This window comes from Gouania willdenowi, chromosome 14, assembly GCF_900634775.1.
Source record: "Gouania willdenowi chromosome 14, fGouWil2.1, whole genome shotgun sequence".
Lineage (NCBI taxonomy): Eukaryota > Metazoa > Chordata > Actinopteri > Blenniiformes > Gobiesocidae > Gouania > Gouania willdenowi.
In genome coordinates, this window is record NC_041057.1 from 31,772,305 (window position 1) to 31,844,393 (window position 72,089).

Genomic DNA, 72,089 nt, shown 5'->3' on the forward strand with positions numbered 1-72,089 from the left:
GATGTAAAAAAGAGAGGGCAGTGTTACACCAAGGTGAGGGGGTGGAGGGGGGTGGGGAAGTATTTATTTAAATTTATATTTTTCAGTTATTTATCATCTGCCAGTTGCCGGTTGTGATTCAGCTCAGACAATGAAGAAGGTGGAACTGATTTTGGGTTTGCCCTTTGGTCATGCAAACGTTTTGTTGAAAATGTATACATATTTAAGTTGACAGTTTTTCTATATTTTCAGCTGGACCAACTTATTAAAATAAGTCATCAACTTGTTATAATAAGTCCATGTAACACATTTATGTTGAAAAAACTCCTGATTTTAAGCTCAACTAACTAACCCCATATTTTCAGCTGGACCAACTTATTAAAATAAGTTATCAACTTGTTATAATAAGTCCATGTAACAAATGTATTCTTTTATGTTGAAAAATCTCTTGATTTTAAGCTCAACTAACTAACCCCATGAATCATTTCTTAGAGTGTAGGAACCGCGTATGCTTACATACGCGGTTCCCTAATGAACATATTACCAAGATTGCTTTTTCTATGAAAACCCCAATGTCTACATTTATAACACTCAATAAATGGCTCTCAAAATGTATCTGGCAGAATAACATCCAAGGATTACGAATTGATGGGTTAAATCCACCCTCCTCTGGTTTTAAAAACTGGGCTGAAAAAGGCCTTATTATGTTGGATCATACAGTTGAGAGCAGAAGTCTGATGTTCTTTCAGCAGCTCCAGTAGATTTATGACTTGCCAACCCAAGATTTTTATAAATATTTACAAGTAAAGAATTATTTACACATTTTCTACATTTTTAATTCCTACTAACATCTTTTACCCTTGGGATCAATCTGACCCTTCCATATTGTCTTACCCTCTAGTTAAAGTCAAACTGTGAAAATATAGTATTTAAAAAGCACTTTTCTAACTGGTAGCTCTTTGGACTATATTCAATTCAATTCAACTTTCAATTTTTTATTTGTATAGCGCAAATTACAACAAAGTCATCACAATGCGCTTATCAAAATATAGAATTCATAAAAAGAAAAAAAAAACCCAACAACATCTCCAGAAGAACCAGGTTCAGAGGTGGCAGCCATCTGCGTGGACTGGTTGGGGTTAGTGGACAGAAGGACCAATAGAACAGGATAGAGAGATAGAACATCAGAGCGTCCAAAACTGCCATCATCAGCTTCACGACACCTGAAACAGAGCAGAGAGAGAAGGACGAGGAGAAGACACTGACTGCAGAAAAACATGATACATTATTATCAAGTCAGCCTGCCTTGGCCTCGGGCCTCACTCCCAGTGGCTGAGTCAGCACTTATGATAAAGGTGATGAATCTCTTCCCGCTTATTAGTAAACTAACAGCAACTCCAAGGTCTGCAAATGCGACCTTTCACAGACAAGCCCATGTCCGGTCTAGTGGTTAGGTTATGTTATGATTCAGTCCTGTTTATGCGAACTGTAAATCATAACCAGCTACATCAGAATTTGAGTCTTTTCCTGTTTACTGAACCAGTAAATGCGACCGTTTACAGATGAGCCCATGTCCGCGCTAGCGGTTAGGTTGTGTTATGATTTAGTACATATGAAGTAGTTCACAGTTTCAGAAAGGTTGGTGACCCCTGCCAGAGACAATCTATGGACTATTGTCAAGAGGAATATAAGAGACAGCAGATACTTACAGATCCTTCATGTAATAGCTCTTCAACATCTTCCCATCCTGGACCATTGATTCCTCAGAATTTCTCTGCTGATTTTTGATCTTTTCTCTTTCAGTTTGAGTAGAGCGGTTTATCACAGCCAGCATGAGTACCAAGCACAGTCAAAATCTGACTGGCAGAGGCCATGTTCTTAATATGTTGTACTGGGCTTCAACCTTGTTTTTATATTTTAATCTGGCCTTCCTTATTTCACTTTTTACTTCTCTCGATGTGTCTTTTTTCTCCAGCTAGTCACCAATGCATTTTTCTTTTTCTTTACAGGTTAATTATTTGGATAAATAATCACCTTTTTGATGTAACAATGGAATCAATGCAGAAAGTTACATGATGAGATAGTGTCACACAATTCATTAATATCGTCGCCACAAGCATCAAAGAAGCAGTCCCAGTCTGTGCATTCAAATGAGGCTTGAAGAGTAGAAATGCTGTCCTCTGACCAGCATTTCACAGTTTTTTCCTCACGCGGCAGACGCCTAAAAACAGAAATGTACTGTGGTATCAGGTACACGCAGTTATGATAAGAAGATCCCAGAGGAGGAAGAAGCAATGACTTGTACGCCCCACTCACAGTACCATAGCACAAGTCCAGGGTCGTATTCCTCTGGGTTGTGCTGTTTTAGCCAATTTTAGCTGACACACACATCTGGGATCTGGTAGCCAATTAAAATTGTTATAGAAAACGATTTTAGCCATTTGTAGTTGAATGTTTTATAATAAAATAAATAAATAAAACAAGTGTTATGATTACATTTATTTTGTTAACATTTTTTTTTTATGTGGTTACATTTAAGTGCTTAAAATATTGCGGTAAAAAATATAGATATACTTAAAAGTAGGTCTGATGTGAGTTTAATCTGAATTCTAATTTGATCTTATTTTTTACTGAAAGAGAATTTGCTAATAATAAAGTCAATTATTTGAAGAGTAAAGAAAATATATTATGGTTGGTCCACAATATATATTTTTTGTTATTATAAAACAAATGTCAATTGTTAATTTGATTGCCATCTGGAAGGCAGAAGGCCAGGAAACGCCCCCCAGCATCGACCAGAGTTAATCCAGTTAACTTTAGTAAGACATTATATTATCATTATTAAAATAATCAATCAATATTTCATTTCAACCAGCTCTCCATCATTTAGCTGGAGACATGTCTCATGTTGTAGGTGTTTGTCGCAGATTTTGATGCCTCAGCTCTCCTTGTCTGCAACAGAAAGGAGGTCATTAAAAAGCTAATCATGACAGCAACAAGTAAGTAGTTTATTTATAAAGTGCTTTTTGCAGATAAAATCACAATGTGCTGTACAGAGTTGTGGTAAAAGTACAAGTGCAACACAATAGAATAATAAAACAAGAGTGCATAAATATCATAAGAACAGCAACATTAAAGGATAAATAAAAATTAAAATCCAGTTAACTAAAAGCTTTACTATAAAGTGTAGTCTTCAGCAGTTTTTTAAAAGGGTCCACACAGTTGAGCTCCCTGAGAGACTGGTGCAGGTTACTCCAGAGTCTGGGAGCTACAGCCTGGAACGCCAGGTCTCCTCTGGTTTTAAATTTCGTTTTTGGGGTCTTTAGGAGACCCTGACCTGAAGACCGAAGGCATCGCCCTGATGAGTAGGGGAACAACAAGTCTGAGATATATTTAGGGGCCTGACCATGTAATGGTCGTGAGAACTAATATTTTATATTCTATGCGAAACTTAACTGGAAGCCAGTGCAGAGTAGCAAGAATGGGGGTGATGTGGGATGTTCTAGAAGCACCAGTTAAAAGTCTGACAGCAGCGTTCTGAACGATCTGGAGTCTGTTTAGGGTCGACTTATTAAAACAAGTAAAAACAGAATTACAGTAGTCAATACGAGATGATATAAATGCGTGTATGACCAGTTCCAGATCTGATTTTGATAATAGATGCCTCACTTTAGAGATATTTCTCAAGTGGTAAAAACAGTTTTTAGTCAATTGACGACAGTGACCCTCCAAAGACATGGACTGATCAAAAACAACCCCAAGGTTTCTGAGGCTGGTTTTAACAGATGAGCCCAGATCACCAAGAGAGTTTTTAATTAGAGGGATATTTTTATCAGGAGCAATGATCAGAGTTTCTGTTTTGTTTGAATTTATCTGGAGATAATTTGATGACAGCCAGTTTTTGATACAGGATATACAGTCTAAGATCTCGGATAAAAAGTGAAACTCTGAGTCAATAAAGGAGCAGTACAACTGGATATCCTCAGCAAAAAAATGATAAGACACATTTTTAAAACCACGGATCAACCGACCAAGAGGCATCAGATACAATAAAAACAAAACAGGCCCCAGAACAGAGCCCTGGGCTACTCCACATGACAGGTTGGACATATTGGACATAACATCGTTAATAGCAACATTAAAGGTTCTTCCATTATTGTAAGAGGTAAACCATTGGAGAACAGTACCAGAAAACCCCATCTCAGATTTGAGTCGATCAACCAGTATACTATGATCTACAGTATCAAAGGCAGCTGTCAGATCAAGTAAAACTAAAACTGTGTAACGACCAGAGTCAGCGGCCATCATCACGTCACTAGAAACTTTCAGAAAAGCAGTTTCAGTGGAGTGGATTGATCTAAAACCAGATTGATATTTATCATAAATATCATGCTGTTCCATGTATGAGGTTAGCTGCTTAGCAACCATTTTCTCCATGATTTTAGACATGAAGGGAAGCCTAGATATGGGCCGGTAGTTTATAGGCTCCCCCGGATCAAGATTTGGATTTTTAAGAATGGGGTTTATTATCGCATGTTTAAAGCAGCTGGGGACTGAGCCAGATAAAAGTGAGAGGTTTATCAATTTTCCCACCCAATGGCCACTAACGTCAAAAACATTTAAGAGCAGTGAAGTAGGAACAGTGTCTACAGAGCTCGATGAGGATTTCATCTTACCTACTAAAATCTGAACATCCTGTAGGCTGACAGGAGTGAAGGAGGACCATGAGCTCACAGGGGCTGATGCACTGCACAAGCTAACCAAGGGAGGTGTGATGCTAGCCCTGATATCTTGTACTTTATTTACAAAGAAATTTAAAAAATTGTTACAGTCTTCCTGTGTGTGTACAGGCACATGGGACGGTGAGGGTGCAACAAGATTTTCAATAGTATTGAACAAAATCTTGGGGTTTCTCTTATTTTACAAAACAAGATTAGTAAAATAAGCAGAGCGGGCATGTTTTATTAATTCATTTAGCTCCATTATCTTTTCTTTTAAATAGAGTCCGTGCACCTCTAGTTTAGTGGTTTTCCACATCCGTTCCACTTTTCGGCAGCTTCTCCTAAAGCTAAAAATAGCTTCATTCATCCACGGACAAGGTTTCTTATTAGAGCCTGGAGTATTTTTAGCTGGTGCTACTGTGTCCAAAACAGTCAAACAGTGGCTATTGAAGTTTGTCATAAAAGTGTCAACATCATCACAACTAGCAAATGTAGTTGGATCGAAAGAGGCAGAAAATCCACTGATTGCTGCTTCATTAAGAATGCGTCTCCGCTTTTTCACATTAGAAGTAGTCTGTACCAGTGTGATTGACAGATTAAATATGATACAGCAATGCTCGCTTATTTGTAAGTCTTCAATACCTAGATGGTCAATCATTAAACCGAAAGAAAAGACCAAATCTAAAGTATGACCTTTAGTGTGTGTTGGACCTGACACATGTTGCACAAAGTGAAAAGAGTCCATTAGAGACATCAGCTCAGCTGCCATAGGACAGGACGAATTATCAACATGTAGATTAAAATCACCAAGGATTAATACACTCTCCAGCTTAACAATAGATGACATAAACTCAGAGAATTCATCTAGGAATAAACGAGCAGGACCAGGAGGTCGGTAAATTAAAACACAGTAAAAAGAGTGTTCGTTTCCAACCTTACACATCTGGAGCTCGAAGGAGTTGTAAGTGTTCATGTCCAACAGTCTGCAGCTGAAAGCGTCTCTGTATATGAGCGCTAATCCTCCTCCACGTCGTGTAAGCGGTGGAGTTCCAAACACGGAGCAGTCCGGAGGGCACAGCTCATTAAGATGAACGTAGTCATCTTCCCGTTGCCATGTCTCCGTAATGAACATCAGATCCAATCCGCGGGACATAAAAAGGTCCTTCAGGAGGTGAGATTTGTTGGCTAGCGATCTAGCATTCTGCAAGCCAAGGCGTAGAGTCACTTCCTTGTCGGCCTGTGTAGAGCTGTGGAGCAGCGGACGAAGCCACCCGTGATCCACACCCCGATGCCGGTGACGGCATCTGCGGAGCGGCGCTTCGAGCGGCAGGTGACGCAAGCCGGAGACCAGACGCACTGGAGCCACGGGCTGAATCCACCGTAATCCATATGTTAACTGGCATCCAGGATCAGTCCCAGGGTTTGACCTCCAGAACGCCTTTATCCTCAACAGGACTCCACCATGTTTACCCCGTTTTTTGGCACGCTTCCTCCGGAGGACAGGTGAGCGCAGCAGGAAGTCAGGTACTGACGCCAAGTGAGGAGGAAGTCTGGATGTTTGATCCTTAGAGTTGAAGCCCAGACATACATCATGTGAATGATTAAGAAGAATAAGTTCCTGACGGTCGTAAACTATCAGCGCAGTGATGTTTTTGCACAGAAAACCGATCAGTGCGGCTACAAACAAAAGTTCAAGCAGAGCGGGCAGACGGCAGCCGGTACATGCTGGCGCCATCTTGTTCGCCATCTTGTTCCAAGTCAAGTGATTTTTGAATGGATGAAAATCTTAGCAGCAGACTAAAGGTCCATAGAAATACACAACTACATACAAAAATAATCATAAGAACAGTTCAAATGAACATTAGATTAGACCAGGCATTTGTTTCATTTACAATGTATTTATGTTGATATAACCTACAAGTGCAACTCAGTTACTAGCAGTGTTTTAATTAATTTAAGTAAATGTCTAGCACAGACACACGTAGGAGTGGGCAATATGGGGGAAAAAAAAAATCACATCACAATTTTTTCTTTGTAAAATCACAATACAATTCTTTTCATTCAAATTTTTGTTTTGTTTTGTTGAAACAATGGCCTGGTTAAGTTGGCGTATTGTTTCTTGGTTGCTAATAGTTATTTTTTTGTAAACATTTATTTCCGGTACAAGGACGTTAGCGTTCGAGAAGGTAGCCTGTGTCGTTTGCAGGAGTCTGTTATGTTGATTCTTTAAGGTTGGGATGCTAGTGTTTTTCCTGTTGTTAATGCCAAATGATAGAAAGACTGTTTGCACTGAAGTTGCTGTCCTGGATTTTAGGATATATATTGCCTGGACTAGTTTTGCTCCTGGGTAACAATCTACCTGGATTTGGTTGTCTTTGATTAAGGGAAGAGTTGCCAAATTAGAATCCCCCATAATTACAACTTCCCGTTTAGGTCGTAATTGCCAGTTGGTGAATTTACTGCCATTGTGGGCATGCCATGTGTAGGGGACCCTGGTCGATGTCCAAAGGCAATAAAAACACTGTCGCACATTTGGAATATGATTAAACTTTTATGAATCCATCAGACACTGAAAAAGGAGCAGAGAACCAAGGCTTTTCTGTTTACTCAAAATAATCATCCTGCACATTCTACAGGGACACAAGGAACGTAACCAGAGACATTTTACACCTTCAACATGAAGATTGAAAAGGTAGAAATAAACAATACAACTTAAAACACCATCCGATGCTTTAAAGACAGAACTGTGATTTAAACTAATTCCAGACATCGGACCCCGACTTTAAGCATTTTCTTCACCTAAAGGAAAAATATTCATCATGTGTCTTTTTCTGACAAAGGTTTAATCACTAATTTAATCATCTTTCAGGGGAAATGTTTATAGATATTCTACTTTTGTCTTTTGAGTAAAGTGTACAAGTTTAAATATCAGTTTAGACAGATTAAGAGTAAACATTGGGATAATTACTTTGAAGGGTGAATTAGCACAATGTAACTCATATAATAATGTTTACGTAATGTTTACAGAAGTTTTATTTAAGAGACTTAAGAAAACTAATTCTGTAACATACGCACACCCATCCTCCTTTTTGGCCCTAACATGTGACACGCACAAACTTTAGTTTTACGACTCTTTGCTTGAAAGCATGTGTGGACATAACCCCACCGTTTTGTCTTTTTACAGTAGAGTTAAGACTCCCACTTCTTTTCTGCTAACCAATCAGAACTACACCTTAAATGTGTGTTTAACCAACCAAATCACAGCTTGACATGTTTATAAAAGGCCTCGTCCAGTCCTCTTTTATCTCGTCCTCTCTTGTACTTCTTGTCCCTTCTCCTCTTTGCCTCTGTCTTAAACAGGCAACGAACATATTAAAATTACTAATTCATATTTTGGAATATTAATAACCCTTTGTTCCCCTACACATGTGAATAACGGGGTGTCTTTTTAAAATTGTTGGGATTGGTTGGATTCAGAAGGACCCAGTGGCATTTAGGGAATTTGAACTCGGGCAGAGGTTGTGATACATTTATTGAAAGGTCTGGGGGTTCTTTGGGGTAAGGGAGTCTGGTCCCAGGGGGGTTGTTTAGGTAAACGTGGTGGTTTGAGGCGCAATAGTGGGAGTGGGTAATCTGGTGACTTTTATTCTAAGTTTTTTAAGAGTGAGGTATGTTTCTTGTTGGTTCTTCAGAGTTGTTGTGATCATCTCCTCTGCCGTTTTCTACCTTGAATCTCTCCTCCCTGCTCCCTTACCCCTCCACTTCCCCCCACCCCTCACCCAGGTGTAACACTGCCCTCTCTTTTTATATCCTCCCTATAATAAAAAGTTTCTTATTCTTCCTTAGGGAGGGCTGGTGATGGTCACAATTATGCAATAAAATAAATTAATTAATTTAATTGCAATAACAAAACATGCGTTGCTGTCTTAAAAAGATTGCACCTCTTGTAGTGTTGACCTTTGACAGCATGTGCAGAAAAGGTAAAAAAAAATAAAAAATGTATACAATTTAATGAAAAAACAGGTGAGATTTGGAAAGTCTAAAAAAAACAACTAAATTACAACTGTTGCAACACTTTATTCGTCAGTGTTATTCCTCTACATTTTAAGATCAAAACCAAGTCATGAAACAAAATAAATCATTCTTTGTTGACGATATTTGTAGTTTCATTGATGAAAATCATTTGTGTTCATCTTCACTTGTTCTCACTGAGCACAGAACTCAAACGGTTAAAGAATGTTTGTTTCTCACATTGTGAAAAGCAGGTGACCACTGAAGGTGGTGTGGTGACTAGTATTATCATATATCCAGGTGTTCACCCACTGACGCAAAAACACAACATCTCCCACCTCCAGCAGCAGCGTAACACCATTAGAGGATGCTGATGCATGAGAAGGCTGATGCTCAAATGCAATACAAATCAGCTGTTCGTTCTTCATCAGCGTAGCCCCGGAGCCATGTGAAGGGTGTCCAAGTCCATAAATGTAGAACTCAAAGTGATAGGCCCCCCTCACTGGTGCAGTAAAACGCCCTGTGGAACAGCTTGGTCAATGAATACATTCATCTTATCATCTTGATATTCATTAAACCAGTGATGTTCATACCTGTCTGTGGGTTATAGGCGTTTCCAATATTTTCAAACACATGTCTGAAGATCAGGTTTGTGTGTGTGTTAAACGGTCCTGTGTGTCCTGCTCCAGAAGCCAGCAGGGAGGTGGAGAAGGCAACCTGCCTCACTGTAAGAGAGAAAAGCCCTTTTACAGCAGCTGATGGTCCAGGAACAGGACTGATGTGGCACTGAGATAAAATCACAAACCTTCTCTGTCTTTCCTCAGAGCTTCCACCTGCTTTTCAGTGATGTTTGCTTTGGTTTTAATGGTGACCAGCTCTGCTGCCTGTGCTGAAAGAAAAACCTTTACACTTATTCTCTATTGAAAGAAAACAACACTGTTTTTCATACAAGTATTCTTCATCACTTCAACCTTTCTAAAAAACTTTATCACTTTTTCAACTGAACATCAGGAGAGTCTTTAATGGGACCTTAAAGGGGACATATCATGGTTTTAAATCCTTCCTTTTTACATATAAATCATACAGCTGTGGTCTATATAAAGTGGAACTGCAATCCTTGGGTCTGAATTCCTCATTATTATAGCTCCACCCCTTTTCTACCCCTTTTCTGATGTGCTTCTGAGAGCAACTCGTCTTGGTGCGGTCTCTTTAAATAAAATGAGACACTTCATACCCCGCCCCCTCTCCAGGTGACACTCGGTTCAACTCCACCCTGCTGGGGCATTTTTGTAGTTTGATAGAAGAGATACGGTTATGTAGCGGCGCAGAAACTTTTTATTCAGAGGTTATTTACAAAATGTCAACAACAGAAGACTTGTCCATCCCGCTTTACATGTTTGAGCCAGAGTCTGACCCGGCGGAGCGAGATGAAAATGAAGATGATGAACCTGCAGAACCCTAACAAGTGAGCTAACACAAGCACCGAGCTAACGCTAGCGCCAAGCTAACGTCATGAAATCTATTTTAATACAGTCTTTTCGGAGACAAAAACAGCAAAATGAAATGACTAATGAAAACTTTAGACTTAAATTAAATCACGTAGGCCATATCATCAAGGATCTAAAACGAGCACACAGCGCTAACATATGAAGTCTGAAGATGGTGCAACTGCTAATGCTAACAAAACAATAACAGGGACGTCTAATCACACTTTTTAGCGTTATTTACAGCTTACCGAAGTGCTCTGTTCGTCGTCTCCAAAGATAGAAGGAATTGAACCCTCAATCAGACAAAGTCTTTCAGCAAATCCTTCTTTACACTGGCGGAGGTTGTAGAAGCAGTCATCCTTGAAGTGCTTCGCGCACAGAAAAATGACCTTACCCACAGATGTGGGTACATTTTCATAAAAAATAAAACTGAACCAGGCACTTTGAAAAGGTTCTGATGCTGGGAGATGGTGTCATGAAGCGTGTGGGTTACTACATCCAACAACCCAACATTTTGATTCCTCCTCTCGTAACTTCTGCATCCTTGAGCTTGGACTACAAAATCGCAGCGAGAAATAAAAATGGCAGATTGCTCGAAGTGTTGGGCCTGGAGTCGATGTCCTAATTTGGCAGTTCCGCTGCAAATACTGTGACATCATTGTTCAAAAAACGTAGTTGAGAATCAAAAAATCGAAACAGATTGAAAAATATGACCAAAACAGAATATAAAGATATCTACGGAGCACCTGAAGAGACTAATTTGAACTTTTCTGTCCTTCTAAACAATCTAAATATACATCAAAATGCATTTAAGGGCTAAAAAAGTGGATTTAGCATGATATGTCCCCTCTAAACCAGTGGTGGCTGCTGCTAAAACTGATGAGTGGGCGAGAAACTTCTCTTGGTTCAATATTAGAGCAAATCTGCAGCTGTAAAATATAGCCTGTTTGCAGTTTTGGGCTACATTACATTTTTCAGTTACAATTATGTTTTTAATTACCCATGTTCAATTACAACTTAATTACAATTACGTTGTTAGCATTTTTTCCATTTACAACTATCATTATGCTCAGAAAGTCGATTACAATTACGTTCGCAATTACTACACTTCAATTACAATTAATCACAATTACTGAGCCTGAAATAAATAACCTTATAAAAGTTAACCTTCCTTTTGAGTTAGCTTTCTGTTAGCATCTCTGATGATAACTGGTCCTAATTCAGCTGTAAAATACACTAAAAACAAATATCTATGATCTCATTTCTTTTCCTATCTATTGTTTTTTTTTTTGGTGTGGGCGTTTGAGCCTTTTTTGTGTCACTATATATTTTTTAAATATACTTTCATACTAGGCAATATGGGTAAAGTGTCTTGGCCAAGGACACAATGACAGATACCACTGGAGCGACTGTCCCCCACTGGGGCACCTGGAATTCTCAGTGGTCTCTCATCCAACTACTAACCAGGCCCAGACCTGCTGAGCTTCCAAGATCTAAGGGTGGGTGAAAAAAACTTTATTAAAGGTGTAACCTTAGTGAGGGGGAAGGGAACAGGGAAGAGGGAGTCGGGGTAATATAATGGAAGGGGTGGGGATGAGTCGACTATTTTAAGGTAAGAGTGAAATGTGATGTTACAGTTGTGCATATTGTGTTGTGGGGTTTACTTTTACTTTAAGGAAATTTACAATAATTAAAATCTTTCATATTTCCTTATTTAAAGTGATTCTTTAGCAGCCAAACCTATCAATATTTTTTTCTAATACATATGAGAAGTTTTGAATAAAACATTGTTTTCAAACAAGTATTTTTCATATCCATTCAGGTGAAACACTTCAACAGTTCTGTCATTGCAAATGTTATACTTACTTTGGATTTGTTGTTGTTGTTGTGTGTTTTGTTGCTGTTGCTGTTGAAGTTGCTGTTGTTGCTGTTGAAGTTGCTGTTGTTGCTGTTGAAGTTGCTGTTGTTGTTGTGTGTCTTGTTGTTGCTGCTGTTGTAGTTGCTGTTGTTGCTGTTGAAGTTGCTGTTGCAGCTCACTTTTTTGACGTTCCAGTTCTTTCAGTTTGGTTGATTGCTCTAAAATATAAAGTAAATGTTGAGAACGTGTGAGATAAATGCACCTTATGAAGGACAGATGCAGCTTATTTTAATATACAGTGTATATGTTCCTGTTTCAAAGTCTGCTTTAAGATGTTTATAACATAACTGTAACACCACATTGCATTCTCAGCTTAAAATAGCCGACCCTTACCCACCCCTTACATTGTCCTACCCTGACTCCCTCTCTCCTTTTCACCCCCTCACTAAGGTGTAACATTGCCCTCTCTTTTTTATATTCTCCCTTTATTAAAGTTTTTTCTTACCCTTCCTTAGGGAGGGCTGGTGATGGTTACAATTATGCAATAAAATAAATGTATTTATTCAATTACGATAATAAAACATTCATAGCAAGTGTAAAAAGATTTCACTTGATCTTTGAAAGCATGTACTTATAAAGTCTTCAAACAAAGTTTTAATTTATCAGAGATTTGATCTTTAGGTGGAAACCTCTCCAACTCATGAGTGTGCACACCTGATTCTTTTAATAACTCTAGCCTGTCACTAACTGGGTTTCCATTACAGATTTTTGCAAAATAAAAGCAATGTTTCTAAATGTCGACACTTTGAAAGTGTTTCCAATGAACATTGTTTTGGGCAGGAGCCTCGTAACTACCGTTAAATCTCATCCCTTGAGACTTATCTGCAGGAAAGCCGGTTTTTGGTTGTTTTTGTCGAGCGAGTGGAGGCAGACATGGTAACAGGTGGCTAAAAATGGTCCAAAAGTAACAAAAACATGAAAAAGAAAAGAGTGTAAAGTGACTAAAATGTGCCAAAAGCAGTCACGAGTGGCCAAAAAATGGGCAAATAAAGAGGAACTGGTGATACGTAATGGCAAAGGGTAGCTTAAATTAGCAAAATGTGGGAAACAATAGTGAAAAAGGGCGTGAGATGGAGGATAATTATTGGCCAACAATTGCTTAAGTCTGAAAAAAGTTTTTAAAAGGGTCAAAAATGGGACAAAAGAAGGAAAAAGGTAATATGGGGTTAAAGTTTCCCCCTTTTAAGGTTTTCTGGGGTAATAATAATCACAATTAAGACATAAAGAGCCACATGTTGAGGATCACTGACTTAATAACAGCTTCTACATGATAATGCAATGGACTGGTGTGGACACAAAATGCTATGGCTGAATTTTCGTACCAGTCCACCCTGGTATTAATCTATGTTTCCTGTGTGTTCCAATGCTGATCGATGTGCGTCACATTACCTTCATTCTCTCTTTGTAGGAGTGTCACCTCCACCTTCAGTTCAATCAGCTGGCCAAGGATGTCTTTATTCACATAGTTGATGTTTGGAATGAAGTTCTGCTGTTGGTTCAGGACACTTGGAGTTTTGTTTCCCTCAGATTTGGTCAAAATGGTTTTATTCTCAGACTCAGCTTGGGGTACAGCTGCTGAGACGCAGCAGATACTGAGCAGCACTAATGGAAGAAGCAAAGCCATCTCTCTTCTCTGTCTGTGCATTTCAACTGTTAAACCAGCCTTAAATATAGTCCTGACTGTTGGAAAATGATTAATGAGTTACCAGAAGAGTTTATCAGACACACGTTCAGTACACAAATAATTCTGACAGATGTCAGACAGAACTATTCTAACACTGTGTACAACGTAAAGCCACAGTTTGATCCACTACAAGAGTAAATAACAAGTGAAACATTAATGACAGATGATGATGATGCGTGCTGATCATTGCCTTGCTTGGTGGGGGGGCAGCTTGCCTTGGTGCGACAAATAACCCACCAGGGGGCGGGGGGCAACGTGGGGTCAATCCGAGAGGGGAGATGGCTAATAACCCCCCGCCCACAACAGAGAGGGAATGAGCCAGCTGACCCGGACCCCTCTTTAAAAATTATTAAAGGCAAGGGACCCCTGTAAAACAAATGCAGGCAAGAGGGGTGACCATGTGGGATTTAAGGAAGCAAATGGGTGTGAAGTCTATAAGGTGGAAGATTGAGAAGCGTGTGCTGGAACGAGTGGGTCATGTGATGCGAATGGGGAATGATAGATTGACAAAAGCGATGGTGTTAGGTTGGTACAGTATGTTGAAAGATGCGAGAAGAAGGGGTGAAAGTAGAAAACAGTGCTGTATTGGAAGAGAATGATGAATGAGGCTGGGTTTGACTGGACTGATGTGGAGCGTTTGTGTTGTAACAGTGAGAAATGAAAGGATATGGTGAGGGAGAGAATTGAGTATTTGTACAAATGGGAGTGCCAGAAAGGATATGAGTATGTGTGAGGGGACGGTGAATCAAGAATGGAAAGGAATGAGAGGAGAATGATTGAGTTAGTGTGCAGGTATGAGGGACGCGGGAAGGTCTTCTGGAGCAAAGCAAGCCTGACCAACCATCAGAAGCAGATGCATCAAGCGGCTGAGGTGGATTTGTGAAATGAGCGTGGAAACGAAAGGTGCGAGAGTGATTCATGAACAGACATGTACGGGGGTGAAAGGATGGTGGATGGGAAGAGACAGTGCGGGAGGTGTTTGGTGTGGATTACGTATGGAAATTATCCGAGACATATACGAAGATGTAGAGTGAATAACCATCGGGTAGGGAGGGGGGCGGGGGGTGGAGTAAGTGGTGTGATTGGGGGAGGAGTGGAGGCGGGTGAGGAGAAGGATGGGGGTGGTGAGGCGGAGGCGTTAGTGAGAGCGGTTGGTGGAGTGAGAGCGAGAAGGAGGACTTTCGTGTGACCGGGGTGCCAGAGGGATTTGTTGGCGGCCAACATGTTGAGGCACCAGAGGAGCTGCATGTTGTGGGACCCTGGGGGGGTGGGCAAGTCCCTGACGGGGATCGACGGCCTGAAATGTTAATGGAAAATGGCACGCTGATCATTTCTGAATGCAAGAATCAGGCTTTCCACACAAAAATGCTAATCTGGCGATAATATGAGGGGAAAAGAGAGATTTGAACTGTGGCTCAGAAAGAAAAATGTGTCCAATCCTCACACTGCAGCAATCCGGTCAAATCAACCTGTTTCATTGCTTATCAACGAAGGCGTTTCAAATTTGAAGTGTGTTTAGTAATTTTCACGGATTTCAATGATATTTACAAGCTTTGGAAAAACTCCAAGTTCCGTGGTTTCTAGACATCCCCAAATAAATGCCATCAGTGCCCAGTCCGCCTCCTTTGCTTCAGACCGCCTTCATTGACCTTTTTTATCTTTCATGTTTTTATTGTTATATTTCATGTTGTTTTTATAGTTTTATGATTGTTATCTTTTATGTTGTTCTTATAGTTTTAGGAGTGTTATATTTTATGTTGTTAATAATTATTATCCCAGTGATCCTCTGTACCAGAACGGAAGCTTATTTCATTCACAGAAGAAGAAAAAAGTTTAGTTTTTTCTGAATTGATGAGATAAAAATAAGTAAATAGAAGAAAAAAAAAATTGGTCCTTGTTTTCTGTTTTTATAGCAAATATTTTTCAGTTTTTCTGAAAGAATGAGATAAGTTTACAACAAAGACTGTTAACAAGGGGAAAAGCGACACTGTGTCTAACTGCACGTCGTGTCCGTCATGGTGATCCGTCATGTTTGCTGTCTGCAGCCTTCCGTTGCACACGTTTGCACTTAGGAATTAATTAGAATGGCAGAAGTACACAGGAAAGTTGTTTGTTTAATTTGTTAAATTGAATCTCTGCTTTACTGCATGCACCAATGAAAACAGACTGGATGTTGAGTTGCAACGAGCTGTAGGGATGTCAGCTAAGCTAACTGTTAGCCTATAACCATCTTATGTCCACGTTCTTATGTCCACGGTTATGTGAGCAAACTGATCTTATTATACAGCAGTCACACATGTCAGGTACTGTTATTAAACATTTGCATTGAACTGTGGCCATATTTAGTCGGCAGGGTTACACTAATGAGCTCAGCTAGTTTCCCTGGTTAGTATCGCGCCTGTGTCCAGTTATGGTTTAGTATACGTTGAACATGATATCAATGATTACATTTTAATAATAGCATACAGTGCTTCATTACACTAATATATCCCCACACCATTCAGCTAAAGTGCAAACGTTTTGTGATCACATCTGAGCAACATCCACCTTAAGGGGTAATGTTAACCAGCTCAGTTTTATTTTAATATGTAAAAGTGCTTTGGGTAAATGCAAAGTGTATATCTTTAGATGACTTGATTAAAATACCTGTCACATAGGCTATTTCTGAGCTGTATAGATTTACCTTATTCTGTGTTATTTAATGTTGAAGTGTGGTCAAAGTATTGTATTCAGTTTTCCTTTCTGATAGAACAACATCCCAGATTTAAAATGGTAACCAATGGCAATGTTGACATTCATTATTATTAATTTTATTCTATTTTATTTTCCTTTGTGGCAGTTTTAAGAGACTACAGACTTTGCTATGGCTACATCTTCAGTGCCCTGGAGGATGGTGTGTGGGCGTTTCTTCAAAGTAGAGGGATCCCCAAAGAGAAAATCCAGAACATGCAGCGGGATCATGAAAGTCACACGGTTTTTGTTATTCAAGTACATTGTGAAAATTGTTTCCAAATATCAGCTGGCAAATTGATGTAATTACATTTTTTTTTTTTTTTTATGTATTTGGTCTGTCATGGTTTGTGTCAATTTTTTTCTTCTTTTTGTTACATTTCTTTGACACAAATCAAAAAGATGAGCATTTCATATTTACTGTATTGATTAATATCGAATTTAGACCTGCAAACTAATGTATTGTTTTGCTTTGCCTTTTTCTAGATTGACAGCTCAATAATCAGCGAACTAGATGATGAGTCAATGGCCTCTTATATTCCTGCATATGGTGATAGAGTTGCCATAAGGCGTTTCTGCTTGCAAAGGCAGGGGGGAGCACAAGATCCCAAAAGACTGTCATTACTTGAAAAACTTAAAATAAAGTAACAGTAAGTGGAAAAGATAATAATTCAGAGGAAAATCCCACCAGCAGGGATCAAAAAATGCATTTGAAATATAACACAACAGCGCTAAAGACAACATGAAAAAATTGAAATAGGTTGGATACACGACAAAAGCCAAGTGAGAAAAAGAAGTGGAGGAGGAACTAGAGTACTAAGCATTTCAAAAACTACCACTAAAACAGAGGTCATTTCTCATGCAAAGAAGCTCTTTTTCCTAATGAAATGTCCAGAAAATAGAAGTGGGAAGAATTCTGCAATGAAATTGTTGACTTTCAGGAAGCATACTTTGAGGAAGGCTGTACCGTAGGACAACTGTACGAGATACTGTATATAAATTGGGTGTGTTAAGGTTTTACTTGATGACTGTTCTGGCCTCATGGAACCATTCCGCTATGCAGTTAGTTAAACACCCCCACAAAAGAAGTCAGGATGAGTTGGACTCGTTTTTTATATGGCTGGTGTGAAACTGTAATAAACAGATACAGTATAAGTAAATCAGTACACAAATTATGCAGCAATTATGAATTCAAGCTCAATATAAATCATAGACCGTCTCCTTACATCGTAATGAGCCAGAATAATGCATTGAAAAATAAGACTTGTAAATAGTTCCATAAAACATTGATGAACTACTTAAATGTACCATTTTTAACATATAATATTCATCTAAACATTGTTTTTACTGCAATACTCACAGGGAATGGCTTTTTGATCTCAAACACAGCTACAGAACACAACAACTTGTTTCTCCGTGATCTGGATCACATTACATCATCTCTCTGCACAGCATAGTCAGGACACTCACTTCCTGTTTCTCTTAAAAAGTCAGCGCGCATAACAAAACTAATGGCAGAGCCAGAACAATGATAAAAAGCTTGAATAGTAAAGATGACACATTAAATGAGGTGTTTGAGATAACTGATCAACAGAAAGACATAGAATGGTCAGAGAAGCTTCCTGGAGTCATGGCTGAGGATGATGATCAATTGGCACAGATGGCACAATCCAATGAAAAGCAGGTATCTACACCTGAGAATGAAGATCAAGTACTACTACAGTGGTTAGTTTTGTTTCTGTCACAGGTGAAGTTGTTGACCTTATATTGTTGTCGGACACATCAGAGGTCATTTTCGGTCCTCTGCAAGGTGGTCCATTCTTAGACAATCTTGATGACACAACCGCACACACAATCTCTTTAGTTGAAAATGCTGACAAAAGATCTGATGATTACACCTCAACTCCAATCCATACTGGGATTGCTGCTAGTGCTACCCTTTGTTCATCCAATTAACTTTTGCATGTTACTGTAAAACTTCAGAAACCAAAATATGCTCTTGACAACGTTGCAACAGTTGCAGGGCCATATCTCAGGAAGGTCTTTCCCAGCGTGCTTGATATAAAAAAAAAAAAAAAAAGTATGAGGATCTGAAACCAACAACACAAAATGTTTTAAAACTGATCAATGCTTCTCCTACCAATCCAGCAGAGAACCAAAGTTTGCCATTCTTGAACCAGTACATCAGGGGATTGGATGAAACAGGCTTCTGTAAAATGATGAGATTTGTAACAGGATCTGATGTCATCTGTGTTAAAGACATTGAAGTTACTTTCACGTGCTTGGAAGGGCTGGGCCGGCGGCCCATTGCACACACATGTGGCCCAACTTTGGAAATACCATCTACTTACAACAGCTATCCAGAGCTTAGAGCTGAGCTGTATGGAATCAGAACAGTATCATAATGAATGAACTCTTGCAGGGTTTTTCAAGAATGCACATGCTTTGTTTTGCAGTTGTATTTCAGATTCACAAATGCACTCGATCTGTTTCACAAATATATATTTTATGCAAAATTGTAATATAAATTCTGAAATGCACACGCTCTACTTCACAAATGTTATTTTGAGGCACACTTGTAATATACTGTAAATCCACAGATAATACAAATTGCTGAATGTGCATTTATAAACTGCTTCTGTGCTGTGAAACCTCTGTGCATTTGTGAGAGAAATCTGTGCGGTGAACTTTGACACTGCCCTGACGTCGCGGGTCAACGAATATCACCATTGGCTGATAAAACTGACAGATTCATCAGCCAATCAGGTGTGTTTGCTTTCAACCAATCATATGGCTTCTTACATTTTCTCCACACTTTTAAACCAATTGCAGAGCTACTGATATGTGTGTGCATACGCAGTGTTCAAACAAGAGTTTTTATCTAACTACTGAATACACTTGAAGAAGTAACCTACAGACATTTTATTGTATTTTTACATCTGGGTGCGGAAGTAAACATTTACAAACTAGTAAAGTTCAATAGCTTCTTCTGCACAGGTAGGTGGATGCAGGCTGTGTTTTGCCATGGCAAGACAGCAAATTTCAAACACAGTATCATCCCAGAGATATGGTCCTCTCTAAAGGCATTCCTCCCTGCATGCCTGTATCTTCTGTTGGGATACATCTTTGATGTATTGTCTCCACCAAACAGTTGATGGAGGGTGCACATCATTATTGGACGTCCAGTTGGAGACACAGCAGCTCTATTGTGGCGATTTCTGTGCGTGTTCCACTGGTGAGCAACATCTTGCCGCTCTCGCTGAAAAATAAAAGTTTGAATTTGTTATCACAGGGTATTATAATATTATTGGGTATGAATCTCGGCAAAGACAAATTGCTAAATGTACTCAGTATCATATATTTCTTAGTGTTAGTCCTATGTAGGCATTTTTCTGTCTCAGTATTGCAACTAAACATCACTGCATTATATAGTGCATCTTTCCTAAAATTGAAACTGTCACCAGATGTAGCTTTACTTGTTTACAAGGCACCACAGTGGTGCATTGGGTATTACTTTAGCCTCAGAGTCCATAGAGTCAGTGCACCTTTAATCATTCTGTGTGGAGTTTTGCAAAAATGTTATCATGAAACAAATAATTTAAATATAACTTACTTTGATTATTTCAAAACATGTGAACTGTATCAGGCTTTTGTCGAGGACGTCACCAGAAAAGTAGTCATTGTCTTTTAAATCCTGAAATATATTGATCCAGAATTGGGCATGTTGCGTCCTTAAAAATCCCCACCAGTGCTCTATCTGTTGGTTGTGGTTGCTTGAGCCATACAAATAGCATCTTCTGGAATATCCATCATTATGGCCATATCTCATGAAACATTACATCTGTTCCACATAACGGTTCTGTCCCTCAGTCAGATCGTAAACGAGTAGCAGTGAAATCTCTTGTGAAAAGCTCCTCCATAAAGTATCCTGCGATGGCCTTGGGATCACTACTAGTAGAGTAAGCATGGAGCCGCATCACCATTCTTGAAAATCCATCAATCGCACCATTAATGCAGATCCCAAATGGTTTTAACTTGTCATATGTGCCATAAAAAGTTTGGACCTGGATTTTTGTACCTTTATCGGTGGAGGCGATTCCGACGCCTTAGCTCTACTCCGTGGGGATCAAGTATTTTCATTAAATGCCTGATTGTCTCTTGAGTAACCACAAAGCCAGCTTGAATGCATTTCAGATGCATTATTCTATATTTGTGAAGTGTGCCATGCTGGCTCATCTGATCCTGAAGAAACAGTGCAATGTCCAGCAAATCAGATGGTCCCTTTCTTCTGAATAACTGCCTTGAGGTGCCTACGCAGAGTCGATAAACTAATAACAATCCCATCTAAATTGCTTAGACAAACATGAATTTCTCAACGTCTTAATCCCAACTGAAAATAAAAGCGGATACAACTAAGATGATGGGACATTATATCAAACAAGCAACATTTCAAAAGAGCCCTTATCTCATCAACTCAGATAAACCGAAAAATATTTACTATAAAAACTTATCTCATCATTTCAGAAAAAACAAAAAATATTTGCTATAAAAACTTCTCATCATTTCAGAAAAACCGAAAAATATTTGCTATAAAAACTTATCTCATCATTTCAGAAAAAACGAAAAATATTTGCTATAAAAACTTATCTCATCATTTCAGAAAAACTGAAAAACATTTGCTATAAAAACTTATCTCATCATTTCAGAAAAAACCAAAAATATTTGCTATAAAAACTTATAATTTCAGAAAAACTGAAAAATATTTGCTATAAAAACTTATCTCATCATTTCAGAAAAACCAAAAAATATTTGCTATAAAAACTTATCTCATCATTTCAGAAAAACCGAAAAATATTTACTATAAAAACTTATCTCATCATTTCAGAAAAAACAAAAAATATTTGCTATAAAAACTTATCTCATCATTTCAGAAAAACCGAAAAACATTTGCTATAAAAAATATCTCATCATTTCAGAAAAACCGAAAAATATTTGCTATAAAAACTTATCTCATCATTTCAGAAAAAGCGAAAAATATTTGCTATAAAAACTTATCTCATCATTTCAGAAAAACTGAAAAATATTTGCTATAAAAACTTATCTCATCATTTCAGAAAAAACCAAAAATATTTGCTATAAAAACTTATCTCATCATTTCAGAAAAACCAAAAAACATTTGCTATAAAAACTTATCTCATCATTTCAGAAAAACTGAAAAACATTTGCTATAAAAACTTATCTCATCATTTCAGAAAAACTGAAAAATATTTGCTATAAAAACTTATCTCATCATTTCAGAAAAAACCAAAAATATTTGCTATAAAAACTTATCTCATCATTTCAGAAAAACCAAAAAACATTTGCTATAAAAACTTATCTCATCATTTCAGAAAAAACTAAAAATATTTGCTATAAAAACTTATAATTTCAGAAAAACTGAAAAATATTTGCTATAAAAACAGAAAAAAAGGGCCATTTTTAAAAAAAATTACTCATTTTTATCTCTTCAACTCAGAAAAAACAAAAAACATTTCCTATAAAAACAGAAAAACAAGAACATTTTTTTTGATTTACTTATTTTTCTCTCATCAATTCAGAAAAAAACGAACCATTGTCCTTATTTTAACTTGTGTGTCTGTGTGTGGTGGACGGGGCTTGTACGTGGTGGGTGTATTTTTATATGTAAAAGCTGTATCTCTTTGTATGAAAAGCGCTTTTTTTTATAAATGAACATTGATTGATTGATTAAGTGATTGTATTCCTGGAATTGGAGAGCTAGCACATTTCTGTAGAGCTAAGCCAAGCCGAGCTAAGCTAAGTGAAGCCAGTATAAATACTGGGAATAAAAGCCAGAGAACCTGTGTGACATGTCTTCAACCCTTACCTGCTCAGCAGTCTGCTACAAATGGATAGTTACCATATGCTGTGCTTCATTACCCTTGGCAATGCGCAAATTCTTAATAGCGCAATAAAAATTGGAATTCAATGGAAACACTTTCAAAGCACAATTATACTATGTCGACATTTAGAAATATCGCTTTTATTTTGTGAAAATCTGTAATGGAAACCCAGCTATAGATAACTCCAACTTGAGAACTGTTTACAAGGCCAGTTCTCCAACACAGTGAAGTTAGTTTAATATTGAACATTCGACAGCTGAAAATGATCATATATAACCAAAGTTATTTTTAAATCACTTCTGGTTTGGTTAGACAGTGAGATAAGAAATTTGAAAACTAGTTGAACAACTATTGTAAAAAACTATTGAAGCTATTTCAGCCAAATGTCCAATAACAAACCAACTTTACCTCGATTTGCTTTCAGTGTCCGTGCTTTCCTTTCAGTGAAATACTCATTGGTGTTAATGGACATACAATGGAGCCACAAGCAGCCCTCTTCACCCACTCCTAAAGAAGATCCCAAACGGTTTCAGGTTGTGGTGTTCCTTTGTAGGTGGTGATATTTTCTGATCCTTGGAAGGTACAATCGTCTACTTCTGCTGCCAGACTGCAAAGGAAAATGCCACAAGTTCAACCTTTCACTTGCCACTAACTGTAGACCCTCAGTCATTACAAAAATATTTTAACTGCTGATTTTCCAGTGCTTGAAATCCTCAATACTTTGTATTTCTTTAGTGTCCGTCATTATTTAGAGCCGTAGGCAGACAACTTGGTGTGTGCTGATGTTTTTGTGTCCTTATTGTTTGGTAGGATCTGTTTGGAAAGAATTGAGAAAATACAGGACTGAGGAAGTTGTGTGATCATAGTTTACATGTAGCCACTGGCGAACTGGTGAACCTTTGGTTGGGTTTCTGACCACCAGCTCGTATTCATATACAGGACCTGAAATGGCTTTTTAAATAAAATCAGACTTCACTTGTATTGTGGCAAAATCTATAATAATGTGGATTCCTTTATATAATCACTTCTTCTCCTTGCACTGACTGTGTTTTGCACTCAGCCTGCTGATGAGACCAAAACCACAAGGACTTTTATCTCAAGGTCAAAGATCCCGTGTGAAAGCCAGGCAGCTGGTGTTTTCACTTGATAACGTGTTCCACAAGCCTCAAACCAATTAAGAAACTTCATGAAACTGCCTCGTCCAAGTTTGACCAGAGATAACACCCAAACCCGCCCAGTTTCTCTTATCTCCCTAAAATACTGAAGTTTGACTCACAATATACACTGGAAAAATTCTAAATATTGCCTAGAATATTTGTATTATCTCTAGTTAAATTATGTTTTTGCACTTAATTTAAGACTAAATAACTTAGAAACTAAAATTACAGTAGAATGTACAGACTTGTTTCAAGACAGTGCATCGTGCTTATCTTGTTAGGTGAGAAAATCTTGAAATCAACTTGATTCATTAAATATTTCAGATAAAATGAGCTTTTTTGACAGGTTTATTTTATCTATTTATTTGAGTAGGGACAGTACATATCATTGAACATACAACAAATGTAGCTAGCCATCGGCTAATTTCCATGTGTTGTCCCTCGACAGGTCATGGAGTTTTTAAGCTACATTGTACAGTATTTGTAAGCTGTTGATGGTAAGATGAATGATCTAATTTCAAGAAAGAGACTTAACTTTAATTAATTGTAACCTGAAGTAAATGGTACTATGATTTATTGGGGGTCAGCAGTCTCCTTCACCATTATTTTAGAGGTCGTGGGCTGAAAAGTTTGGGAACCCCTGGTCTGTACTGTAGAAAATGCAATAATAAATACATGAAATGAAGATTGATCAAATTGTATTGTGTTTTATTAAACTGTATGAAGACAGACAATTCTAACTTTGTACTTGTGTTAAATTGGAAATGAGGAACATGTGTTGTTTCTTGTGGTGTAGAAATGATGACAAAAAGGTGGTGTGGAAAAAGTCTTCGGACGAATGACTTGTAAGTAATATGCAGTTTATTAATACAATCAAAAGTCAAAACAGGTTACAAAAAAGTGAAGCCCTGCTGAGAGCTGCTGGCCAATTGATGCAAAACTCTGAGCTATTCAGAGTCTGTGTTCGCACATATGGTTCAAAAGAAGTCCTCCCCCTTTAACATTAGCTCATCACCCTATAGTGAAAACAGCCCAATTCTAGTTTGTGAAAGTACACAGAAACAGTTTATCATCATGTGGAGACATAAGAAAGGAAATTTACGCCTGGATCCTCATCAGCTCAGTATCGCAGATTTGGTAAATCATGTCTTTCATCTGGAACAAATAATCGGTTCCCAAGTCTCTGATAATGACCAACACCGGTGTCAACGTGCTCATTGGCTCACACCCTACAACTCCCCTCAATTGTCAAAATAGGTGCCCCTCGATTTATCACTTAGAGGGTCCTTTCATACATGAAGTCTGCAGGTCTGTTTTTAAACTTAACACCCCCAGATTCCTGTGAAATTCCTCATAGAAGTTTAGGGCCTCTGTTTAACCACTAGTTTCACATATACATCTTTTCTGAAATCAATTCTTTATTGAAAAAGACTATAAACCTTTACTATCACACGTTAATGCTTTAATACACTTCACATGTTTGGAAAATGTTTACATTTATCAGTGATGTGTTTGCTGCACAGAAAATGAACCGAATGGTGTCTTTGTGGAAAAAAAAACAAAAAACAATAATGGCAACACAAAACTTTGACGATGAAAAAATATTTGTATACATTAAGTAGTGAAATGTATTGAGTGGTTCAGTCCTAAAATTGTGGGTTAATGACAGCTACAATTTTCTGTCCATGTCAACAATCAGGACAATCAAATCAAATCTATCGCATTTATTCAATTGTAACGTTTAAGCTATGTTTCCATTACAGATTTCCGCAAAATAAAAGCAATGTTTCTAAATGTTGACAAAGTAGAATTGCGCATTGAACGTGTTTACATTGAACGTTGTTTTGGGCAGGAGCCTCGTATCTCCGGTGAAATCTCATCCCACGAGACTTCTCTGCAGGAAAGCCATTTTTTTTTTTTTTTTTTTTTTGACAAGCAAGTGGAGGCAGATATGGTAACAGGTGGCTAAAAATGGTCCAAAACTAGCAAAAACATGGCAAGAAAAGAGTGTAAAGCGACTAAAACTGGTCAAAAGCAGTCAAGAGTGGCCAAAAATGTGCAAATAAAGAGGAACTGGTGATATGTAATGGCAAAGGGTAGCTTAATTGGGCAAAAATGTGGCAAACAATAGTGAAAAAGGGCAAAAATGTGGGACAAAAAGAGGCAAAATGTAAGGAGAAAAGGAAACAAGTGGTATTAAGTGGGCAAAAGGTAGCTTATTGGAATGAAAAGTGGCCAAAAAAATCAAAGAGAGCACAACATTTGAGAAGTTTCAAAAATAACTTGAAAAATGTGCAAAAATAATAACAATAATTAAAATGAAGACATAAAGAGCGACTTGTTGAGGATCACTGACTTAATAACAACTTCGACATAGTGTCTCTGATAATGTAGTGGACAGGTCTGGACACATAATGCTATGGCTGATTTTTTGTCCCAGTCCACCCTGGTATAAATACATGTTTTCAATGTGTTCCACGATGTTTCAATGCTCAGAAATGTGCATCACATTACCTTCATTCTGTCTTTGCAGGTGCTTCACCTCCACCTCATGTTTAGCCAGCTGGACGCTGATGTCTCTCAGCACAGTGTTGATGTCAGGGACAAAGTTCTGCTGTTGGTTCAGGACACTTGGAGGTTCGTCTCCTGCAGGTTTGGTTGAAATGGTTTTATTCTAAGACTCAGCTTGGGGTACAGCTGCTGAGATGCAGCAGATACTGAGCAGCACTAATGGAAGAAGCAAAGCCATCTCTCTTCTCTGTCTGTGCATTTCAACTGTTAAAACAGCCTTAAATATATTCCTGACAGGAGGACGATGATCAATGAGTTACCAGAAGAGTTTATCAAGCACACCTTCAGTACGCGTATAATTATGTGAAATATTGCAGAGGTTATGCTTGACAATTACTCTGATGCTGTTGATTTTGTTCAGATACGAAGAGATCAAAGACCTGTTGACCAGCTCTCTATCAATGTTTGCTTTAGTTATAATGGTTATACAATCCAACCTTTCAACTATGCATGCGCAATCATTTGCCAAAGTCACTTTACCCAGCGTAATATCTCAGTGTGTTTTACATTATAAAGCTTTTTCACTACTTAAAACTCCTTAAATCAACATTCTTAGCCCACACTGTGCCATTAAGGAATGCTCAAACAACACGTATGCACTTATGAAATGGAAGCAGGAGAAATGTGACGTACACGGCTGTAATTGATATTGTGAGATCCACATGTGATCCACCGTTTGTATCGTATACGACGTACTCTTCCAAAAGACAAGAACCTGAAAAACATTAACTTAAGTTAGACAGTGAGATAAGAAATTAAGAAAACATATTTGAACCACTTTGGTCAAAAATATAGAAGCTATTTCAACCAAATGTCCAATAACAAACCAACTTTACCTGAATTTGCTTTCAGTGTCTGTGCTTTCCTTTCAGTGAAATATTCATTGGTGTTAATGGACATACAATGGAGCCACAAGCATTCTTCAGTGTTTTTAAATTACAAAGTGCTGTACAGAACAGAGGAAAAATTTAAATAACAGGAGCAACATCATAAAAATATAATAGAATAAAGGTGAATTTATGACAGCAGAAGCAGCATCATAAAAAGGATAATAAAAGTTAATTTAAAAAAAAAAAAAAAAAAATCAATTTAACCAAAAGCTTTTCTGAAAAGCGAAGTCTTCAAATGTTTCTTAAAAAAGTCCACACAGTCAAGAAGATCCCAAACGGGATCAGGCAGTTTATGGTTGTTTTGTTCCTTTGTAGGTGGTGATATTTTCTGATCCTTGGAAGGTACAATCGTCTACTTCTGCTGCCAGACTGCAAAGGAAAATGCCACAAGTTCAACCTTTCACTTGCCACTAACTGTAGACCCTCAGTCATTACAAAAATATTTTAACTGCTGATTTTCCAGTGCTTGAAATCCTCAATACTCTGTATTTCTTTAGTGTCCGTCATTATTTAGAGCCGTGGGCAGACAACTTGGTGTGTGCTATGAGGGCAATACAATACTTTGATTTACTGTTTTCTGTGCCATTGGTGCAGGATTGGTTTCTCAAAGTCTTCAGCTGTGACTTTTCCGATCAATATTGGGTAACATTGCTGCAGCGCGGATTTGAGATTTTTTGGGCAAAAGACCAGTGAAATGAATTGTTTAAGTACAAGGGAACCATCACATGAGATCTTGATGGACCTGATGTTTTTGTGTCCATATTGTTTGGTAGGATCTGTTTGGAAAGAACTGAGAAAATACAGGACTGAGGAAGTTATGTGATTACAGGTTACATACTCAGAGTTTGCGGGGGGCATTGCCCCCCCAGTGATCAAAAGTTTTCATTAGTTTTCCATTTTTTAACATAACTTAGTATACAAATATTTTAAATGCCAAAAATTTTCATTTCAAGTAAAAAACCCTGCACTCAGTGTCTATAGATATAAAGCGGTGGATTGAACGATGCAATATGAAGACTTGCTGTTTGCATGTGATATTGTCTTGTGACCCTTGAAAGCACCCTGTTCACATGGCTGCTCTTCCTTCAATTCCAGCTTCATGCCATAAACGAATCTAACTCCGGCCTTTGTTCATTGACATAAATGGACTTGGTAAATGTGTGACGGTTTGGCAGTTTGTGAATGGTTATTGTTGCTATGAATGTTAGGTTCTGTTTTTATGGGTGCCAGCCAGGTTTCCCTCCTGACGTATAGGATATTTGTATTAGTATGAATTTTGTTTTGTCTGTACAGTCGATGAGTTTCCTTTAAAATGTCAAACCTCACTAGGACATATGCTCCTAGACATACACCCTGTTACATATGACATATAGACTGAAAAAAAACAACACACTCAGGAAATGTAATTCTTTACAAGTATATTGAAGTTGTCCACACCAAATAAATATACACACAGACATGTGAGTGAGTCCTTTGCTCTCCAACACACATCATACAGCTACAACTCAAATACATCCACAATAAAGTCCAGAGGAGTCAGAAGTTCTCACTCCCCCCAATTTCCTTGCTCCACAGCGTATTGCAAAAAAAGTCAATGACGTCACACAGACGGCAGGCGGAAGTGTGAGTTGACTGCACAAAGCAGGGGACAGTCCAGTGTCTGGTCAGACGTGTACGTGCGGTGTGCGTCTGACGTCACCGACGCTTTGCAGCTACCAGGAAGCGGTAATGTCTGGGTCTGCGGCTGACTGTTTCCAGCTCTAAAAACTATTTGCGGCAATGACTGGCACCGTGAGTGGATGAACTTCCTCCAGTAAGGACGCAACTGGCGAGGGCCTCGAACAATCCGGTATGCAGTCTCCACGGACACGCTCCGCTCCGACCCAGAAACCGATGCTGCTCCTCCACGGCTCTCTGAGGTATGCCATTTAACTACCGCAGGCAGGAGGCTTGCCCAGCGGAGGAACCGGGGATAAGCGAATAGGCGAGGAGACAGAGATGGGCGTTAGTGTGAGGTCAGAGTAAGAGGCTGAACAGGGGAGTGAACCGGTGGTGTGGGAAAAAAACGAGAAAAATAAGTGACTGAGGCTGCAAAGGCATTTTGCAGGTTGTCACACCCCCCCCTTGAGAGAATCCGATTTAAGGAGGGTTAATTCAAAGGTAAAAATGTTTTTTTTTTTTTTTTTTTCAAAATAAACGAAGGATAATTTCACTTCACTAATACACAGCCCTTGGTTTCTGCTTCTAGGACACTGTCTGCAAAGCCCAGGAAATCCTCCTCATCACTTTCCTCCTCAAGGATACGGAATATTTTTTTCCGCTGCATTTTGTCCCACTCATTTGCATTGGGATAACAAGGCTTCATTTGGGCCATGTGCACCACCCGAAGATCCTCTCCGGTGTCTTCCAGGACAACTTCAAAATTTACCGGGCCGGTTTTTTGTACAATGCGGTATGGACCTTTCCATCTCGGGGCAAGTTTTGCTGAAAATGATTGGTCAGCTTTGGATAAAGGGTGAGTACGAATCCAGACCCGATCCTTTTCAGAAAAGTTTCCTTCCCGTCTTCCTTGGTCATAGTATTTTTTTTGTTTCCGTTTTGCTTTCTGCAGGTTGGTGCCAACAAACTCCTTAAACCTAGAGATCTGTTTGGCAGTAGCATAAGCAGGAGTGTCAGGATCACACAAGTTTGGACTCAGCTCTGAGTCCAAAGGGCCCCTAAGAGGTCGTCTGAAGTTGAGCTCCGCCGCGGTCACACCTGTAGACTCATGTACTGCTGAGTTAAGAGCAAATCAAAATTCGGGGAGGTATTTGTCCCAACTTCTGTGATTATCTTTGACATAGGCGGCAAGCATGGCCTTGATGTTGCGGTTAATTCTTTCTGTGAGGTTGGTCTGGGGGTGATACGTAGAAGTTCGTTTTGGTGTGAGGTTCCATCTCTTACAGGTTTCTGCAAACACTGAAGACACAAACTGCGGACCTTGATCAGAGAGGATATAAGTGGGCACACCCCATCGAGTTAAAATTTCTTTAATTAGGCATTGGGAGATGGTCTCTGCGGTTGCCCTCCGCAGGGGAAACATCTCCACCCATCTGGAGTGATAGTCTACAAAGACTAGAAGATGAAGGTTGCCGTTCGAACTTCGTGGAAAAGGCCCCATCAAGTCTACTCCCAGCATTTCCCAGGGAGTATTCATTTCTGTTTGCTGCAATTTCCCAGGCGGTTTCCGAGTTTCAGGTTTGTACTTTTGACATACTTGGCAACATCTTACATAGTCCCGAACATCCAGACTCATTCTTGGCCAATATACTAATGCTTGCAGACGTTTGTAGGTTTTGTACCGTCTGAAATGACCAGAGAGGGGATCGTTATGATGGTGGTAGAGCAATTGCTGGCGGAGTGATGGAGGAATATAGACTTGATACAGAGTTTTGTGTGGTAATTGGATGACTCTATAAACCTTGTCTTCAAGAATGGTGTACCTGATGGTAGAGGTTTCATTAACTGCTCCTTTCTCTATGATTTCTTGATACAGATCTTGAGCGAAAGGGTCCTGCTGTTGAGCCCTCCAGAGGTTTTCGTCAGTCACAGAGAGTGGTTGGGAGGTATCCCGCTGGGATCGGAGTACAACTGCACAAGTAGCCGGTAGATAGTCTGGTTCCTCCACAGGGGCTCGTGACAATGCGTCAGGAACGGTGTTATACTTTCCTTTGCGATACTCCACTGTAAATGAGAATTCTTGCAGTCGAAGAGCCCATCGGATCAGCCGGGTACTAGGTTTCTGAGTCTTGAACACCCAGACCAGAGACGAATGGTCAGTCACCACAATGAAGTGTCTTCCTTCCAGGTAATATCTCCATTTTTCAATGGCCCATACAACAGCCAAACATTCCTGTTCCGTTGTTGAGTAATTCCGCTCTGCTTTGTTTAAGGTTCGGCTGGCAAAGGCTAGAACTTGTTCAGTGCCTAACCCTGATTGTTGAGCCAGAACAGCCCCTAAACCTACATCACTGGCATCCGTATACACAATAAAGGGCAACGTGAAGTCAGGATGCCCCAGAATAGGCGGAGAAATAAGGTGATTTTTTAAGGCCTCAAATGCTGTTTGGCAAGAGGGTGTCCAAATAAATTTGGCTCCTTTTCTTTTCAGCGCGTTGAGGGGTTCGGTCAGTTCAGAGAACCCAGGCACAAAACGGTGGTACCATCCAGCCATCCCCAAGAACCTCTGCAGCTGTTTGATGTTTTGGGGAACAGAGAAGTCTTGCACTGCTTTGATTTTTTCATGGTCTACAGCAACTCCAGTGGAAGATACGACATGCCCCAGAAACTTCAGAGAAGAACGGAAGAACTGACTCTTCTTCATGTTAACTGTAAGGTTTGCTTCTCGTAATTTGTCAAGGACTGCTTGTATGTCATAACTGTGTTGTGCATAGGTTGGAGAGTAGATGATGATATCGTCCAGATATACGAAGCAAATCTGCCCACGTAGTCCCCCCAAAACTATCTCCATCAGTCGTTGGAAGGTGGCTGGGGCATTCTTCAGCCCGAATGGCATCTCCTTAAACTGGTACAGTCCATATGGACAAACAAAGGCAGTCTTCTCCCGACTTCCTGGATCCATACGAACTTGCCAGTACCCACTGTTTAAGTCCAAGGTGGTAAAAATGACTGCTCCAGCAAGAGACTCTAGGATTTCTTGTATACTGGGCAAAGGATATGCATCTGTGTGCGTAGCAGCATTCATTTTCCTGAAATCCACACAGAAACGGGGTTTGGGGTCATCATTTTTAGGTACCAAAACGACTGGGGCAGCATATGGTGATGGGGATGGCTCAATAATATCTTTTTCGAGCATTTCCTCCACGTGCTCTTTAATTATTTGTAGTTTGGCCGGTGAAACTCGATATGGTTTTTGTTTGATGGGCACTTCATGAGATAGATATATTTTGTGAGTGAGTACTTTTGTACATCCCAGGTTGGTGTTACACACATCAAAATTATTCTGTAGTTGAGATAATAATGACTGTTTACCGAAATCATCCAGGTGTGCACTGGTGACTGCTTTCTGCAGAAGATCATCACTTGAGGAAAAGTCGAATAAATTGGCGGGTGGAATGGCAGAAAAAAAGGCAAGCTGCTGCTGCGGATCATTTGCCCAAGATGTAGATTCTGGAATAAAATGGTACCATTGTTTCCGGTTGACCTTGAACCAGTAACATTTTTCAGAAACGTCGAACTGCAGACCAGAGAGGGAGATGAAATCAAGCCCCAACACAGCAGAGAATGCAAGACTTTGAGCTGGCAAAATGACACAAGGTAATGTGGTTGTCTGAGTTTGTAGTGTGATGGTTAAGGCACTCCATCCCAATGGTTGTCGTCCTTCTCCATCTGCCAGATATAATGGGCCTCTTGTCCAAGGTTTGATTTCACCATTCATCTCATTCCACACTCTCTCATTTACCAGAGTATAGGAGGAACCAGTGTCTAGGATGGCGGCTCCCTTCCAGGAACTGATACTGATGGGAATCATCAACTGACACGGCAGGGGGTTGGCGAGAGAGGAAACAGCGGAACAGATTTCTCCCGGAGGTCCAGAAGTTATAAGGGAACCAAAAGTGGCTGCACCTCCCTGGACGTGAGATTGACCCCTAGGCTGCTGCGAAGGCGCTGGAGGCCCGGATGTATGGTTCGTGGCTCCGTGTGGACAACCTCCCGGGGAGTGATTGCCTTTACAGCGCCAGCAGAAAGGTTGAGGTGAACGATTATTACTTTGATTGAAACTTGTAGGTCTTGGTCGCACTGTATTGTTGTTTGAGTTGTTTGGAAGCCGAGGTTCAGCTGGCTTAGGGGATGCACTTGTTCGTTTCCTGTGCTCGTACTGTTGCGGATTGTCTCGATCTCGCTCCAGCTGTTGCCCCAACCGAACTAGCTCATCCACAGTGGGTACACGACTACTCCTTAACTGGCTGGCCAAGGAAGGGTTTATGTTTTTGAGGATCAGCTTCACGATTTCCCCCTCCATAATTTGTGGTTTCCACCGTTTACAAAGGGATTGATACATATACACAAAATCCCTAATGCCTTCATTTTCTCCTTGGACTCGGGTTCGCACTCGTTCTGCTAGCTCATCCTCATAATCCTCACAGAGAAAAGCGGCTCGAAATTGTAATTTAAATTGAATCCAAGTTTGGGTCCTATGTCTGGCTACATCCCACCAATCTCTGGCGGTGCCATGCAACACATTCCTTAATGTAGCCATAAGCTCCTCATCTGTTAAGGAATTCAAAGCGAGATAGTCCTCACAGCGTTCCAAGTACTGCAGTGGATCAGTAGGGTCCTCTCTCTGTCCGTATGTGGGAAACAGTAGTTTTACTGGACTTTTTCCCATGTCCCGACTTCTGTTGAATGGCAGGGTTGGAAACCCTGATGCTATTTGGACCCCTGCCCTCCCAGGCTGAGCTGTCGACTCCAACCTGGGTCTGCTGGGGAGAGTTCCTGTTCCTGGTAGGTCCTGAAAAACAGTATGCCCAGTCTGATCCATTATAGTGGGTTGTTGATTAATTTGAACGGACTGGATCTTGGTGGTCATTTGCTCTGTCATAACCTTCATCGTCGATTGATATTCAGAGAGCTTCTCCTGCAGGTGGAGAACCTCTCCTTGTAAGTTGGAAATATTAGCCGTAACTGGTGCGAGCAGCGAGTGGAATTCCTTAAGCAACTCTGATTGGTGGTGCTTCAGTCTCCAGCCCAGGGATGCTCTAGTTTGTGTAAGTAAGTATTCAAATTGTGCATCCACGTGTTGATATTGCTCTTTAACATGTTCCTTTATCTCCTCCACCCGTTCCATGGTCGTGGCTCTCATGTGGTGCATCTCCCCCTTAATGATGGATTTGATCTCTTCCATTGCAGACTTCATGTCCATTATTGGAGTCCCAGGAACAGCCATGTCCTCTGCTAGGCGACCAGGAGGAGGCGTCCCAAGAGGAACCAGAAAGTCATCCAAGCCTGTTAGGGACATATCAAGAAGGGAGTACGCTGTGGAGCGAGTACATGGTATTGCCTCGTGGGCGGATGAAACATCTTCCTCCACAGGTGGAAAGGGATTGGTTGTAGCTCTTTCTGTGGTCATTTTTTTTTCTTCTTCTTTTTTTTTTTTTTTTTTTATTTTGTGTTTAGTTTTTTTTTTTTTTTTTTCAGTTATGTCATCCAGTTTTCTTCAGCCCCACACTGGGTGCCACTTTTATGTGACAGTTTGGCAGTTTGTGAATGGTTATTGTTGCTATGAATGTTAGGTTCTGTTTTTATGGGTGCCAGCCAGGTTTCCCTCCTGACGTATAGGATATTTGTATTAGTATGAATTTTGTTTTGTCTGTACGGTCGATGAGTTTCCTTTAAAATGTCAAACCTCACTAGGACATATGCTCCTAGACATACACCCTGTTACATATGACATATAGACTGAAAAAAAACAACACACTCAGGAAATGTAATTCTTTACAAGTATATTGAAGTTGTCCACACCAAATAAATATACACACAGACATGTGAGTGAGTCCTTTGCTCTCCAACACACATCATACAGCTACAACTCAAATACATCCACAATACAGTCCAGAGGAGTCAGAAGTTCTCACTCCCCCCAATTTCCTTGCTCCACAGCGTATTGCAAAAAAAGTCAATGACGTCACACAGACGGCAGGCGGAAGTGTGAGTTGACTGCACAAAGCAGGGGACAGTCCAGTGTCTGGTCAGACGTGTACGTGCGGTGTGCGTCTGACGTCACCGACGCTTTGCAGCTACCAGGAAGCGGTAATGTCTGGGTCTGCGGCTGACTGTTTCCAGCTCTAAAAAACTATTTGCGGCAATGACTGGCACCGTGAGTGGATGGACTTCCTCCAGTAAGGACGCAACTGGTGAGGGCCTCGAACAATCCGGTATGCAGTCTCCACGGACACGCTCCGCTCCGACCCAGAAACCGATGCTGCTCCTCCACGGCTCTCTGAGGTATGCCATTTAACTACCGCAGGCAGGAGGCTTGCCCAGCGGAGGAACCGGGGATAAGCGAATAGACGAGGAGACAGAGATGGGCGTTAGTGTGAGGTCAGAGTAAGAGGCTGAATAGGGGAGTGAACCGGTGGTGTGGGAAAAAAACGAAAAAAATAAGTGACTGAGGCTGCAAAGGCATTTTGCAGGTTGTCACAAATGGACTTGATTTATATAGCGCTTTATCCCCACACTGAAGCAGTCTCAAAGCGCTTTACATATCAGCTCATTCACCCAATCACTCTCACATTCACACACCAGTGGGACAGGACTGCCATGCAAGGCGCTATTCGACCACTGGGAGCAACATAGGGTTCAGTGTCTTGCCCGAGGACACATAGTCAGGTACTGGGATCGAACCCCCAACCTCTCGATCAGAAGACGACCCACTACCACCTGAGCCACAGTCATAAGGGAGTCTTACCACCATAATGGACAATTGTTGCTTTTTTTTCTTTGTGTCCCAGTGAAGGGTAGTATAGTTATCATGTGATGGTGACGGTGAAATTTACGGATACCTCGTCTTTGACTTGAAAACACACTCTGCGGTGATAAATGATGAAGACCATTCTGGAGGGATGATGAAGTAATAAAAAATGATTTTATTCTAAACTAAATAAAAAAGGTACAGACAGGATAATCAAAGGGATCTCCCCTTGGCCAAAAGGGAGATCCCTCTGGCCAAAGGGAGCAACACGAGACTGACCCCCGGACCACATTTCACACACATTTTTACCCAGTTCCACTTCCTACCCTCACCCCCCCCCCGAAGAGGTGAGAAACAAAAGGCAGAGAGGCAGGGGGTCGGTTCAAAAGATGAGCGTAGAAATGTGTGTGTGGGTGTGTGTGTGTGGGAGTCGTCGTGTCTGGCCGATGTGTATTGGGAGGGCGAGTTAACCAACCTTCCAGAAAGAGGAAGACAAAAGACATGGAAAGTGTACAACTTAAGACAATATATTTGAATAAGATCAAATTAATGAGTAAGCATATCAGAAAGTACACGAGTAAATATAATTAATCAATTTTTCCACCACAACACGACACCAGTTTCTTTCTTTCTTGGCAGCCAATCAACATGCAGAACCAAATTTAGAAGGCAGTGATGTCATAGTGACACAGAAAAGATATGAACAAAGATCAAAGGCAGTCATAGCTGACACTTTTAAAAGGAGTTCAAGTAGTGTTTTGTTCAGTTCCAGACTAACTCGTCACACATTAGCATTCTTCGAGTGAAGATTAAAAATGTCAAATAACAAGACAAAAGACCTTTTAACCAATGCCTTACTTCGAAGAGGAAGTAATTTCTGGGAAGAAGAAAACAACACCATCCTTCAAAGCAAAGACAAGGAAATATCCGATCTCAAAGAATTACTGGATCTGAGGAACAACGAATTCTACGACAAAAGCAAGCAGTTGCAGGAGTACCTGATTGAGAGGGAGCGTATGGAAGCACAAATCAACTCCATCTTTAAAAGTAAAGACAGTGAAATGTACAAACTCAAAAAAATAGTGCGTACGACAAAAGCACAATTGCTGGAGAAAACCCAGCAGTTGGAGAAGAGCCCGCAGGAAGCACAAAGGCTTCAAAGCCATAAAAAAGATGTGAACGAGACCAAATTTTCACTGGAGGAGTTACATCGGAATTTCAATGCTCAGAAGAATCAGTTGGTGGCAGAGAAGGATGCTTTGCAGTGTGAAATTCATCAGCTGAACAACCGGCTTAAGCAACAGGACAGATCTTTTAGTCAGCAGCAAGCTGAGGCTAAGAAGATCATCCGTGGCAAAGATTGTGATTTGAAAAAGAAGGATCTTCTCATGGATGAACATCAACAAACTATAACAGAACTAAGCAACACTCTCAAGAAGCTGGAGGAGGACTTCAAAATCCAGACAGACCAGTGCATCCAACTGGAGATGGAGTGTGCTGAAGCTTTGAAAGAAGTCGAGGATTTAGAGGAAGCTCTCTACCAGACAGAGAGCCAATCCCAACAAGAACTGACCCTGCTACAGACCTCCCTGGATAAAGCAAAGAAAAAGCTTCACGCCCAAGATCTGCAGAGAGAAAAGGAGCAGTCTGAGAACGCCAAGATGATTTCTACCATGATGGACGACCTCGCTCAGACACAGAATGTCTTAGTGGACACACAAGCAAATGCTGACCAGCAGCGAGCTGAGGCTATGAAGATCATCCTAGACAAAGATTTTGATTTGAAAAAGAAGGATCTTCTCATTGATGAACATCAACGGACTATTACAGAAATAAGCAACGCTCTCAAGAAGGTGGAGGAGGACTTCAAAATCCAGACAGACCAGTGCACCCAACTGGTGATGGAGAAGGCTGAAGCGTTGAAAGAAGTCCAGGCATTAGAGGAAGCTCACTGCCAGAAAGAGAGCCAATCCCAACAACAACTGACCCTGCTACAGACCTCCCTGGATAAAGCAAAGGAAAAGCTTCAAGATCTGCAGATAGAAAAGGAGCGGTCTGAGAACGCCAAGAAGATTTCTACCATGATGGACGACCTCGCTCAGATGCAGAATATCTTAGTGGACGCACAAGCAAATGCTGAGCAGCAGAAGGACAGCCTCTCTACAAGGACACACACACTCAAGGACAAGGAGAAGGATAAGAAGGAAAAATATTCAAAAATGAAAGCACTGTGGAAAAAATTCAAGAGCTGGTTAAAGGTTAAGAAACCCAAGAACAAACAAAACAATCCAGCATCTTTGTAACCTGAAGTAAATGGTATATGATTTACTGGGATAGTGGGGGTCAGCAGTCTCCTTCACCATTATTTTAGAGGTCGTGGGCTGAAAAGTTTGGGAACCCCTGGTCTGTACTGTAGAAAATGCAATAATAAATACATGAAATGAAGATTGATCAAATTGTATTGTGTTTTATTGATCTTTATGAAAACAGACAATTCTAACTTTGTACTTGTGTTAAATTGGAAATGAGGAACATGTGTTGTTTCTTGTGGTGTAGAAGTGATGACAAAAAGGTGGTGTGGAAAAAGTCTTCGGACGAATGACTTGTAAGTAATATGCAGTTTATTAATACAATCAAAAGTCAAAACAGGTTACAAAAAAGTGAAGCCCTGCTGAGAGCTGCTGGCCAATTGATGCAAAACTCTGAGCTATTCAGAGTCTGTGTTCGCATATATGGTTCAAAATAAGTCCTCCCCCTTTAACATTAGCTCATCACCCTATAGTGAAAACAGCCCAATTCTAGTTTGTGAAAGTACACAGAAACAGTTTATCATCATGTGGAGAAATAAGAAAGGAAATTTACGCCTGGATCCTCATCAGCTCAGTATCGCAGATTTGGTAAATCATGTCTTTCATCTGGAACAAATAATCGGTTCCCAAGTCTCTGATAACGACCAACACCGGTGTCAACGTGCTCATTGGCTCACACCCTACAACTCCCCTCAATCGTCAAAATAGGTGCCCCTCGATTTATCACTTAGAGGGTCCTTTCATACATGAAGTCTGCAGGTCTGTTTTTAAACTTAACACCCCCAGATTCCTGTGAAATTCCTCATAGAAGTTTAGGGCCTCTGTTTAACCACTAGTTTCACATATGCATCTTTTCTGAAATCAATTCTTTATTGAGAAAGACTATAAACCTTTACTATCACACGTAAACACTTCACATGTTTGGAAAATGTTTACATTTATCAGTGATGTGTTTGCTGCACAGAAAATGAACCGAATGGTGTCTGTGGAAAAAAACAAAAAACAATAATGGTAACACAAAACTTTGACAATGAAAAAATATTTGTATACATTAAGTAGTGAAATGTATTGAGTGGTTCAGTCCTAAAATTGTGGGTTAATGACAGCTACAATTTTCTGTCCATGTCAACAATCAGGACAATCAAATCAAATCTATCAAATTTATTCAATTGTAACGTTTAAGCTATGTTTCCATTACAGATTTCCGCAAAATAAAAGCAATGTTTCTAAATGTTGACAAAGTAGAATTGCGCATTGAACGTGTTTACATTGAACGTTGTTTTGGGCAGGAGCCTCGTATATCCGGTGAAATCTCATCCCACGAGACTTCTCTGCAGGAAAGCCATTTTTTTTTATTTTTTTTTTTTGACAAGCGAGTGGAGGCAGATATGGTAACAGGTGGCTAAAAATGGTCCAAAACTAGCAAAAACATGGCAAGAAAAGAATGTAAAGCGACTAAAACTGGTCAAAAGCAGTCAAGAGTGGCCAAAAATGTGCAAATAAAGAGGAACTGGTGATATGTAATGGCAAAGGGTAGCTTAATTGGGCAAAAATGTGGCAAACAATAGTGAAAAAGGGCAAAAATGTGGGACAAAAAGAGGCAAAATGTAAGGAGAAAAGGAAACAAGTGGTATTAAGTGGGCAAAAGGTAGCTTATTGGAATGAAAAGTGGCCAAAAAAATCAAAGAGAGCACAACATTTGAGAAGTTTCAAAAATAACTTGAAAAATGTGCAAAAATAATAACAATAATTAAAATGAAGACATAAACAGCGACTTGTTGAGGATCACTGACTTAATAACAACTTCGACATAATGTCTCTGATAATGTAGTGGACAGGTCTGGACACATAATGCTATGGCTGAATTTTTGTCCCAGTCCACCCTGGTATAAATCTATGTTTTCAATGTGTTCCACGATGTTTCAATGCTCAGAAATGTGCATCACATTACCTTCATTCTGTCTTTGCAGGTGCTTCACCTCCACCTCATGTTTAGCCAGCTGGACGCTGATGTCTCTCAGCACAGTGTTGATGTCAGGGACAAAGTTCTGCTGTTGGTTCAGGACACTTGGAGGTTCGTCTCCTGCAGGTTTGGTTGAAATGGTTTTATTCTCAGACTCAGCTTGGGGTACAGCTGCTGAGATGCAGCAGATACTGAGCAGCACTAATGGAAGAAGCAAAGCCATCTCTCTTCTCTGTCTGTGCATTTCAACTGTTAAAACAGCCTTAAATATATTCCTGACAGGAGGACGATGATCAATGAGTTACCAGAAGAGTTTATCAAGCACACCTTCAGTACGCGTATAATTATGTGAAATATTGCAGAGGTTATGCTTGACAATTACTCTGATGCTGTTGATTTTGTTCAGATACGAAGAGATCAAAGACCTGTTGACCAGCTCTTTATCAATGTTTGCTTTAGTTATAATGGTTATACAATCCAACCTTTCAACTATGCATGCGCAATCATTTGCCAAAGTCACTTTACCCAGCGTAATATCTCAGTGTGTTTTACATTATAAAGCTTTTTCACTACTTAAAACTCCTTTAATCAACATTCTTAGCCCACACTGTGCCATTAAGGAATGCTCAAACAACACGTATGCACTTATGAAATGGAAGCAGGAGAATTGTGACGTACACGGCTGTAATTAGGATATTGTGAGATCCACATGTGATCCACCGTTTGTATCGTATACGACGTACTCTTCCAAAAGACAAGAACCAGAAAAACATTAACTTAAGTTAGACGGTGAGATAAGAAATTAAGAAAACATATTTGAACCACTTTGGTCAAAAATATAGAAGCTATTTCAACCAAATGTCCAATAACAAACCAACTTTACCTGAATTTGCTTTCAGTGTCTGTGCTTTCCTTTCAGTGAAATACTCATTGGTGTTAATGGACATACAATGGAGCCACAAGCATTCTTCATTGTTTTTAAATTACAAAGTGCTGTATAGAACAGAGGAAAAATTAAAACAACAGGAGCAACATCATAAAAATATAATAGAATAAAGGTGAATTTATGACAGCAGAAGCAGCATCATAAAAAGGATAATAAAAGTTAATTTAAAAAAAAAAAAAAAAATCAATTTAACCAAAAGCTTTTCTGAAAAGCGAAGTCTTCAAATGTTTCTTAAAAAAGTCCACACAGTCAAGAAGATCCCAAACGGGATCAGGCAGTTTATGGTTGTTTTGTTCCTTTGTAGGTGGTGATATTTTCTGATCCTTGGAAGGTACAATCGTCTACTTCTGCTGCCAGACTGCAAAGGAAAATGCCACAAGTTCAACCTTTCACTTGCCACTAACTGTAGACCCTCAGTCATTACAAAAATATTTTAACTGCTGATTTTCCAGTGCTTGAAATCCTCAATACTCTGTATTTCTTTAGTGTCCGTCATTATTTAGAGCCGTAGGCAGACAACTTGGTGTGTGCTATGAGGGCAATACAATACTTTGATTTACTGTTTTCTGTGCCATTGGTGCAGGATTGGTTTCTCAAAGTCTTCAGCTGTGACTTTTCCGATCAATATTGGGTAACATTGCTGCAGCGCGGATTTGAGATTTTTTGGGCAAAAGACCAGTGAAATGAATTGTTTAAGTACAAGGGAACCATCACATGAGATCTTGATGGACCTGATGTTTTTGTGTCCATATTGTTTGGTAGGATCTGTTTGGAAAGAACTGAGAAAATACAGGACTGAGGAAGTTATGTGATTACAGGTTACATACTCAGAGTTTGCGGGGGGCATTGCCCCCCCAGTGATCAAAAGTTTTCATTAGTTTTCCATTTTTTAACATAACTTAGTATACAAATATTTTAAATGCCAAAAATTTTCATTTCAAGTAAAAAACCCTGCACTCAGTGTCTATAGATATAAAGCGGTGGATTGAACGGTGCAAAAAAAAAATATATATATATATATATTTATTTATTTATTTCATTTTATTTTTTTGCTGCCTCCTCTGGCAGAATCTCAAACTCCGCCTATGACAGGTTACATATATAGCCACTGGTGAACTGGTGAATCTTTGTGTGGGTTTCTGACCACCAGCTCATATACATATACAGAACCTGAGCTGTCTTATGGTTTTCTTACAATACTTCCTGTAGCATCCAAGTAGATTATGTTAATTTTTGATTGTTGATGGAAGATGTCGATGCTTATTTTTTGACCACAGCATGACTTCTCTTGGGAGGAAGGATGACCTTTTGTAAAACGTCTTCAAGTGCATCCATCTTGCTTTTTAACATCATCTGCAGACTAATAATTTCATTTTTGTGCTTCCTCTCAAGTGTTCTTTCTCTGCACGCAATAGATCTGAGGACACCTGGCCATGGTTTCTCATCCCAACATCCAGAGTTTAAAACAGATTCCTCCATGTTTTGGATGCTCTGAGTGCCCTGGGAAGCAAACCTTATTAGATATATTATATTTTTCTTTTGCTTTCAGAGCGTACTGGTCTTCTCTGCAGCTTATCACAGCTGTGGAACAGCATTTTATCTGCAAAGCTAATATGTGCTTTCAATGTATCTTCATTACCAACAGTGACCTCCACCTCTACTAGGCAGTCACTAAAATTAAAAAAAAAAAAAAAAAAAACAACAGGAAAAATTAGAATTTAGCTTTTATGTTGTGTTTAATGTTTGTACAGATACTGGTTGGATGTTTTTTTACCTTCCAGAACAAGTTTGTGATGGGGCTAGATGATTCTACCTGCCTAAACGAACTGACACCTCAAACATGGACACTCCAGTCATGGACAAAACATGGATGGCAATCCCCCAATGAAACCGTCGAGAACTGTGCTACTGAACAATAAATTGATGCTGCCAAAGGAAAACCAACAACAACAATTGTCCAATGTATTCATATGTGTCCTACATGTTTGTGGTGTTTATTATATTGAAATATGCTTATTACAATGTATTCTACCTCATTAAAGATGTTTTACTTTATTATTATTATTATTACTTTATTCATTTGATGCAATATTCCTTTTCACTTAAATATTGCCTTCGTCATGCTGTTGAACCCATGGTTCCACAATCCAAATCCAGTCACCCTTGAAGACTTTCTGTTTGCATGTGATATTGTCTTGTGACCCTTGAAAGCACCCTGTTCACATGGCTGCTCTTCCTTCAATTCCAGCTTCATGCCATAAACAAATCTAACTCCGGCCTTTGTTCATTGACATAAATGGACTTGGTAAATGGACTTGATTTATATAGCGCTTTATCACCACACTGAAGCAGTCTCAAAGCGCTTTACATATCAGCTCATTGACCCAATCACTCTCACATTCACACACCAGTGGGACAGGACTACCATGCAAGGCGCTAGTCGACCACTGGGAGCAACTTAGGGTTCAGTGTCTTGCCCGAGGACACTTCGACACATAGTCAGGTACTGGGATCGAACCCCCAACCTCTCGATCAGAAGACGACTCACTACCACCTGAGCCACAGTTATAAGGGAGTCTTACCACCATAATGGACAATTGTTGCTTTTTTTTCTTTGTGTCCCAGTGAAGGGTAGTTTAGTTATCATGTGATGGTGACGGTGAAATTTACGGATACCTCGTCTTTGACTTGAAAACACACTCTGCGGTGATAAATGATGAAGACCATTCTGGAGGGATGATGAAGTAATAAAAAATGATTTTATTCTAAAGTAAATAAAAAAGGTACAGACAGGATAATCAAAGGGATCTCCCCTTGGCCAAAAGGGAGATCCCTCTGGCCAAAGGGAGCAACACGAGACTGACCCCCGGACCACATTTCACACACATTTTTACCCAGTTCCACTTCCTACCCTCACCCCCCCCGAAGAGGTGAGAAACAAAAGGCAGAGAGGCAGGGGGTCGGTTCAAAGGATGAGCGTAGAAATGTGTGTGTGGGTGTGTGTGTGTGGGAGTCGTCGTGTCTGGCCGATGTGTATTGGGAGGGCGAGTTAACCAACCTTCCAGAAAGAGGAAGACAAAAGACATGGAAAGTGTACAACTTAAGACAATATATTTGAATAAGATCAAATTAATGAGTAAGCATATGAGAAAGTACACGAGTAAATATAATTAATCAATTTTTCCACCACAACACGACACCAGTTTCTTTCTTTCTTGGCAGCCAATCAACATGCAGAACCAAATTTAGAAGGCAGTGATGTCATAGTGACACAGAAAAGATATGAACAAAGATCAAAGGCAGTCATAGCTGACACTTTAAAAAGGAGCTCAAGTAGTGTTTTGTTCAGTTCCAGACTAACTCGTCACACATTAGCATTCTTCGAGTGAAGATTAAAAATGTCAAATAACATGACAAAAGACCCTTTAACCGATGCCTTACTTCGAAGAGGAAGTAATTTCTGGGAAGAAGAAAACAACACCATCCTTCAAAGCAAAGACAAGGAAATATCCGATCTCAAAGAATTACTGGATCTGAGGACCAACGAATTCTACGACAAAAGCAAGCAGTTGCAGGAGTACCTGATGGAGAGGGAGCGTATGGAAGCACAAATCAACTCCATCTTTAAAAGTAAAGACAGTGAAATGTACAAACTCAAAAAAATAGTGCGTACGACAAAAGCACAATTGCTGGAGAAAACCCAGCAGTTGGAGAAGAGCCCGCAGGAAGCACAAAGGCTTCAAAGCCATAAAAAAGATGTGAACGAGACCAAATTTTCACTGGAGGAGTTACATCGGAATTTCAATGCTCAGAAGAATCAGTTGGTGGCAGAGAAGGATGCTTTTCAGTGTGAGATTCATCAGCTGAACAACCGGCTTGAGCAACAGGACAGATCTTTTAGTCAGCAGCAAGCTGAGGCTAAGAAGATCATCTGTGACAAAGATTTTGATTTGAAAAAGAAGGATCTTCTCATGGATGAACATCAAGAAACTATAACAGAACTAAGCAACACTCTCAAGAAGGTGGAGGAGGACTTCAAAATCCAGACAGACCAGTGCACCCAACTGGAGATGGAGTGTGCTGAAGCTTTGAAAGAAGTCGAGGATTTAGAGGAAGCTCTCTACCAGACAGAGAGCCAATCCCAACAAGAACTGACCCTGCTACAGACCTCCCTGGATAAAGCAAAGAAAAAGCTTCACGCCCAAGATCTGCAGAGAGAAAAGGAGCAGTCTGAGAATGCCAAGATGATTTCTACTATGATGGACGACCTCGCTCAGACAAAGAATGTCTTAGTGGACACACAAGAAAATGCTGACCAGCAGCGAGCTGAGGCTATGAAGATCATCCTAGACAAAGATTTTGATTTGAAAAAGAAGGATCTTCTCATTGATGAACATCAACGGACTATTACAGAAATAAGCAACGCTCTCAAGAAGGTGGAGGAGGACTTCAAAATCCAGACAGACCAGTGCACCCAACTGGTGATGGAGAAGGCTGAAGCGTTGAAAGAAGTCCAGGCATTAGAGGAAGCTCACTGCCAGAAAGAGAGCCAATCCCAACAACAACTGACCCTGCTACAGACCTCCCTGGATAAAGCAAAGGAAAAGCTTCACGCCCAAGATCTGCAGATAGAAAAGGAGCGGTCTGAGAACGCCAAGAAGATTTCTACCATGATGGACGACCTCGCTCAGGTGCAGAATATCTTAGTGGACGCACAAGCAAATGCTGACCAGCAGAAAGACATCCACTCTACAAGGACACACACACTCAAGGACAAGGATAAGAAGGAAAAATATTCAAAGTTGAAAGCACTGTGGAAAAAAATTCAAGAGCTGGTTAAAGGTTAAGAAACCCAAGAACAAACAAAACAATCCAGCATCTTTGTAACCTGAAGTAAATGGTACTATGATTTACTGGGGGTCAGCAGTCTCCTTCACCATTATTTTAGAGGTCGTGGGCTGAAAAGTTTGGGAACCCCTGGTCTGTACTGTAGAAAATGCAATAATAAATACATGAAAAGAAGATTGATCAAATTGTATTGTGTTTTATTGATCTTTATGAATACAGACAATTCTAACTTTGTACTTGTGTTAAATTGGAAATGAGGAACATGTGTTGTTTCTTGTGGTGTAGAAGTGATGACAAAAAGGTGGTGTGGAAAAAGTCTTCGGACGAATGACTTGTAAGTAATATGCAGTTTATTAATACAATCAAAAGTCAAAACAGGTTACAAAAAAGTGAAGTCCTGCTGAGAGCTGCTGGCCAATTGATGCAAAACTGTGAGCTATTCAGAGTCTGTGTTCGCATATATGGTTCAAAAGAAGTCCTCCCCCTTTAACATTAGCTCATCACCCTATAGTGAAAACAGCCCAATTCTAGTTTGTGAAAGTACACAGAAACAGTTTATCATCATGTGGAGACATAAGAAAGGAAATTTACACCTGGATCCTCATCAGCTCAGTATCGCAAATTTGGTAAATCATGTCTTTCATCTGGAACAAATAATCGGTTCCCAAGTCTCTGATAACGACCAACACCGATGTCAACGTGCTCATTGGCTCACACCCTACAACTCCCCTCAATTGTCAAAATAGGTGCCCCTCGATTTATCACTTAGAGGGTCCTTTCATACATGAAGTCTGCAGGTCTGTTTTTAAACTTAACACCCCCAGATTCCTGTGAAATTCCTCATAGAAGTTTAGGGCCTCTGTTTAACCACTAGTTTCACATATGCATCTTTTCTGGAATCAATTCTTTATTGAAAAAGACTATAAACCTTTACTATCACACATTAATGCTTTAATACACTTCACATGTTTGGAAAATGTTTACATTTATCAGTGATGTGTTTGCTGCACAGAAAATGAACCGAATGGTGTCTTTGTGAAAAAAAACAAAAAACAATAATGGTAACACAAAACTTTGACGATGAAAAAATATTTGTATACATTAAGTAGTGAAATGTATTGAGTGGTTCAGTCCTAAAATTGTGGGTTAATGACAGCTACAATTTTCTGTCCATGTCAACAATCAGGACAATCAAATCAAATCTATCGCATTTATTCAATTGTAACGTTTAAGCTATGTTTCCATTACAGATTTCCGCAAAATAAAAGCAATGTTTCTAAATGTTGACAAAGTAGAATTGCGCATTGAACGTGTTTACATTGAACGTTGTTTTGGGCAGGAGCCTCGTATCTCCGGTGAAATCTCATCCCACGAGACTTCTCTGCAGGAAAGCCATTTTTTTTTTTTTTTTTTTTTTTTTGACAAGCAAGTGGAGGCAGATATGGTAACAGGTGGCTAAAAATGGTCCAAAACTAGCAAAAACATGGCAAGAAAAGAGAGTAAAGCGACTAAAACTGGTCAAAAGCAGTCAAGAGTGGCCAAAAATGGGCAAATAAAGAGGAACTGGTGATATGTAATGGCAAAGGGTAGCTTAATTGGGCAAAAATGTGGCAAACAATAGTGAAAAAGGGCAAAAATGTGGGACAAAAAGAGGCAAAATGTAAGGAGAAAAGGAAACAAGTGGTATTAAGTGGGCAAAAGGTAGCTTATTGGAATGAAAAGTGGCCAAAAAAATCAAAGAGAGCACAACATTTGAGAAGTTTCAAAAATAACTTGAAAAATGTGCAAAAATAATAACAATAATTAAAATGAAGACATAAAGAGCGACTTGTTGAGGATCACTGACTTAATAACAACTTCGACATAGTGTCTCTGATAATGTAGTGGACAGGTCTGGACACATAATGCTATGGCTGAATTTTTGTCCCAGTCCACCCTGGTATAAATCTATGTTTTCAATGTGTTCCACGATGTTTCGATGCTCAGAAATGTGCATCACATTACCTTCATTCTGTCTTTGCAGGTGCCTCACCTCCACCTCATGTTTAGCCAGCTGGACGCTGATGTCTCTCAGCAACAGTGTTGATGTCAGGGACAAAGTTCTGCTGTTGGTTCAGGACACTTGGAGGTTCGTCTCCTGCAGGTTTGGTTGAAATGGTTTTATTCTAAGACTCAGCTTGGGGTACAGCTGCTGAGATGCAGCAGATACTGAGCAGCACTAATGGAAGAAGCAAAGCCATCTCTCTTCTCTGTCTGTGCATTTCAACTGTTAAAACAGCCTTAAATATATTCCTGACAGGAGGACGATGATCAATGAGTTACCAGAAGAGTTTATCAAGCACACCTTCAGTACGCGTATAATTATGTGAAATATTGCAGAGGTTATGCTTGACAATTACTCTGATGCTGTTGATTTTGTTCAGATACGAAGAGATCAAAGACCTGTTGACCAGCTCTCTATCAATGTTTGCTTTAGTTATAATGGTTATACAATCCAACCTTTCAACTATGCATGCGCAAGCATTTGCCAAAGTCACTTTACCCAGCGTAATATCTCAGTGTGTTTTACATTATAAAGCTTTTTCACTACTTAAAACTCCTTAAATCAACATTCTTAGCCCACACTGTGCCATTAAGGAATGCTCAAACAACACGTATGCACTTATGAAATGGAAGCAGGAGAAATGTGACGTACACGGCTGTAATTGATATTGTGAGATCCACATGTGATCCACCGTTTGTATCGTTTACGACGTACTCTTCCAAAAGACAAGAACCTGAAAAACATTAACTTAAGTTAGACAATGAGATAAGAAATTAAGAAAACATATTTGAACCACTTTGGTCAAAAATATAGAAGCTATTTCAACCAAATGTCCAATAACAAACCAACTTTACCTGAATTTGCTCGATATGGTTTTTGTTTGATGGGCACTTCATGAGATAGATATATTTTGTGAGTGAGTACTTTTGTACATCCCAGGTTGGTGTTACACACATCAAAATTATTCTGTAGTTGAGATAATAATGACTGTTTACCGAAATCATCCAGGTGTGCACTGGTGACTGCTTTCTGCAGAAGATCATCACTTGAGGAAAAGTCAAATAAATTTGCGGGTGGAATGGCAGAAAAAAAGGCAAGCTGCTGCTGCGGATCATTTGCCCAAGATGTAGATTCTGGAATAAAATGGTACCATTGTTTCCGGTTGACCTTGAACCAGTAACATTTTTCAGAAACGTCGAACTGCAGACCAGAGAGGGAGATGAAATCAAGCCCCAACACAGCAGAGAATGCAAGACTTTGAGCTGGCAAAATGACACAAGGTAATGTGGTTGTCTGAGTTTGTAGTGTGATGGTTAAGGCACTCCATCCCAATGGTTGTCGTCCTTCTCCATCTGCCAGATATAATGGGCCTCTTGTCCAAGGTTTGATTTCACCATTCATCTCATTCCACACTCTCTCATTTACCAGAGTATAGGAGGAACCAGTGTCTAGGATGGCGGCTCCCTTCCAGGAACTGATACTGATGGGAATCATCAACTGACACGGCAGGGGGTTGGCGAGAGAGGAAACAGCGGAACAGATTTCTCCCGGAGGTCCAGAAGTTATAAGGGAACCAAAAGTGGCTGCACCTCCCTGGACGTGAGATTGACCCCTAGGCTGCTGCGAAGGCGCTGGAGGCCCGGATGTATGGTTCGTGGCTCCGTGTGGACAACCTCCCGGGGAGTGATTGCCTTTACAGCGCCAGCAGAAAGGTTGAGGTGAACGATTATTACTTTGATTGAAACTTGTAGGTCTTGGTCGCACTGTATTGTTGTTTGAGTTGTTTGGAAGCCGAGGTTCAGCTGGCTTAGGGGATGCACTTGTTCGTTTCCTGTGCTCGTACTGTTGCGGATTGTCTCGATCTCGCTCCAGCTGTTGCCCCAACCGAACTAGCTCATCCACAGTGGGTACACGACTACTCCTTAACTGGCTGGCCAAGGAAGGGTTTATGTTTTTGAGGATCAGCTTCACGATTTCCCCCTCCATAATTTGTGGTTTCCACCATTTACAAAGGGATTGATACATATACACAAAATCCCTAATGCCTTCATTTTCTCCTTGGACTCGGGTTCGCACTCGTTCTGCTAGCTCATCCTCATAATCCTCAGAGAGAAAAGCGGCTCGAAATTGTAATTTAAATTGAATCCAAGTTTGGGTCCTATGTCTGGCTACATCCCACCAATCTCTGGCGGTGCCATGCAACACATTCCTTAATGTAGCCATACGCTCCTCATCTGTTAAGGAATTCAAAGCGAGATAGTCCTCACAGCGTTCCAAGTACTGCAGTGGATCAGTAGGGTCCTCTCTCTGTCCGTATGTGGGAAACAGTAGTTTTACTGGACTTTTTCCCATGTCCCGACTTCTGTTGAATGGCAGGGTTGGAAACCCTGATGCTATTTGGACCCCTGCCCTCCCAGGCTGAGCTGTCGACTCCAACCTGGGTCTGCTGGGGAGAGTTCCTGTTCCTGGTAGGTCCTGAAAAACAGTATGCCCAGTCTGATCCATTATAGTGGGTTGTTGATTAATTTGAACGGACTGGATCTTGGTGGTCATTTGCTCTGTCATAACCTTCATCGTCGATTGATATTCAGAGAGCTTCTCCTGCAGGTGGAGAACCTCTCCTTGTAAGTTAGAAATATTAGCCGTAACTGGTGCGAGCAGCGAGTGGAATTCCTTAAGCAACTCTGATTGGTGGTGCTTCAGTCTCCAGCCCAGGGATGCTCTAGTTTGTGTAAGTAAGTATTCAAATTGTGCATCCACGTGTTGATATTGCTCTTTAACATGTTCCTTTATCTCCTCCACCCGTTCCATGGTCGTGGCTCTCATGTGGTGCATCTCCCCCTTAATGATGGATTTGATCTCTTCCATTGCAGACTTCATGTCCATTATTGGAGTCCCAGGAACAGCCATGTCCTCTGCTAGGCGACCAGGAGGAGGCGTCCCAAGAGGAACCAGAAAGTCATCCAAGCCTGTTAGGGACATATCAAGAAGGGAGTACGCTGTGGAGCGAGTACATGGTATTGCCTCGTGGGGGGATGAAACATCTTCCTCCACATTGGGATTGGTTGTAGCTCTTTCTGTGGTCATTTTTTTTTTTTATTTTTATTTTGTGTTTAGTTTTTTTTTTTTTTTTTTTCAGTTATGTCATCCAGTTTTCTTCAGCCCCACACTGGGTGCCACTTTTATGTGACGGTTTGGCAGTTTGTGAATGGTTATTGTTGCTATGAATGTTAGGTTCTGTTTTTATGGGTGCCAGCCAGGTTTCCCTCCTGACGTATAGGATATTTCCTTCCTTGGCTCAGTTCTTCCTGAGCCAAGGAAGGGAGAAGACGTGTTTTCAGAGCTCTACGGGAAAGCAATACTCCCGTCTGATAACGCGACCTTGACTACCAGCGAGCAGCGACCAGCTGCATCTGAAGAGAGAAAACTGGGCCCAGACATGCCACCAAAAATGGAAGAGAACTTTAAGCTATTCAAAGAAGAGCTTAAAGAAATGATTAAGGACATGAAACAGGAGATGAGACAGGATCTCATGTCCTTAAGACAAGAACTATCTACGAAGATGGAGAACATGACGAATGCCTTGGAGAAATCATTGAAAATACTGGAGAATGATGTCAAGGTACTGAAAGAAGAAAATGTAAAGAATGCAGAAAAGATAAAAACATTGGATGCGAGGGTTGAAGATCTGGAAAGAAAAGAAAGAGAAAAGGATGTCATCATCACGGGCCTAAAGATAAGGCCAAGGAGCTACGCCAGTGCAACAAGACAAACAGAGGATCAGACCAGCGAAGACGAAAAATCGATTGAAGAACAGGTGATTGATTACCTGGACTCGAAAGGCATTGAAGTGAACCCAGACAACATCAACTACTGCCAGCTGCTGCCAAAACGCAAAGACACCAGAGATGTGAAAATTACATTCACCAACGTGAAATATAAAGCTGAAATAATGAAACAAGGAAGAAAACTGGCGGGAACGATGGTGTTTATGAACGAGAACCTGACGAAGCAGAATGCAAGTATCGCATGGAAAGCACGCCAACTGAAGAAAGGAGGAAAAATTGTGAAAAACTGGACCAGAGGCTGCAGGATTTACATCACACCTCCAGGAGGAGAAAATGGAAAACCCGTTCTAGTCCAAAGGATGGAAGACCTGGAAAAATACGAATGAGGTGCCTAAAAGTCAAGAACACTGATAAAAATCATGGATATGGACAGAATCACTAAAAATCATCCGCAACATCATCAACATCAACAACGGGAGATTAATCAAGTAGACGAAGTGGACCCAAACAACTTTTCACATTGGAAACAATACACGAACAGCCATTACTACACAGAGAATGACTTCAAAGTGGAAAATAAGAAAGAAAAAGGTCTGTCACTTGTTCACTGTAATTGTCGCAGTATGTATGCAAATTTTGAAGACATTAAGGATTACATCTCTACTTTGTATAGATTTGACATAATAGCACTATCAGAAACTTGGATGAATGAAAAAAAAGGCATGGATTTTATGATAAAAGGATATAAATTTGTCTATAAGAACAGATTACATAAGCCAGGAGGAGGTGTAGCACTATTCATTAAAGAAAATATAGATATGGAGATAATAGAGTCTTTGAGTTTAACTGTGGAAGAAGTAATGGAATGTATAACAGTGAAAATTACAAGTCCAGAGGGACGTAAGATAATAATCTGCTGTTTGTATCGTGCACCTGACTGTAAAATAGACATATTTAATGAGAAACTAACCAAAATGATAGAAGAAATCAAAAATAAGAGATTACTGGGTAACACTTTATAATAACTATCCGTTATAAGTAGTTATTAAATCATTAATAAACTGTTAGTTAATGAGTTGTAAATTGCTTGTTGAGTATTTGCTAACAGTTTGTTAAGGATTTATAACTGTGCCTTGTAGATAGTTAATAGATAACTTACAAGCTGTTAGTTAACAATTTATAAATTACATGTTAACTGTATGTTAATGATTTACAACTATACTTTATAAATTAGTAATAGATCATGAATTAGCCATTAGTAAACTACTTACTAATGACTTGTTAAGTGTCAGTTAAAACTTTATATACATTATTGGGACGTTATTCTAAAGTTGCAACTATTCCTCATTTACTAACAGCTAGTTAATGAGGAATAGTTGCAACTTTAGAATAACGTCCCAATAACATATATAAGCTAATTACTAATACTAAAATGATGTATTGCTCACACTTTACACCTCTGTTATTAATAGTTTGTTAACCATTTGCTAATAACAATGAAACTTTGTACAACAGCAAATGGATGGAACAAGTTCAAGGTACAGAAATCTGATGTGATATTTAAAATAGCACATTTTTTAACCTCAGCCTTGTTACACCCATAGGCTTTTCTGCTGCTGTATTTTACCAAAGAAACACCACAGGTGAAATTGTTATTGATAACATTGTTGTGTTTAATGTTTTCAAACCACAACATAAATACAACACAAACTAAGCCATTGCATGGCAGAACAGCAGTATACAACAGTATAAAACAATATAGTACTTTTTGTGCTAAACACTGGGGTAATAGAATTTTAAAGGGACATTTAATGTCCAAACATCACAGCAATGTCATGGATTATCCGTCCTAATGGCCCTTTGCGATGCTTACGGGCAAGCCACTCATGCCATTCAATAACTTTGAGATGTTCTACCAGTAACTCCTCTGTACGATTCCCCCTGAGTCTCCACACATTTTCCTTGACTGTTCTCCAGGCCCTCTCTATATGTTGAGTATGTGCACCTGTTTGGGCATCAACATAGGACACACTGTGATTGACAGTGAAATGGGTGTAACCAAGCTGAGGTAGAGCATTTCTATAAGCCCACCACTCATCACTTATTATTGTAGATCCCACTTTAACATGGTGAGCTATAAGTGGCACCAGATCTCTCCTTCTTCTTCTCTCAACTAAGCGAAGAACAGGCTTTGCATGTCTTCTCTCTCTCATGTTCACACCGAGCATCCCAAACACCCACTTCTTCCTCTTCCAGCCACCAGCCATTCGTCCCCGTCCGTACTGTCAAAAACATAAAATATGTGTAATTACTTTTCTATAAACAAAATGAATCATTTGTCATTCATTGGTAATTTGCATTACTATTTCAATAAAAGTGCCTGCCTTTCTTTTGTGCCTGAAGTGGCTCTCATCAATGGTGACAAACTGCTGCTGTCCCCCAATGTACTGGCCTCTGGCTTGTTGATATCTGTCCATCGCAGTAGTACACACATCTCGCAGCTTTTGGGCCATCTTGGACAGTGTTGCTGAGCTTCCAGAAATGTCATCACTGATCATGTCCACTTGACGTAGACGCAGGCCTTGTGCAAATCTGATAGAAAAAGTGTATAATATACCAGAGTTATTTTGATAGTTTTGGTTTGATACATAAAATGTGCAACTACTGCAACCTAGGATATGAAAATTGTCCACTAATGTGTAAGACAAAAATAACAATAATGATTGGAAATATGTTTTGTGGGATTTGCTGTGACAATGTTTTTTTGCGGTCTATGGTCAATACATTTGGTACTAATAATACTGTAGAATATTTGTAAAATCCTATTTCTAATGTTAACAGCCAGAGCCACTAGATTAAGAGAGCCAATAGTCATCGAGCTTCAAGAGGCAGGGTCAGATACTCATGTTACTCAATCAGGCCTAATGCTGAACCACACAGCATCCCATGAGTAACAGCAAATAAACACATTTCCGAAATTAAACCGTTAGGAATTCAAGCCAAAAATTACACCTTATAGCAAATAAATCACAAAAGTTAAACAACTCCAAGCACCTATGTTATCATCATGAGTCAAGAGATGTTCCATAATATTACAATCACAATTTACTACATAGTCACCAGTTATTGTTTATGACAACATAGTTAGACAGTATATCATCATAGACAGAATACAATCATATAGCGATCCCATAGCGTACCTGTACACAAAGCGCATCCAGTTGAAGAGGGAGACCTTTGACTTGCTGAATAAAGATTTGTGTCTAATCGACCTTTTCAGTTTCTTCCCTCTGTGGTTGTTGTGTTTGCAAACCCTGAAGAAGGTAAATACAAATAAAAATAAGAATGACACAGGCCAGGGTAGTAGCTAGAGCAGTGATTTTATAACATTTTCATGTCAAGGACCCCCAAACTAATGTGTATTTGGCCGGGGACCCCATCTGAAAATATGTTGTGCCAGGAACCCCCATAAAATGTATTAAAATTATTTTAATAACATTTTTTTTAAAAAAAATAGCAAAATACTGTAAAAAGCAGATCTATAACCTCACAACGTTTTGACATGTAGTGCAGTGCACTTCTAGAAATAAATATTTAAACACGAATTATGATATATTGGGCACTTTTTACAATTAAATAGATTTTATTTTCATTTTAATTCTCGACCAAAATACCTACATTACGTTGTCATTTCATCCAATAAAAAAAAAAAAAAAAACTTACCATGCGTAGTAGTCCACACAAACGGATTCCTTTAATTTCATCTTGTGTTTGCATTTTTGGCATCGCATCCGTCTTCTTAGAAGCTTTTTCTCCTGCAGCCATCTGATCATTTTCCTGTGTCTTCTTTTAGACTTAGTTCTGCTTTCAACAAGCTCTCTTAGCTCAGTGGCTAAACCAGGCATTATTACTATATGACGTTTGATTAGGATTGCAACCTATTTTCTTATCCTTTTCACACACCTCACACAACCTTCCCGAGTTTCTGTGACTGACTCCCGCCAGATTACATGTTTGAATTGTATCATGGGCCATGGGCGACAAGGGGGTGAAACAAACCAATCACAATTGGATTTACGTGTTGGAGGAGGAGCCATCCGGCCTCGACAACCTAGACAGACACGCCCACCCTTCGATCACTCAGCAAGTTTGTTTTTGGATGAATAGCCAGATGCTAATCGTTACCGCAGCCCACGTTAGCACTGAATAGACAAAATGAATACACGGTCTTATAAAACATCAGACACCAGTGTTCCCAGCGGCAGTGGCGATGCGCAAAAAACCGAAATGAATCCAGGTACTTTTGGGAGAAAGAGAAAGAAGTCAACAGCGGGTAATAGCACAATGAAAACTACACCTGTGGACCACGCTGTGCACATGGACGACAATGACGACGGTAAGCAAGATTGTGTGTTATCTTTTCATTAAAAATGTCTGCTTAGGATAATACGGGTTGATAATTGTTCTACATAATTAAACTAGTTTGATACATTGCTGAGTGAATAATTTTTGTGCGTGCGCACATGTTTACATGCTTGCCAAAAATAGAAGATTTATGTGTCCATTAATATATCTACATTTGCTGGTGATGAATTAAAGTTAAACAATTACTGTATGTTGACTCTTAGATTATCCTTTACTTTATCCCACCGTGAGTGAATTCACATGTTACAGCTGCCAAAGACAAAAAAAGCAAGCAAACAATAAATCTAAATACAGAAGAGAAAAAAAATAAGGCAATAATAAAATATACAATAAAAAGAAAAAGAAAAAAACAATAAATAAATAATAGATTTTGTTCAAGATAACAGTACAGAAAAAAAATTGAACAATTGGTAACTGTGTTTTTACAATGAGGATGAATAATATTAGTAATATTTAGAGAGTAGAGCCTGTTGCTTATTTTATTTTACCTTCACCTGGTTTATAATCAGTTTTTTTTTTATTCTCTATCATATCATTCAGATACTGAGGCAACTCTCGCTCCAACAGCATTTTTAAATGTTAAGAAGAACCATCTCCTTAAGAAGAAGAAGCACACTGCTACAGAAAAAAACAGTGACCTGACCAAGGAGAGATACTCCCTCCTCCAACAACTTGGCAAAAGTAAGTAGACCTAAGGTTTTCTGAGAAAAACACGTTTGCTCACCTGACAGTGATGTTTGGGTGTTTTGTAAAATATATATACAACTGAGTGGAAGGATGGCCGACATTTGACAGTGACAAGAACTTCATCTGCATGAGTGTGTTATTACTCAAACAATACACATGTACAATTTATACCTGGAAGATAATATCTGTAGCATTGATTGACAAAAGTAGACACATTGGGGTGGCTGTGGATCAGGAGGTACAGTTGGAAAATTGGTAGTTGGATTCCCAGCTCCTCCATTACACATGTCGATGTGTCCTTGGGCAAGTCATTTAAGTCCAAATTGCCCCCACTGCTGTGCCATTATTGTATGAATGAAATATATAATGTAAAAGTGCTTTGGGTGCTGCAACGACGAGAAAGGTGCTATACAAGCAGAGTCCATTCGCCAATTAACATTTGATAAATGGCAAAAGCTATTGATAATAATGTTTGTGAGTTGACTTGTATCACCATTCTGAGTAATACATTCTGTTTTGTATTGTATTTTCTATTTTGTTGTAGATGCAGATGACAGCGGGACAATTGACACATCTTCCTCGGCCACCTCGTCTCCTGATGCATCTTCTTTCGCTTCATCCTCCAGCCCATCCAACTCCTCTTCATCGTGCTCCTCCTCTACTTATTCCTCTGATTCGGACAAGAAATCAAAGAAAAGACGCAAGAAGAAAAAAAAGCACCACCACCAGAGTCACAAAAAAAAAGATAAGAGGAAGAAAAAAGGGAGGAAAAAGGAGCAGCATGGAAAACAAAGAGGTAAATGCAAAGAGAGGAGGGATGCAATTAGGCTTCTTCCCTCATGTGTGTCAGGCATGTACATAGAGTGTACATATATACGTGTGTATATATATATATACACACTATTCACAGACAGGAGGAAGTACAATTTTCCAAAATGTACTTCCTGGTGGATATATTATCTTGGACCGTCCAATTGCTCCGTGTCCATGTAATCATTATTTTTTTTCAAACAATTTGTATCTGCATGTGTGTTTCCTTGTGTTGTGTTTATTATACTTAACTACATTTCTATTTTTTTCAGCACGTCATCCTAAGGAGGTCGTCAAGAGATACCAGAAAGTCCTTAAGGCATACAAGAAAGAAAGAAAGCTGAGTGCGGCATATAGAAAAGTTGGTGTTGACCGAAACACCGTCGCCACCAATGCCCCAATATGTGAGCTGGCTGTTGTGGCCCCGGAGAAATACAAAGAGTTGTTGTTTGCTCATACCCCACAGCAACGACTGCAGGACTTTGCAAAAAAATGTCTGGAAGTGTTAATGAATGATCCAAATCTTTTAAGGGATGTTGAACATCAAAAGAAAAAGGGGAAACTGATTCCTCTGTCTAAGAAAGCTTAGGTCTGATGTCACTGTAGCATGGTGCCATAGAGCAGTTTGTTTGTAGCTCGGGTGAAGGCCTGGTTCACTAAGTATTGAGGGTCTAAGTTGTGCTAAGACATATCTTGTTATTGTGTTTTGTTTTTATGTCTGGATAATCCATACTGTTGTATACTGCTGTTCTGCCATGCAATGGCTTAGTTTGTGTTGTATTTATGTTGTGGTTTGAAAACATTAAACACAACAATGTTATCAATAACAATTTCACCTGTGGTGTTTCTTTGGTAAAATACAGCAGCAGAAAAGCCTATGGGTGTAACAAGGCTGAGGTTAAAAAATGTGCTATTTTAAATATCACATCAGATTTCTGTACCTTGAACTTGTTCCATCCATTTGCTGTTGTACAAAGTTTCATTGTTATTAGCAAATGGTTAACAAACTATTAATAACAGAGGTGTAAAGTGTGAGCAATACATCATTTTAGTATTAGTAATTAGCTTATATATGTTATTGGGACGTTATTCTAAAGTTGCAACTATTCCTCATTAACTAGCTGTTAGTAAATGAGGAATAGTTGCAACTTTAGAATAACGTCCCAATAATGTATATAAAGTTTTAACTGACACTTAACAAGTCATTAGTAAGTAGTTTACTAATGGCTAATTCATGATCTATTACTAATTTATAAAGTATAGTTATAAATCATTAACATACAGTTAACATGTAATTTATAAATTGTTAACTAACAGCTTGTAAGTTATCTATTAACCATCTACAAGGCACAGTTATAAATCCTTAACAAACTGTTAGCAAATACTCAACAAGCAATTTACAATTCATTAACTAACAGTTTATTAATGATTTAATAACTACTTATAACGGATAGTTATTATAAAGTGTTACCGATTACTGATATGTGGAGACTTCAATATAAACATTTTAAATCCTTTAAAAAATACACACATTGAAGACTTTGCCAATTGCATGTACACAAATGGATTAAAACCTCTCATAACGCAACCAACCAGAATTAATAAACACAGCTCAACACTGATAGATAACATCTTCACAAACATACAAAACACAGATGTAAAGAGTGGTATATTAATAAATGACATTTCAGATCATTTACCAATATTTATGATACTAAACGCAAAAGAGAAGAAGAACCGTGAAAATCATAACACACAGACATACAGGAGACTGGAAGGAGAAAAACAATTAGAAAACTTTAAACAACAGATAAAAAGACAGACGTGGGAAAGTGTCTTCAAGGAAGAAGACGTGAACGTAGCGTATGACACATTTACAGACACAATAACGACAATATACGATAAATGCTGCCCTTTGAAACAAATAACAACCAAAAGTAAAATAAACAATGTACCATGGATTAATAAGAAAATAGCCAACGTATGCAAAAAGAAAAACATATTATATAAAAAATATATAACAGAAAAAACATTAAAAGCAGAAATGCGTTATAAAAAATACAGAAACAAAGTTAATAATTTACTTAGAGAAAAAAAAAGGGAATATTATGAAAAACAATTAAAAGAGAATAAAAACAAAAACAAAAAATTGTGGGAAATAATAAACAACATAACCATGCGCAAATGCAAAGAAAAAAATGCAGACCATTTTATAATAAACAATGTAAAAGAACACAATAAAAACATAATAGCACAAGAACTCAACAGTTTTTTCATAAATACTGGAAAAAACACAGAGAAAGGGATCAATCAACACCCAACACTTAAATGGAACCATTTTGACAATGAGAAGAAAGACATTGATAAGTACTTTGTACTTGAAGAAGTAACAGAAGCAGAGGTGGATAGAATAATCACTACCAGTACTTCAAAAAAATCCAGAGACGTTAATAATCTAACTATGAGTCTAATAAAAACCATAACAGCTGAAATAACCCCGCCACTAACATATATAAGTAATCTATCATTTAAGAATGGGGTATTCCCAGAAAAAATGAAAATTGCAAAAATCAGACCGATTTACACGGGTGGAGAAAAATGTAATTTCACTAATTATCGACCAATATCAATATTACCACAACTATCAAAAATTCTGGAAAAACTGTTCATGAACAGACTGGACAAATTTATAGAAGACAATAATATACTACATGAAGGACAATATGGATTTAGAAAAGGACGTTCAACAGCAATGGCTATAATTGACATCACGGAGAATATAAGAGAAGCATTAGAAAAAAAACTATTTGTATTTGGAATTTTTCTGGACCTAAAAAAAGCCTTTGACACAATTAATCATGATATTCTAGAAGAAAAACTTCAAAATTACGGAATAAAGCGTAACGCCTCAAAATGGATTAAAAGCTATATGACAAATAGAAGACAATATGTTGACTTTGAAGAACATACATCAAAATGCCAAACCATACAGTGTGGTGTTCCTCAGGGTTCAATTTTGGGGCCAAAACTGTTCATTCTATACATAAATGACATTTTCAAAGTCACAAATTGCCTAAAACTAACATTGTTTGCAGATGACACAACCATTCTATGCACAGGCAAAGACATTAACACTCTAATAGAGTCAACAAATGAGGAACTATTAAAAATTCAAACTTGGTTAGATGTAAACAAATTAGCCCTAAACGTCAGTAAAACAAAATTCATTAACTTTGGAAAGAGAAAAAAAAAACAGGAGATATAAGACTGAAACTAAACAAGGAAATAATAGAAGAAGTAAAAGAATATCGGGTACTAGGAGTGTGGATGGACGACAAGCTGACCTGGAAAAAACATATACAAATAGTTAAAAACAAAGTTGCCAAAAGCAGTTACATCCTATGGAAGCTTCAACAAATCCTACATACCAAATCACTTAAAACAATCTATTCTTCACTCATAGCATCGCACTTAAATTACTGCTCTGAAATATGGGGTAATAACTACAAAACGTATCTTGAACCACTATTTAAACAACAAAAAAAAGCTATAAGAATTTTACATAAAGTACCACACAACACACACACAAACGATTTATTTGAGAAGTCAAAATACCTAAAAATGCAAGAAATAATACACTATAACACACAAATACACGCATTTAGGGCTTCATCAAAAAAATTACCACATCAAATCCAAAAACGTTTCACATACAATCAAAATCCCTATGAATTCAGACATAATAATGTGTTTAGACCAAACAGGATCATATCAAACGTTGGCAAACATAGTACTGTGTATAGAGCCATGAACCTCTGGAACAGCCTTGACGCAGAGACACAACAGTCCGATAATCTGAAACAATTTAAGGAGAAAACGAGGAGGACATTTCTACATGCATACAGATCTCAAGTCAACTCTCCATTGAACTCTACAGCGACGACATGGAACTCATCAACTGGTCATTGAGCACCATTGACAAAATCTTCTCAACGAGGCAATTGCTTCAGCACGAAATACCGTGTCCAAAGGACACATACCCAAGTGGATATGTCGTGGACGCACGAGGGAGAAGCCAGATGCTCTGTCTCTCCCAGCTGACAGTGGAAGATGTGGAGGACATCTATCTGCTAGGAGTCATGATCTTTGGCCTGCTAATGATGGGGGTATGTGTCTGTGCATGTGCCTTCCGGATGGATCGTAAGCTGAGGCAACTCTCAGAGGATATGAAGGTTCTCCGAGAGAAGAAGAACTTCACGTTTGGAGAGTTGGAGGAACGTAAACAACGACTGGAAAAGAAAGCTCGTGGAAATACGGAGGAAAAAGACTGTGAAGAGGAGTAACAGCAGGAACAATGACTGCAGACGAGAACACATCACAAAAAAAAAAAAAAAAAAAAAAAAAAAAAAAAAGGGAAGAAACGAGGTTGGATGTAAAATTATCTGTGTTCAAATTAGGGGACGGATCTAGATAAGCATAATGCTTTTTTCCGTCGCCCTTTCCGGCATGTAAAAGGACAAAAAAAAAAAAAAAAAAAAAAAAAAAAACAATGATGTGATTTTGCTCTGAATGTCAAATGAATTTCTGTGAATGCAACCATGTCGGAAATGAACTGAATAAATAAAAAAATGTATTAGTATGAATTTTGTTTTGTCTGTACGGTCGATGAGTTTCCTTTAAAATGTCAAACCTCACTAGGACATATGCTCCTAGACATACACCCTGTTACATATGACATATAGACTGAAAAAAAACAACACACTCAGGAAATGTAATTCTTTACAAGTATATTGAAGTTGTCCACACCAAATAAATATACACACAGACATGTGAGTGAGTCCTTTGCTCTCCAACACACATCATACAGCTACAACTCAAATACATCCACAATACAGTCCAGAGGAGTCAGAAGTTCTCACTCCCCCCAATTTCCTTGCTCCACAGCGTATTGCAAAAAAAGTCAATGACGTCACACAGACGGCAGGCGGAAGTGTGAGTTGACTGCACAAAGCAGGGGACAGTCCAGTGTCTGGTCAGACGTGTACGTGCGGTGTGCGTCTGACGTCACCGACGCTTTGCAGCTACCAGGAAGCGGTAATGTCTGGGTCTGCGGCTGACTGTTTCCAGCTCTAAAAACTATTTGCGGCAATGACTGGCACCGTGAGTGGATGGACTTCCTCCAGTAAGGATGCAACTGGTGAGGGCCTCGAACAATCCGGTATGCAGTCTCCACGGACACGCTCCGCTCCGACCCAGAAACCGATGCTGCTCCTCCACGGCTCTCTGAGGTATGCCATTTAACTACCGCAGGCAGAAGGCTTGCCCAGCGGAGGAACCGGGGATAAGCGAATAGGCGAGGAGACAGAGATGGGCGTTAATATGAGGTCAGAGTAAGAGGCTGAACAGGGGAGTGAACCGGTGGTGTGGGAAAAAAACGAGAAAAATAAGTGACTGAGGCTGCAAAGGCATTTTGCAGGTTGTCACAAATGGACTTGATTTATATAGCGCTTTATCCCCACACTGAAGCAGTCTCAAAGCGCTTTACATATCAGCTCATTCACCCAATCACTCTCACATTCACACACCAGTGGGACAGGACTGCCATGCAAGGCGCTATTCGACCACTGGGAGCAACATAGGGTTCAGTGTCTTGCCCGAGGACACATAGTCAGGTACTGGGATCGAACCCCCAACCTCTCGATCAGAAGACGACCCACTACCACCTGATCCACAGTCATAAGGGAGTCTTACCACCATAATGGACAATTGTTGCTTTTTTTTCTTTGTGTCCCAGTGAAGGGTAGTTTAGTTATCATGTGATGGTGACGGTGAAATTTAGGGATACCTCGTCTTTGACTTGAAAACACACTCTGCGGTGATAAATGATGAAGACCATTCTGGAGGGATGATGAAGTAATAAAAAATGATTTTATTCTAAACTAAATAAAAAAGGTACAGACAGGATAATCAAAGGGATCTCCCCTTGGCCAAAAGGGAGATCCCTCTGGTCAAAGGGAGCAACACGAGACTGACCCCCGGACCACATTTCACACACATTTTTACCCAGTTCCACTTCCTACCCTCACCCCCCCCGAAGAGGTGAGAAACAAAAGGCAGAGAGGCAGGGGGTCGGTTCAAAGGATGAGCGTAGAAATGTGTGTGTGGGTGTGTGTGTGTGGGAGTCGTCGTGTCTGGCCGATGTGTATTGGGAGGGCGAGTTAACCAACCTTCCAGAAAGAGGAAGACAAAAGACATGGAAAGTGTACAACTTAAGACAATATATGTAAGATATGTTATAGTGTGTGTGTGTTTTTTATTACTTTATTAGTTATAGTTAGATGATTAAACGATAGTTAGAATATGAAATTATCCATGATTAACTGTGTGTGTGTGTGTGTTTGCAAAACATATCCATTGTCCACCATAGCTGGTTTAAACTAGTTTGGGCCAGTGTGGGTGTAAGTGACCCACTGCATGGACATATGAGCTGTTTTCTCCCCCAAAGTTTTTGTGTTACCATATATGGTATTAACCCTGCACCCAGAGCGTTGTTGCACAGCCCCTCTGGGTGTGGTCTATGTTTTCTATAATAAATACCTAGTTCTGAGGCATCACTTCAGAGCAATCCAACTTATATCGGACTTCTGTGTCTCTTTTTGTTGGGTTTTTCTCCGAGCTGCAGCTCGCACCTCTCTGCCTCTGGTCGCCTTTTAAGTCAGATAGTGTTTTTCTCCTTGAGTTGTGATTGAGCAACGGTCTTAACGTATTTAGACCTAACATTCACTGGTGCCGCAACCCGGGACCTTACATCTTTTCTTCTGGATCGGCGCGGGCGCAACCGGACCATTAGTAAAACTGCCGGCACCCCCTCCTTTGCAGGGGTGGTCGCAGCTTGTTCCAGCGCCGACCCAGGGGGTGAGTGACGGGTCCCACGAACCAGGGAGAGCACTGACGAGGTGAGAAGCAGTTTTCTTTTCACCATAGTACCCGTGACGTACAACGGGGAGTGAAGACCGTGGTGGGTGACGTAATACTCACACGGCGTGGTAAAGGGACAGAGGGCAGACGGGAGTTGTTGTGTGGTGTTTCTTTGTGTGGTGTTTTTTTTGTGTGGTGTTTCTTTGTTGTGACAGTGTCTGTAAATCCTGTGCTGAGAACATGGGTAACGCGCAGCGTAAAGCATTGATGGAAAATAATGATGTGAAATTCATGCAGAGAAAGTATCCCGGTAGTTGTTGCTATCTGGAAAATTGGTACAAAAATTGTGGGTTTGCAGGGAAATTGTCAGATGAAGCTGGAATAGAGAAAGTGTCAATCTGGTGTGAGGGAAAGAGAGTGAAGGCATTAAAAAAGTTACGTCCTAAGCAGGCGGAGTTAATAGCAGACCACTTAAGAGTAGTGTGTATCTGGAAAGATGCTATGAGTATCAGGAAAACACAGATAGAGAAAGGTGAAGAGAGAAGGAAACAGAAAGTGTTAGCAGCAGCTAAAATACAGCCTTGTGATGAGACCGTGTGTGCACCGCATAGAGTTGAGGAGACAGATCAGCAACAGATTGGAGCTGCAGGGGGATCACAGCAGGGGGGTGCAGTTGTAGGGCAAGAAACAAAGGGACCTGTGACTAGGGCAGCTAAACAAAAGTCAAAACAGATGAAAGAAAGTGTTAACAGTGAGGAGGTTGAGCAATATCATGTAGCTCAGGCGGGAATAGAGAAAAATCTATATCCAATTTTACCCATGATAGAGGTAGCTAACCCTCGTGCAGGAGAACTCCTCGACCCACAGGATCCATTACAGGGTGCCCATCCCCCACAGCTGTTGTTGTTTCGGCCATGGACGGAACAAGAGGCATTAGATGCCTGTAGGGGCGTATGTGATGTCGAAAAGGACCCGACTGCTTATGCTGAACAAGTACGTGGGTTGATTGAGACATGGCATTTAAATGGACTGGAGGTGGAAAAGGTTTTAAAACTAACACTTAGACACCGATATCCAGTAGTGGTGGGCGGTTTTACCGGGAGACAAGTTAACCGTCAGCCCCTAGCACATAACTCTAATGAGCTGCGACAGCAGGTTGAAGCACTGATGCAAAGAGTGAGAGCTACTTACACTAAACCCCCAAGCCACGAAGAAATAAGTGCGTGTCGTCAGAAACCAGACGAGACGCCGATGGAATATCGTGCCCGTTTAGAAACGGTTTTTAGGACTAATAGCGGGCTTCCTCATTCTCCGCAGGCGGATAATCCATACCAAATACAGCTAAAAATGTGGTTAATCAGTGGTTTGTTGCCAAACGTGTCAGATTTCATAAAAAGAAACTGTGTCACACACCGCACCCTCACTGTTCCAGAGCTAATGGAATGGGCCGAACATGCTTATGAAGTCACTGAAAGAAAGAAAGCAAAAACTGAGTCAGCTAATGTTAATGTATTGGCTGAGGCCATGGCTGCAGCTCTAGTGAGCCAACGCTCAGGGTTTAAAAGACAGGGAAAAAAGCCATATCGCACCAGAACGCCTGATGAGGAAAAACAAGCAAAAATAGATCGAGAAAAAAGACAATGTTTCATTTGTCATGAGGGAGGACATATGGCAAGAGATTGCCCAAAAAGAAAGCAAAAAATAGACCATACGTCGTTCGGGCAAACTCCTCGGCAGTGACGCCAGGACTGGCCGGAGGAAAATGTAATCAGTGACTCCGGAACAGATAATGAAACCTCAGAATGTGACATAGCCTTTTTAGGGCAAGATGAGGATGTTAACCAATATGACAATGATTTACCTGCAGAATATGAACATCCCCCACCTTTAAATCCAAATCATTTTGTTGATTTCTCCATTTATGCAGCTGTAACATTAACACATGACAAATACCCAAAACGTACATTGTTGGTGGGACCAAAACAAACACCTGTCACTTTTCTGTGTGACACAGGGGCTGATGTTTCTGTCCTCCGTGATCAGGTGGAGGGCGTAGTCACTTCCAAAAAGGTTATTGGCATAGTGGGAGTAGGTGGAAAGCCTCAATATGCATGTTGGTCTGAGGAGGTCATTGTACAAGATGAAGATGGTTCATATCACACACACCCATTTATTTTGACAACTGATTGTCCCTTCAATTTAATGGGAAGAGACCTCCTCAGTAAGTTACAGATCAGTTTAGTGCCAACGGCTAATGGAATAGTGCCAAAGAAATTTTTATCAGATACTAAAGAATCACTTATGGTGTTGCAGAGCCCAGTCATTCCTAATAAATTCTATACATTGGATCCAGTGTCAACAGGCCCTCGGTCAGTGGTTGGGTCTATGGAAGAACTGCGGGCTAAAATAGCTAAAACATTTGTAGTTCCCACAGAAGCACAGACACAGTGGCCACCACATGTTACAATGATTTATGTCAGACCTGATGGACCCCTGCCAGGTCAACCAGACTGGCTACGGAGACCAGACCTGTCCCCTGAGGGCAGAGCAGCTGCTAAAGCCTGGGAGGAAAAGTTTCTGCGATTGTCACCACAGAAAATAACATTGACAGACGTTTGTTGGTCTCCAGATGGATGGATTATAATCAGAGTGACGTTGCCTCCAGAGCTGACACCAATAAACCCCCCACGGTTTCCACATATCTGTTTACAAAAACCTGCACATAAACAGTGGAAAGATGCAAATGATCTGTTGGCTGCACTTCCTGTCAAGAGTGACCTTTGGAGGAAAGAGAGAGACAATGTATTCACATACAGAGGCTCCTTTTGTGGCTTTGTGAAAAAACGAATGTTGAACTGGTGTACTTTGGCGCCCCCTGCTGTGCATTTGGATGCATGACTGTCCGTGTGCACTCTGGCTTCAGATGATTTCCCTACAGTACCATCATGTCTGTGGGCTACATCAAAAACAGATGTTGGACTTATGACAACCGCAACATCTGTAACCATAGATCCAGCCACATCCCACAGGCCTCGAATTAGACAATATCCACTCAAATCAGATGCAAAAGAAGGAATAAAGCCTGTTATTAATGATTTACTGACTGCAGGCGTGTTACAGGAACATGACGCAGCTGAATGCAACACCCCCATCTTCCCTGTAAAAAAGCCACAGGGTGGCTGGAGGATGGTGCATGATTTAAGAGCAGTAAATCAGGCTGTTAAATCACGAGCTCCAAATGTACCAGACCCACACACATTGTTAAATGAATTACAACCTCATCAAAAATGGTTCACTGTAATTGATTTAAGTAATGCATTTTTCTCCATTCCTCTTCATAGTACAGCTCAGGGGTGGTTTGGATTCACATTTGAGAACAAAAAATACTCTTACACTCGCCTTCCACAAGGGTTTTGTGATAGCCCTACGATTTTTTCAGCGGAGATTAACAGATGCATCAGCCACCACACGTGGCCAGAGACCACACAGATAATTGTTTATGTTGATGACATTTTATTGGCAAGTCCCACCAAAGCGGAAAATGAAACAGAGGCAATCAGGCTGTTCACACATTTGGCAAAAACAGGAAATAAGGCCTCATTGGAAAAACTCCAATTTACACAGGAAAAAGTAACATTCCTTGGACATAACATTTCAGCTGAAGGGAAAGAACTTACTACATCACGTAGGGAAGCAGTACAAATGGCACCAAAACCGCTTACCGTCAGACAAATGATGGCCTTTTTAGGTCTAGCAAATTATTGCAGGTCGTGGATCGTTGATTATGCCATCATAACTGCCCCATTACAGAACCTAATGTTAGACACACATCAAACGTTAAGCGCACCTTTGCAGTGGACACCTGAAGCGGAAGAAGCATTTACAAAAGTGAAACAAATCATAACAGGAACAGGGGTGATGGCGCTGCCAGATTACAACAAGCCATTTACACAGTCTGTTGACTGTAAGAACGGTTACATGACATCAGTACTACTACAGCAATATGGTGAGAAGCAACGACCAATAGCCTATTACTCTAAACGATTAGATGATGTGGCTAGGGCGCTTCCCCATTGCGTTCAGGCGGTTTGCGCCGCAGCCATGGCTGTGCACGCGTCTGCTGAAGTAGTGTTGTTCCATCCTTTGACACTGTTAGTCAGCCATGCAGTTGACATCTTGTTAACACAAACAAAAATGTCATTCTTATCTCCTGCCAGGTTTTTACACCTTACTAACACCTTGTTGACCCCAGCCAACCTCACTCTAAAGCGCTGTGCTGCTTTTAACCCAGCTACATTAATACCAACAGCTGACGATGGGACACCGCATGACTGTGGACAGTTAGTGTCGGTGACATGCAAGCCACGTCCAGATTTGACAGACATTTCATTGGAAGACGGAGATGTAGTTTTTGTAGATGGCTCCTCCTCCAAAGCACCTGATGGAACAAATCATACTGGTTATGCAGTAGTTACATGCGACACTGTGTTGAAATCAGGCAAATTGGCTGGAAATCAGTCTGCACAGGCAGCTGAAATCGTGGCCTTGACAGAGGCCTGTAGACTTTTCAAAGGCAAGAAAGTCACAATTTACACTGATAGCCAGTATGCTTTTTCCACAGTTCATGTGTTTGCTGCTCAGTGGGCTAGGAGAGGTATGAAGACATCTAGTGGTAGGCCTGTGCAACATGCCTCCCTGTTAAAAGACCTTCTTGCTTCAGTCCTCTTACCTACATCATTGGCGATATGTAAATGCAAGGCACATACTGGCGCCACTGATGCTGTCTCTCTGGGTAATGCGAAAGCTGATGTTGAAGCTAAAAAAGCTGCTTTTACTGAAGCACTTACTGTTCAGTTGTTGCCTGTTGATGTTGTACCACTTGGCTTGCCGGATGAAGTCCTGATTGATATGCATGCTAATGCTCCTGAAAATGAAAAAACAAAATGGGTTACTGAAGGTGCTGTTAAAAATGACTCTGGAGTATTTATGTTAAATGACAAGCCGTGTTTGCCTAGATGTTTGTTTGACGTCGTTGCTAGAATGAGCCATGGGTTGGCCCATGTCTCAACAGGAGGGATGGTAGACATAGTCAAACAGTCATTTCATATACCACTAGGACTCCAAACCCATTTTAAAAACTTTTGTCGTCAGTGTATCATCTGTTGCCGTCATAACCCTCAGGGTAATGTTAGGCCCCCTCGGGGTAAAACACCAGCTGGTACATATCCTTTCGAGGTCATTATGATGGATTTCATAACACTGCACACTATTCAGAGGTATACGTATTGTTTGGTTCTGGTGGACTCATTCTCAAAATGGGTCACCATAGTGCCCGCTAAAACAAATGATGCAATGACAGTGGCAAAGGCCCTTTTGACACGTATAATACCTCAACATGGCATCCCACGACAGATTTGGAGCGACAATGGACCCCATTTTGTTAACAGAGTAATACTCCTGCTGACAGAAGCCATGGGCATTGAATTAAAACATCACTGCTCCTACCACCCAGCCAGTGCTGGATTGGTAGAACGCAACAATGGTACCATTAAAAACAGATTAAAAAAGGCTGTAGAACAAACAAACAGGCCCTGGCCAGAGTGTGTTCATTTGGTAGAAATGTACATGCGCATAACACCAAACACACAGGGTTTGACCCCCTTTGAGGTTGTCACAGGACGACCTTTTCACCTACCCCTCACCAGTTCTAAGTGGGTGCAGGATCAGGAGGGAGAGTTGGATCCAATAACAAAATGGATGGTTAAATTATTCACAGATGCTGAAATTGTTAAAGCTAATACACTGCCTAGTCTCTCTTTACCTGTTTCAGATCCCCTGCGTCCTGGTGATTGGGTCCTCATCAAGGTGATTAAGAGGAAACACTGGTGTACTCCACGGTGGGACGGTCCTTACACAGTTCTGCTAACCACACCAACTGCATTTAAGATAGCTGAAAGGCAGACGTGGATACACCAGTCACACGGGAAAAAGGTACAGAAACCCACCACAGCAGGTGATACACCCTAGTAAAACACAGAGATGGATCTGTTGTTCCTCCTCCTCCTCGTGGGATCCCAGGAAGTGCTAGCAGGGGCTCTAAGCTCACCTTGGTATGATTACACAGGTAGATGCCCCAAGGGCCTTAGCCTCATTATGTGCATACCACAAATACCGGACATTTTAAGTGACGTTACAATTCCACTAGAGGCCCTGGCTAATAAAGGCTACAAACCATGGAAATATGGTAAGGACTATGCAAATTATGATTGGTACATGCAAGTCCGGAGAGCAGACCAAATATGGTCTGCTCATGGTTGGTCTGAAGTACCCCTCCATACAGGCTACACCCCTATTACCTGGCCCCTCACACCATCTACACGTACCGTTACAGCGGCATATCTGTCATTGCGAAAAACAATTGTCCAAAAACAAAACATCCTACTCCTAACCGTTAACACCACCGCGGTACCTCCTTCTTGTTTAGTTATGGGATTCTGCCCTGATGTACAAGGAACGGATCCCACCTTTTGGGTGAATATTTGTATTACACCTCCGGCCACTCCCGTTGTAGTTAAACCACGTATGGACATAGTGTTGTCTCCGGAGGCTAGACAGAATATACAAGTTATTAATGCAAAACCTATGTCAACTGAAGAACCTGACTCGTTACTCGCATTACTGTCTGAGCATAATAATCACGTCCATCATCGTCTGCGCGCTAATTCTTGGTACCGTATGGTAGAACTATCTGCACGAACAGTAACTAATGATAGTTGCTATGTTTGCTCACATCTGCCGCATGCTGTAACATCCCCAACTTTGTTGTCTGCGTCCCTGCCAGCCCCTGACTCAAAGAACGTACTAGATTGTTTACAAAATAAGTCCATGATCTCGTGCCCTCCTGTTTTACCAGTGCTAAAGACCCTCGAACCCCTAGGTCAGGCTGCTAAACACCTAAACACGAATGCTGTCCCCTGTGGTAATTATACTCACTGCTATCCTTTATGCGTACGATTTATTGGTTCACCTAACACTAAAGGTCTACCATCAGTAGACATAAACCATTGTGCTACCGTTCAGAACGTCAGTACCGTTGCCCCAATGTTTGCTAGAGACGGTGTTTGGTTGAAGTGCGGTGACAAAGTTTATCCTTCCCCTCCAATTAATATGTCAGCCGTTTGTGTACCAGTAGCAGTCACAGATGGGTCTTTCATAGTTCATATGACAATGCCTAGTCGTTCTCGTCGTGAGATTATAACCTTCACCCCTCATGATCCAATATGGGGCTCAAACGTCCCTCACGAACATAGACATTGGTCAACTAGCCAAAAAGTCGTTCTTGCTCTTTTTCCTAACATAGGCGTGGGTAAGAATTCCCTTATGATAGAGACCCTCCAATACCGCCTTCACATGCTTCTTAATGCTACTCTAGCTGTTGATAACAAAATGAATGCTAGAACAGCGGCCACCGCGCAAATGGCTATTCAGAACCGTATGGCCTTAGATACGATTTTAGCTTCTACAGGTGGTGTGTGTGCTATGGTGGGTGCTACCTGCTGTACATACATACCTAATAACTCCTCGGAGTCCATCGAAGACGCCCTGCAAACACTCCGCAACCTGGAAGGTGCCATGTCAGCTGACGAGTCCAATGTCCATTCATCCGGGTGGGACTGGCTGTTCCAAGGCTCCTGGTTCCAATTTCTGCTACGTCTGGGTCTCCCTCTTCTGGCTGTGCTGCTGGTCGTTGGTCTTGCCTGCTGCTGCATCGTCCCCTGTGTGAAGAAAGGCATAGACAACATGATCATCGGTGCTATGCAGGTCCAGGCTTCC

The 72,089-nt window shown here is 40.1% G+C and overlaps 1 protein-coding gene across 2 annotated transcripts; it reads right to left on the bottom strand.

Annotated features, from left to right (window-relative positions):
• Window positions 1-8,757: 8,757 nt before the first annotated feature.
• On the bottom strand, window positions 8,758-40,047 carry LOC114475495 (alpha-protein kinase 1-like). 2 transcript variants are annotated; one of them, XM_028466356.1, is made up of 5 exons: window positions 39,779-40,047; window positions 26,102-26,233; window positions 9,517-9,600; window positions 9,305-9,436; window positions 8,758-9,231 (listed from the first exon to the last, which is right to left on the bottom strand). In XM_028466356.1, the coding sequence occupies exons 1-5, from the start codon at window positions 40,032-40,034 to the stop codon at window positions 8,948-8,950; spliced, it is 888 nt and encodes a 295-aa protein (XP_028322157.1). In that variant the 5' UTR covers window positions 40,035-40,047; the 3' UTR covers window positions 8,758-8,947. The 2 variants fall into 2 exon arrangements, with proteins under 2 accessions (XP_028322157.1, XP_028322156.1); XM_028466355.1 differs by lacking the exons at window positions 26,102-26,233; window positions 39,779-40,047 and adding exons at window positions 12,065-12,274; window positions 13,506-13,743.
• Between the last annotated feature and the right edge of the window lie 32,042 nt (window positions 40,048-72,089).

Excerpts from the sequence above, each read along its gene's own strand:
- LOC114475495 (XM_028466355.1), bottom strand. The coding sequence starts at position 13,740 with ATGGCTTTGCTTCTTCCATTAGTGCTGCTCAGTATCTGCTGCGTCTCA. Across the intron at positions 9,601-12,064 it reads ACAACAACAACAAATCCAAA|CACAGGCAGCAGAGCTGGTC; the intron begins GTAAGTATAACA and ends TTTTTCTTTCAG. Across the intron at positions 9,232-9,304 it reads CGCCTATAACCCACAGACAG|GGCGTTTTACTGCACCAGTG; the intron begins GTATGAACATCA and ends GCTGTTCCACAG.